The 72,089-nt window shown below is 40.1% G+C and overlaps 1 protein-coding gene and 2 long non-coding RNA genes across 7 annotated transcripts in view; all 3 read right to left on the minus strand.

Moving 5' to 3' along the window:
• Positions 1–17,718: 17,718 nt before the first annotated feature.
• On the minus strand, positions 17,719–42,089 carry Gm30636. Of its 2 annotated transcripts, none has more exons than XR_384874.1 (3): positions 42,049–42,089; positions 23,022–23,177; positions 17,719–18,130 (listed from the first exon to the last, which is right to left on the minus strand). It is a non-coding gene; the product is annotated as a predicted gene, 30636 (long non-coding RNA). The 2 variants fall into 2 exon arrangements; XR_384873.1 differs by having other exon boundaries at positions 17,719–18,217.
• Positions 42,090–42,106: 17 nt separating this feature from the next.
• On the minus strand, positions 42,107–45,626 carry Gm30760. Of its 2 annotated transcripts, none has more exons than XR_384877.3 (3): positions 45,455–45,626; positions 45,031–45,098; positions 42,107–42,146 (listed from the first exon to the last, which is right to left on the minus strand). It is a non-coding gene; the product is annotated as a predicted gene, 30760 (long non-coding RNA). The 2 variants fall into 2 exon arrangements; XR_384876.4 differs by having other exon boundaries at positions 45,031–45,131; positions 45,455–45,617.
• Positions 45,627–61,792: 16,166 nt separating this feature from the next.
• Cd200 (CD200 antigen) overlaps positions 61,793–72,089 on the minus strand; it is a 26,950-nt gene continuing 16,653 nt past the window's right edge. For 2 of the 3 annotated variants that reach the window (NM_001358443.1, NM_010818.3), the window contains 2 exons: positions 71,927–72,070; positions 61,817–63,139 (listed from right to left, as the gene is read on the minus strand). In NM_001358443.1, coding sequence (NP_001345372.1) covers positions 71,928–72,070 — 143 coding nt within the window. In that variant the 3' untranslated portion in view covers positions 61,817–63,139; position 71,927. Of the gene's footprint in view, positions 63,140–71,926; positions 72,071–72,089 lie in introns of all 3 variants that reach the window. The other variant, XM_017316890.2, reaches the window with a different exon arrangement.

Raw genomic sequence — 72,089 nt, forward strand, 5'->3', positions numbered from 1 at the left:
CTTCTGGCTATTATAAACAAGGCTGCTATGAACATAGTGGAGCATGTGTCCTTCTTACCGGTTGGGATATCCTCTGGATATATGCTCAGGAGAGGTATTGCGGAATCCTCCAGTAGTACTATGTCCAATGTTCTGAGGAACGGCCAGACTGATTTCCAGAGTGGTTGCACAAGCCTGCAATCCCACCAACAATGGAGGAGTGTTCCTCTTTCTCCACATCCTCGCCAGCATCTGCTGTCACCTGAATTTTTGATCTTAGCCATTCTGACTGGTGTGAGGTGGAATCTCAGGGTTGTTTTGATTTGCATTTCCCTGATGATTAAGGATGTTGAACATTTTTTCAGGTGTTTCTCTGCCATTCGGTATTCCTCAGGTGAGAATTCTTTGTTCAGTTTTGAGCCCCATCTTTTCATGGGGTTATTTGATCTTCTGGAGTCCACCTTCTTGAGTTCTTTATATATATTGCATATTAGTCCCCTATCTGATTTAGGATAGGTAAAGATCCTTTCCCAATCTGTTGGTGGTCTTTTTGTCTTATTGACGGTGTCTTTTGCCTTGCAGAAGCTTTGCAACTTTATGAGGTCCCATTTATCGATTCTTGATCTTACAGCACAAGCCATTACTGTTCTATTTAGGAATTTTCCCCCTGTACCCATATCTTCGAGGCTTTTCCCTACAAGAGACATGAATTTCTTGATGTACAGGTCTTTCACTTGTTTAGTTTGAGTTACACCAAGATATTTTATATTGTTTATGGCTATTGTAAAGGGTGTTGTTTCTATAATTTCTTTCTTAGACTGTTTATCATTATATAAAGGAGAGCTACTGACTTTGTGAGGTAATTTTATACACTTTGCTGAAGGTGTTTATCAGCTGTAGGTGTTCTCTGATAGAATTTTTAGGGTCACTTACGTATACTGTCATATCATCTCCAAATAACAATACTTTGACTTCTTCCTTTCCAATTTGTATCACCTTGATCTCCTTTAGTTGTCTTATTGCTCTAGATAGGATTTCAAGTCTATGTTGAATAAACAATGAAAGAGTGGGCAGCCTTGCCTTGTCCCTGATTTTAGTGGAATTGCTCTAAGTTTCTCTCCATTTAGTTTGATATTGGCTATTGGCTTGCTGTACACTGCTTTAATTATGTTTAGGTATGTGCCCTATATCCCTGGTTTCTCTACTATCTTTAACATGAAAGGGTATTGGATTTTATTGAAAGACTTTTCAGTATCTAATGAGATGATCATGTGTGTTTTTCTTTCAGTTTGTTTATATGACAAATTGTATTGATGTATTTTCATATTTTGAACCATCCCTGGGATGAAGACTACTTGATCATGGTGGATGACGTTTTTGTTGTGCTCTTGGATTTGGTATGCAAGTATTTTATTGAGTATTTTTGTATCAATGTTCATAAGACAAATTGGTCTGAAATTCACTTTCTGTGTTGAGTCTTTGGTTTAGGTATCAGGGTGAGTATGGCCTCATAGAATATGTTTGTCAATGTTACTCCTGTTTCTATGTTATGGAAGAGTTTGAGGAGCATTGATATTAGCACTTCTTAGAAAATGTGGGAGGGCCTGGGTGGTGGTGGCTCATGCTTTTAATCCCAGGACTTAGGAGGTTGAGGCAGATGGATTTTTGAGTTTGAGGCCAGCCTGGTCTACAAAGTGAGTTCCAGGGCAGCCAGGGCTATACAGAAAAAATCCTGTTGAGAGAGAGAGAGAAAGAGAGAGAGAGTGGGGGAGAGGGAGAGGGAGAGAGAGAGAGGGAGAGGGGGAGGGGGAGGGAGAGAGAGAGAGGGAGAGGGGAGAGAGAGAGAGAGAGAGAGAGAGAGAGAGAGAGAGAGAGAGAGAGAGAGAGAGAGAGAGAGAGAGAGAGAGAATAATTTGAAAGACTGTGGGGCATATAACAGGAACATAGGAGCTGGGACCTAGGTGGACAGAACAGGTCTTTGCAAGCGTGCCCATAACATTATATCTTACTTTCATGTGACATAGCCAACAACTGTTCATTGCACATATCCTGATTGACACAGTTCTAGTACACAGTAAACTCATTCTTGAGCTTTGCAGAAAGAAGCAAACATCCTTGTTTTCCAGCCTTTTACTCTGAGATAGCGTCTGTCTTTGACACTGAGATGGGTTTCCTGTATGCAGCAAAATGCTGGGTTCTGTTTACATACCCTGTCTGTTAGTCTATGTCTTTTTATTTGGTCCATTGATGTTAAGAGATATTAAGGAATAGTGATTGTTAGTTCCTGTCATTTTTGTTGTTAGAGGTCAAATTATGTTTGTGTGGCTATCTTCTTTTGGTTTTACTATCTTGTTTTTTCTAGGGCGTAGTTTCGTTCCTTATGTTAGAGTTTTCTGTCTATTATCTTTTGTAGGTCTGGATTTGTGGAAAGATACTGTGTAAATTTAGTTTTGTCATGGAATATCTTGGTTTCTCCATCTATGGTAATTGAGAGTTTTGCTGGGTATAGTAGCCTGAGCTGGCATTTGTGTTCTCTTAAGGTCTGTATGACATCTGCCCAGGATCTTCTAGCTTTCATAGTCTCTGGTGAGAAATCTGTCATAATTCTGATAGGTCTGCCTTTATACTGCTTTTAATATTCTTTCTTTGTTTTGTGCATTTGGTGTTTTGACTCTAATGTGACAGGAGGGATTTCTTTCTGATCCAGTCTATTTGGAGTTCTGTAGGCTTCTTGTATGTTTATGGGCATCTCTCTAGGTTAGAGAAGTTTCTTCTATAGTTCATTGAAGATATTTACTGGTCCTTTAAATTGGGAATCTTTATGCTCTTCTATACCTATTTCCCTTAGGTTTGGTTTTCTCATTTTGTCCTGGATTTCCTGGATGTTTTGGGTTAGGAGCTTTTTGCATTTTGCTTTTTTTTTTTAACTGTTGTGTCAATGTTTTCTATGGTATCTTCTGCACCTGAGATTCTCTCTTCTATCTCTTGTATTCTGTTGCTGATGCTTGCATCTATGACTCCTGATCTCTTTCTTAGGTTTTCTATCTCCAGGGTTGTCTTCCTTTGTGATTTCTTTATTGATTCTATTTCCATTTTTAGATCCTGGATAGTTTTATTCAATTTCTTCACCTGTTTAGTTGTGTTTTCCTGCAATTCTTTAAGGGATTTTTGTGTTTCCTCTTTAAGGGGTTCTACCTGTTTATTTATGTTCCCCTGTATTTCTTTAAATATATGTTCTTCTTAATGTCCTCTATCATCATCATGAAATGTGACTTTAAATCAGAGTCTTGCTTTTCTGGTGTGTTAGGATATCCAGGGCTCACTGATGTGGGAGAACTGGATTCTGATGATACCAAGTAGCCTTGGTTTTTGTTGCTTATGTTCTTGTCCTTGCCGCTCATCATCTGGATATCTCTGGTGTTAGCTGGTCTTGCTGTCTCTGACTGTGGCTTATCATCCCTGAAAGCCTGTGTATCAGTACTCCTGGAAGACCAGTTCTCTCTGGGAGGAATTTGGGTATGGAGAGTTGTGGCACAGGGTCAGCTCCGGGGTGCAGACAGAAACCTGAACAATCCTGTCCCAGTCTGTGCCTTGGTTTCCGTGTCCTGATGACTCTGGGCAAGTCCCTCTTAGGCCAGGAATTTGAGCAGAAGTGGTGGTATTATCTGTTGTCACAGGTGTGCCAGCACTCCTGGGAGACTCCCTCTCTCCCAGGGGTATTTGTGTATAGAGCACTGTGGCATAGGATCAGCTCCAGGCACTGTGGCCCACATAATTTTTTAAAGACAAGGTTTATCACTAAACTGGCTTCTCATTGATTTGTGTAGACTTGCTGGGTAGTAAGGTCTAATAAATATTTTCTTTTTTAAAAAAAATTAGGTATTTTCTTCATTTACATTTCCAATGCTACCCCCCCTCTCCCCCCCCCACTCCCACTTCTTGGCCCTGTCATTCCCCTGTACTGAGGCATATAAAGTTTGCAAGACCAATGGGCCTCTCTTTCCACTGATGGCCGACTAGGTCATCTTCTGACACATATGCAGCTAGAGACACGAGCTCCGGGGAGTACTGGCTAGTTCATATTGTTGTTCCACCTATAGGGTTGCAGACCCCTTTAGCTCCTTGGGTACTTTCTCTAGCTCCTCCATTGGGGGCCCTGTGATCTATCCAATAGCTGACCGTGAGTCCACTTCTGTGTTTGCTAAGCCCCAGCATAGCCTCGCAAGAGAGCTATATCAGGCTCCTTTCAGCAAAATCTTGCTAATGTGTGCAATGGTGTCAGCATTTGGGGGCTGATTATGGGATGGATCTCCGAGTATGGTAGTCTCTAGATGGTCCATCCTTTTGTCTCAGCTCCAATCTTTGTCTCTGTAATTCCTTCCATGGGTGTTTTGTTCCCAATTCTAAGAAGGAGCAAAGTGTCCACACTTTGGTCTTCGTTCTTCTTGAGTTTCATGTGTTTTGCAAATTGTATCTTATATCTTGGGTATCCTAAGTTTCTGGGCTAATATCCAACTTATCAGTGAGTACATATCATGTGAGTTGTTTTGTGGTTGGGTTACCTCACTCAGGATGATCCTTCCAAGTCCATCCATTTGCCTAGAAATTTCATAAATTCATTCTTTTTAATAGTTGAGTAGTACTCCATTGTGTAAATGTACCACATTTTCTGTATCCATTCCTCTGTTGAGGGGCATCTGGGTTCTTTCCAGCTTCTGGCTATTATAAATAAGGCTGCTATGAACATAGTTGAACATGTGTCCTTCTTACAGGTTGGAACATCTTCTGGATATATGCCCAGGAGAGGTATTGTGGGATCCTCCTGTAGTACTATGTCCAATTTTCTGTTTTCTTAAGTGTTGAAAATATATGATAGGCAAATCCTAGCAAACACGGTGTGGTTTTTGCCTCTGGCTCCAGTGAAAACTGTGCTGGCAAGCAACAGATAAGACAAAAATTGTTCTCTTAAAAAGTCTGGCAAATGGGATCCAAAGGAAGACCCTTTTCTTATCAATGTTTCTCAGTCAAATGACCTCAATACACAAGAATTAGCATCACACTAGTTACCAAAATAAAGCATTTAAAGGATCTACATCCATTTATACAGATTAGGCAACCAACTGTGAATTTGAAGCCTAGAGAAGACAAGTGAACAACTGGCACAGGGGTGAGGAATGTCTTAAGCACAAGAAACAGTGCATAGAAAGCCTTTTGATAAGAAAGAAGCCTGGCATAACCTGGCAAGCCTCATCCAAGCTTTCGGAAGATGAAAGGAAAGAAGTTGAAAGAATGTGAAAAAACAACTCAGACAAGTCAGGATGGAATTTGTTGCTTTTCATAGTTGAATGGGCTAGTAACAACTTAAGATTCAAATAACATATTTTTAACCAAAGGGAACAAACTTACCATCTTCCATCACTCTACTTTCTACTGTTTAGTTTTAGGCTACCTTCAAGATACTCTGGTGTTGTGTGTAGTTTTATGCTACAACCTTTTGCTCCAGGAGGTGACCACGCCACCAGCTCCCTCCCAGCTTCCCGTGAATCCATGGATAAAAGACAAACACACACTGATAAGTGGATATTAGCCCAGAAACTTAGAATACCCAAGATATAAGATACAATTTGCAAAACACATGAAACTCAAGAAGAACGAAGACCAAAGTGTGGACACTTTGCCCCTTCTTAGAATTGGGAACAAAACACCCATGGAAGGAATTACAGAGACAAAGTTTGGAGCTGAGACAAAAAGATGGACCATGTAGAGACTGCCATACCCGGGGATCCATCCCATAATCAGCCCCCAAATGCTGACACCATTGCATACACTAGCAAGATTTTGCTGAAAGGACCTTGATATAGCAGACACAGAAGTGGATGCTCACAGTCAGCTATTGGATGGATCACAGGGCCCCCAATGGAGGAGCTAGAGAAAATACCCAAGGAGCTAAAGGGATCTGCAACCCTATAGGTGGAACAACATTATGAACTAACCAGTACCCTGGAGCTCTTGACTCTAGCTGCATATGTATCAAAAGATGGCCTAGTTGGCCATCACTGGAAAGAGAGGCCCATTGGACTTGCAAACTTTATATGCCCCAGTACAGAGGAATGCCAGGGCCAAATAGTGGGAGTGGGTAGGTAGGGGAGTGGGGGGGGAGGGTATGGGGGACTTTTGGGATAGCATTGGAAATGTAAATGAGGAAAATACCTAATTAAAAAAAAAGAAAGAAAAAAGACAAACACAGTTTGTTCCTTTTTCACTTGCCTTATTGGCACAATTGCTGGGTGCTGCCTAGAAAAGCATGCCCTTGCCAATTTTTTATCTCTACTTCTCCACCTGCCCTAAACTTCAGTGGATAATCCCACCTAGCCCCTGTCAAACACCGCTGGGCACCTGCCTGTGGTAGTGGCCACATGCCCCAACTCCCCTGCAGACCTCATATGGTTGCTGTGTACTTCTCCCTCCAAAGCATGGCAGAAACTCCTCTCTTCTTCCTTGTGTCTGTCTTTACCTCCTGGAACCTGGAAGTTCTGCCTGTACCTTCCACCCAACGATTGGTCCCAGCTTTCATTACTGACAAATCTAGAACGAATTGGGAAACAGGACCTTCACTGTGGTTTCAATTTTCCAAATTGTGGGTGCTAGGGACTCCCAGCAGTTTGGTGTTCCTCACTCACATCCAAGAAAAGATCAGACAGAAAAACTAAGAGCAGAATTCTACTTCTCCCTAAGATAATATTATTTTCCCTGCTACTGTAACTTTCTCAAGTGGGTCTCATTCGTGGAACCAGAGAAATGGTGTGTGATGGCAGTTGTCTCAAGCCTGTCACCAGTGGCTACTGCTTTAGAGTAGGAAGAAGTTGAAGTCAACCATCCTACTCAAAAATTAATAAATGAAGGCAGTGTTATGTGTTGGGAAGGGAAACATCAGCATCTGATTGGCCAGTGAGCTGTTAGGAAACATCTATTACTGTGTGTGAGGATTCCCACAGTGCAGTGAATGTATACGTCTTCATACAAGTGTGTGTGTAGTAATCAAAAGGAAAAAAACAGGACGGAGGCAACTAAGAAGCTGTTAAAATTACTTAAGTAAGGGAGAAAGTTAACCACAGAAAGGAAGATGTGTGGGTGATTCAAGTTTTGAAACTTAGCAGCAAGTTAGGTATGGGGTCTTAGTTTTCACTGCCCAGAGCCAGAGGGAAAGGCTCCAGAGGGTTGATTTCTGTTGAAGAGTACACAGGTATGAAGGACAATCATCACTTGAGGATGTTTTCAGATATGTGGGATGGACATGTTATTTCTTTAAAATCATATCAACATTTATGAATTGTTTCAGCATCTCTAAACACTGATTAGAATCCATAAACTTAAAAAAGTAGCACATATTATAAAAGCCTGAATCAAATGTATACCTGTATTTATTATGCCTTATTCTAATATAATTGCCCATCTGTTGCTTCTTTCAGTATCAATCTTTTTGAGTTCTAGAGCATCTTGTATGTTTTGGGTCTTATGGAGCTGGTCTGTTTAGGCATTAATATCATCATCTATGCATAGCACCCAGAGTTCTCCCCTAACCTGGTCCTTAGCACAAGCATGTTGAAATATCTTCCTTCTAGTTTTGTCCTGTCTGTAGTGGGGAGAATCTTCCACTTCGGGTGGATTTATTGCTCAGTCTCTTTTCTTTAACGGGGAGAGGATTAGGAGGGAAACAGGAAGAAGGGGGTTAGAAGTCACTAATAGTGAAGCAATTGAGCCAACCAGGTGAGGCTTGCAGTAAGGGGCAAGGACAAGAGGAAGAGAACAGGGAATTTGCCTTCTATGTTTGTCCAGTACCCCTATCAACGTTCACTTCTTAAACCCTCCTGTATAGAGAGTCTTGTCTACTTTTGGATCACAAAATTATAATTTTGCATCTTTGGATCACAGTTTCTAATCCCCCCCCCCCAATTTTCATGGTACTTGAATCTGATGTCAATGGACTTCTTTCAGTACTTGAACAAAAATGTGCTTTGAGAAAATTTTTTAAAAAGAATTGAGGGTCAATATAAGAGTTAATTTTAACAAGAAGTTATCTTGCATTTCTATGAATAGTCTTATTATATAATGTGTTTTCCCATAAGCCTTTGTAACACTTCCCTCTACAAAAACAACTCAGTGAATTAATTGAAGGAAATTCATGGTCATAATGACAGCATGCAAATTACATAATACCTCTTTGATACAAAAAGCAGGCTTTTTGTGCAGATCAAAAGGGTAAATGAAAAAAATGGCTAAAAATGGAGACAGTAGACATTATAGAAATCAGGAAACAGGATGAGGCAGGCTGAGAGAGAAGATGAGGCCTTCCATTAACCCTGTGTTTTCTAGATGTTTTTGAATTCTGCATCTGGCCCCTGGCATAAGAATACAATGTACCCAATGTCTGCTTGTGTTTTTTGTCTAGTTCTTAGAACAACATTAGTCAGGGTAGTGATGTCCTGGAGCATTTAAACAATGAATTCAACATGCCAGAAGTTGCGGTAACGGTAAATCAGCCAGGGTCATCATGACACTGAAGAGAAATGAAAGCAAAGCCAGGGTGTCAGGTTCTAGGGGTACAGCTCTTGATTCACAACCAGTGGCTATTCATGGAGGTAATCATGTTGATGCTTAAAGGGCTGGGACCCAGAGGCCACACTGGCATCATTATAACTTGGTATGGCATATGTGCTTATGAAATTTCCAGAGGGCCAAGAACAGCAGCACAGTTTGTCCAAAGGCCCAGTGGGGAATTTGACTATGTTACATGCTGTCTACTTCCCAGGATTTTCTCTAGAATCTTGATGCAGCATTTATGCCCTTATAACTCTTACCTTCTTGCAAAACCAGTTCCACATGGGTGACCCCTAAGATCTACTGTCAGATCAAAAAGTAGCCATCCCTCCCTTTATAACTATAGTTATAGTGACCTCTAAGTTTCTGCACAGTCCACCCTGAGATGCATTTCTGCACAGCCTTGGATGGTAACAACAACAATAGCAAAACCGTTGGTGGGAACGGTAGAAATCTGATTAGGAACTTTCCTACTCTTTTAAAAATAGAATGGTTTATTCCCAAGGAAATCAAACAATAAAGTTTGCTGAATTCAATTTCCTCATAAACTTGAGTGTTATTAATAAAAGGATTCATAGAGACAACTCTATTATGCATCACAAAGATAGAAAGCTGCTGCTTAGAACACGGTGTTCTTAAGTTTATTTTTATTTAGGGCTTTTCAAATTTGACTGTGCCTACCAGACATCTAGAGTACTTGGTGAACTATAGACCACGTAGACAGAGGTGTATTTGAATCCCTGGTAAAACCTGAGATTCTGAACTTCTAACTCCTGGAAAGTGCCAGCCTTGTTGGTGCAGTGGGACAGATAGTGTCCAGTTTCATGCAGTTGGGTGGGGAGTCTCACAGTTTCCTTTATTTTCAAGCAAAGCTGGACTACTTCAACACTATTAACTCGCTTTCAAATGTAGAGGTCTGCAGTGACCCCTGGCTTAATGCCCTATGTCCTAAGGGCTGGTTGGTCACAGCATATAATTATCATGTGGGCAAGAAGCCAGAAAGGGACTTGTGCTCTGACTTGTGCAGCCCCTGCAGAGAGCTCTGCACAAGGTCATTTTGCAGACAAGGCCAGCCACCTGTGTTCAGGGACACTCTCCAGACAGTCAGGCAGAGAAAAGGAAGCCCTGTTGAGAAAGTGAGCCCTTCATTTTGCACCAAACTCAGAAAGCCATCCAGACACAGGAGATTGTGACCTGAATAGCAGAGTTCTCCCACAGTCCTACTCTGATCTCTGTTATTATAAGAAAATACCTGAAGCTGGGTCATTTTTAAGAATAAGCTTGTTGTATCCTACAATGTTCAAAGTTGGGATCATCAAGAGCATAGACTTAATTCATGCTAGGAAACCCAAGTGAAGATGCCCAAGCTTCGTCAGAATCCAGCTTAGCAATCACTAATTCAGTCTCATGAGCATCAGCCCAACTGCATTCGAAAGGAATTGATCTATTTTTTTTTAACATTTCTACTTTTAAAACAATTATGTGTTTTGATGTTTTACCTGCATTCATGAAGTACCCTCAGAATCCAGAAGAGGGCATAGGATTCCCTGGAACAAGAGTTATAAACAATGCTGACCCACCACAGGGTTGCTTGGCCTCAAACCCAGGTTCTCTGGAAGAACAAGATCTCAAAACCTTAATATTTGAAACCAGTGAATAATGAATGAGCGAAGAGTGAGCACTTGTGGGAAAGCCCACAATGAAGGATTGCTTCATTCTGGTCCCAAGATCAGTCATGGTTTTTCCTTTTATTAGGTCAAAAAGTCAGGATGTTTTTCTACATGGGAAAAGGAAGGCATAAGTTAAGATACTTCAAAACATTCGTCTACATACACTTTAGGTGCTGTACTGAAGGGTGGGCCAACAGGATTAGTATCTCAGGTTGCTATGGGCTACACGGAAAGTCAATCTAACATCTCTCTGAACCTCAGTTTCCTAATATTAAACAAGAATAGATGTAATAGTCCATGTTCATCCTTAATATGAGATGTCTTAATTATATAATAGAGATTTATTGCTTTTCTAGGTCTGGCATAATTTCAGAAGTAACATTTCTGAGGGCTCTTATTATGAAATGAGGAAGTGAGCCTGAGAAGAGACTTCTAAAATAGTTGCTGGTTTTTCAGTTCGGCAAGTTTTATTTATTTATTTTGTTTACTTATTTTAGATGGGGTCTCATGTTGTAGCCTAGGCTCGTGAATTAATTTCTACCCTTGAGCCTTGGTTTGCAGACCCAGAATTCCGTGAGAGAAAGGGTGGCCAGATTCCCCCAAGGAAGGATATTGATAAAATACTTAAAAGTTTGACCATTAGCCTTTCTCCAGTCCTTCCCCAGAGGGAAATACAGCCTTTTACAAAAGTAACTGTACACCAGGGGAATGAAAACAATCAGACTTTTCAGGGTCTGTTGGATGCTAGTCCTGAATTAACGCTTTTCCCAGGAGATCCCGAGAAACACAGTGGCCTTCCAGTTAAATAGGAGCTTTTGGAGGTCAGGTGATTAATGGAAGTTTGGCCCATGTCCTATACATAGTAGGGCCAGCATGTCCTCAAATTCATCCTGTGGTGGTGGGTTTTTTTTTCCCCCAATCCCAGAATGTATAATTGGGATAGATATATTTAGATGTTGGCAGACTTCTCCCATTGGTTTTCTGACTGGGGAATGAGAGCTATTATGGTTGGAAAGGCTAAATGGAAGCCTTTAGAGTTCCCCGTGCCAAGGAAAATAGTGAATCAAAAACAGTGTTGCATCCTTTTAGGAGTTACAGAAATGAGCACCACTACCAAGGACTTGAAAGATGCACGAGTCGTGGTTCCCACCATGTCCCCTTAACTTTTCTATCTAGACAGCACAGAAGACATATGGATTGTGGAGAATAGCAGTTGACTATCAATAACTCAGTCAGGTATTGCCTCTGATTGTAGCATCTGTAGTAGCTGAGGTGTCCTTACTTGAGCAGAGTAACACCTCCTTGCTCATGGACATGCTGGATAGTTTTCTGTCCACTTGAGACAAGCTAAAATCATCAGAGAGGAGGAGCCTTGAGGAAGAAATCTGTACAATTAAGCTGCAGCAGGAAGTGTACACGGGCTTAGCTTCAGGCACTGCAAAAGACCCAAGGGCAGAAAAAAGTAGGCTGGACAAGCACACAGCCTTGGAAGGGCCTCTCTTAATGTCCTTTAGTCTCAACAGCCACAGGACAGTGGGTGGGGGAGCACCCTCATAGAGGTAGGAGGAGGAGGGATGGGATAGGGAGTTTCTGAAAGGGAGACCTAGAAAGGAGAAAACATTTGAAATGTAAATAAAGAAAAAAAATATATAAAAAGATTGAGCTGCAGGCAAGCCTGTAGGCCATTTTATTAATTAGTGATTAACAGGGGAGGTCTTGGGTCCTATAAGAAAAACAGACTGAGCAAACCATGAGGAGCAAGCCAGTAGGCAACACTCTGCCATGGCCTCTGCATCAGCTCCTGCCTCCCAGGTTTGGGCCCTGACTGTGCTCCTGACTTTCTTCAGTGATAGACCATGTGGAGCTGTAAGCCACATACTGACACCACATCTTGCTTTTGGTCATGGTGTTTCACCCTAGCAATAGTAACCTTAACTAGAACAACAGATAAATGGTAAACGGCAGGAATTGAGGTTAAACAGTCTGATTTCCTATTATAAAACTCAGATTTTTGATTATTCGGCTGCTTAGGTTTCTCCTTGCGTGTGCCCTCACCTTTATGCTGATATTTGACAGTTTGGCCTTTTAGAAGATTGTTCTGAGAATTTCTTCCACGTCTTGGCCATATTTTCTTCTGTTCTCCATCACAGACCATTACCATGTGTGAGGCAGAGTTGATAAAACTTCTGTCTTCTGTGAACGCTCGTGGTGTGTGGGCTACATAAATGTCTGAGCGGTTGCTTAGTCACTAAGCCAGCACTGCCTCCCACATTCTCACCATGCCCTGTTCAAAGGTCATTCGAGTTTATTGGAACTCCTAGGCAGAATTAGATCAAATTAAATCTAGGTGGTCATCATTAATAAGCCCGCAAATAACAAAGTCGAGACAATAATAGTGAGTTGAAAGAATAGCATGTTTTTAAAAGCTTTTTATTGTTTCGTTGTGAGTTTCACATCATGCACCCCAGTAGTAACCATCTGCCCATGCCCTCAGATCCCTTCCCTTTTGCACCCTCCCCCACCACACACACACACACACACACAAACACACACACACACACAAACACACACACACACAAACACACACACACACACAAACACACACAGACACACACACACACAGAGACACACACACACAGACACACTCAGACACACACACACACACACAGACACACACACACAGACACACACACAGACACACTCAGACACACACACACACAGACACACACAGACACACACAAACACACAAACACACACACACACACACCAAAGCATGAGCCAGGCGTGGTGGCGCACGCCTTTAATCCCAGCACTCGGGAGGCAGAGGCAGGCGGATTTCTGAGTTCGAGGCCAGCCTGGTCTACAGAGTGAGTTCCAGGACAGCCAGGGCTACACAGAGAAACCCTGTCTCAAAAAACCAAAAATAAATAAATAAATAAATAAATAAATAAATAAATAAATAAATAAATAAAGCAAGCAAGCATAAGACAATATCTCATGAAAGTTGTAGTATGGTAAGTGTCCCAAAGTATATCTATATCCCTCTGTCCACACAACTTCACTTGCAAATATTTATTGCAATGAGTCATTGGTCTGGTTTGAAGTCTCTGGCTTCTGTGACCCCATCAATACTGGATCCTTCTCAGGACTCCTTCTGGTCATCTTGTTGTTGCCCTATGTCATGAAGGCCCTTTCATGTGTCCCAACTGTTTGCAGATGATTAAGATTTTGGGGCGGGCCAACTCAGAGCCCTGGGTGGTAGCTGAGTCTGAGCACTGGCTGTCCCTTATCCACACCACCAGGCCGAGTTCTCTAGCACTGCTCCAGCTAGGCCATCTAATACCACCAGCAGTAGGAGGAGGCAGTGTCAGCTCTCCTGCTCTCATGCCCCACAGGCTGGCTCATCTGCACCCAATGCCTCCAGAGCCTCCTGAGCTAGCTCCACTGTGCTGTCCAGTCAAGGCAAGAGGCCCAATTTCCAAAGTATTGCAGCCTGTGAAGAACTGGGTCAGCTCTCCCACTCGCAAGCACACACCCCTCAGTGCTAGCTCACCTGTGCCTTCCCCACTGGGGCCAGGTCCACTGTGTTACCCAGGCGGAGTGCAGGGGGTTCCCTCTCCTGAGCGCAGCCATTGGTAAGGGTCAGGGCCAGCTCTCCCTTGATCACACTCTTGGGGCCATCTCCCCCATGTCTCTGTCACCAGAGCCAGCTTTACTGTGCTCTTCAGGCGAGGTGCAGGGCCAGCTCTCCATAATGCTGCAGCTGATGAGAGGAAAGGCCCACAGTTCATCCACTCTCGCGACCCCAGGGCCAGCTCTCCCAACTGCTGCTGTAGTGGCAAGAGTTGAGGGGAGAGGCATCACTCCCATACTGAGGCCACCTCCTGGCAAAGGAGTGGCAGAGTCCCCCATTGTGGCTGGCTCACCTTTACCCCTTCCACCAGGGGCAGCTCTGCTGTGCTGCCTGGGTCTGCTCTCCAGAGTGCTGCTGCAGGTGAGAGGTGGAGCCAACTCTCCAGCGCACTGCAGACAGTGAGGGGCAGGAGCAGTTTTGCACAGCCCCTGGACACTTATGTGGTCCCCAGTAGGCGCCCTGACCAGGGATAGCCCATGCTTTCTAGTGGTAATATAAGCCATGGACTTCAATCACTGTGACTGCATAGCCACAGACCCAGACATAGCTCTCAGCATCAGCTCAGGCTGGGACCTCACCGTGGCCCGAGGTTTGTCACCCACATTAGCCAACTCCTTTCCATCCTTGAGTCTGCAGCTCCATCTCTCTTCATGATGCTCAAATTCTTCCACTTCTCTTTCTCTCCCATCTGTGCATACTTGCACATTGTAGTGGCTCCCATTGCAGGCTGGCCTCGCTGGCAGGCCCCCGAGTAACAGGCTGGCCCTCAGTCTGCTGTGGATGGTATGGTGGCAAGTGGGTGTCTTCAGCCTCCCTGTGCTAGGCCCTGGAGGCCAAGTCTTTGTCTTCTTCCTCCCTCACTGTGCTCCGTGGTGGTAGGCGGGGCTCTGTGTGTCTACGGCCCACCTGCTCTGTGGGGTAAAGGGCAGGTCTGTGGGCATCTTCCCCAACATGGCATTGCAGAAGGAAGGTCTCTATATTTGTCTCCTTCCTCCCATGTTCTTCTGCCTGGATCTGTTTTGATTTGATTTTTATGTGTCCTAGGCATAAACCAGTTTTGGTCACCAAGCCAGGCATCAAGCTAGGATCAACAAATGACTGTCAACTGCTCTACCCCTGACTGATAGAAGAACACAACCACCAACGTTTCTCTCTTACTATTAGCAAGTTTTTATGACGTCACCAGATAAAACTACACACAATGTATCTCATTTCTTCAAAACTCCAAAATAATACATTTAGTATGAGGTAGTTAATGTCAAGAGGCAGGAAGCTTAATTTAAACTGTGGAACTAGATAATTTAAGAGACTATAATCGTGGTTTGGAATTTATACAAGATATTTGATGAAGAATGTAAGAGTGGCTGCTGAGATAGGGCAGTGGGAACGTGAGAGGACACGCGATACATGAAAGAGAAAAGGAGCCTGGTGGGGAGGTTACGAGGGGCGATCAGGGATCCAGAGACTGGAGTGTAGACATAAGCCCAGAGGAGAATCTACTAAAACAGACATTGCTTGAACAATGCCTAATAGCTTGTGAGCTAATTTTAGATAAAAATAATAAAACAAAACTATAACAACAACAATAATAACCAAATCCCAACACCTGTGTCACTGTGGATTGTTTGAGGAAAAGGGTGCCATGGTACAGTGAAGCTGTGGTGGAGACACAACAGAACATGGAGACTCAGTATGGGTCCACAAAGAATGAAAAAAAAAACATACAGTTATCTACCATCTCATCTCCCTGTCAAGATCAACAGTGAACCAAGAGTTACTAAGTACAGTGGGCAATGGGCAAACAGGAAGTCTCAGCACTAATTGATGAGCCCATGAAATATTTGCTGAAGCCCTCACAGGTACAGACAAGCTGAACACTTTTACAAAGGAAGCAATAGTGCCTGAAGTACCTGAAGACTGAGACTAACCACACTATCCTGTCTCTAAGCCAGGTTCCTGCTTCATAGCACCCTTTAGAAACCCAGTGCCTATGGTCCCTCAAAGTATGTGGACAACCATGATTCTTCTGCCTTCACTGCCTTCCTGTGACCTATGAACCCACTAAGTCCCTTGATAACTAGGCCAGAAACCTTATCCATATTCCTCAAGCTCCAGAGAAGCAGTTAGTTTATCCTTGAAGCTTCTAGGAAGGCTACCCTGAGAAACAGGACCAACTGAGGCTCATGAAAGCACTAGTGAACCTTATTGATCATCTCACCTTGAACTAATAGTATAAAGCTATCCATGCATGGTCCTAAGACACTGATAACTGAACCATTCCCAATGTTAGTGTATTTCCTACATGCTTGTGGGTTACCTAAACAGGCCCAGAGCAACCTGATGCTGAGGCCATCCTGTCTCCATTACCAGGCCAGCTGCAGCTTGCTTACGTTGACCCATCAGAGTTTCCACCCCCAAGAAACCCACAGGAATAGATACCAATCTTGCAGCTGTATCCACACATGTGGATCCTGCAGCTGGCAGCAAATTCCTCAAGTCTCAGGTTGCTACATTTCAGCAGACAAATCCCACAATGGTCTGCAGACTAGGCCACTAAGACAGCTGCAGGCATTACCAGTGCTGATGAAGAACCTACACAGACTGTATTACCATACCCAGCTGAAACCAGTGCTAGTGGACCCTACTCAGCAATGCCCCAGGGCATATTTTCAGGAGAAAGTATTTCAGTATGAAAGCAACCCTATGAAATTGGTTAAACCAACAAGTCTTATCTATAAGATGTGAAAATATATGCATTGGAAAATGAGAAGCATGGAGCAGCAAAATAGTATTTTAAAGGAACACACTAATTCTCTATGACACATCTAAGAAATTAAGCAAAATTGATAAGATGGCTAAGAAATAAAAATAAGGATTTTAAAGGAAACTTCATGAAATAAAAGATAAAAGATAAAACAGTGTTCTAACAAAATTATTACAATTATTAATAATCAAAAAAGACAGTAGTATTAAGTCATTTAAAAGATGCAAATGGATACAGGAGATGAAAACGTCAACGGAGCAGTTTGTTGCTGTGGCACATTGCTTTAATCCTGTCATTTAGGAGGTAGAAGCAAAAGCATTCGGAATTCAATATTCTCTTCGGATACGTAGCAAGTAAAAGACCAGACTGGACTGTATGAGGCCCTGTTACACAATCGAAGATTGAAAGAGCAAAAAGAAAATGGAGGACAGAAAGGAATATTATAAAAGCAACAACTTAAGGGCACACTTGAGAGCCTCAATAATAGACCTAGATCAAGCAGAAGAAAGATCTTCTAAAATATGAAAGAAGATACAATCCAGAAAGAAAATGAAAGTCATTTGAGACATGTAAGACACTGTTAAGCCAAAGACTGTTCACACTGTAGTTGTTCCTGAAGGATTTAGATAGGGGATAAAGACATAGGAAACATGTTTAAGGAGAAAGTCCTATCCTGTGGCTGACTAGCTGGCTGTGATGCAAATCCTGGTTTGCTCTCCATCTCTTCCTCAGCAGGGTAGAAACAGTGTTTTCCCATTTCCTGCTAAGCAAAAAGAAAACACTTGATTATGGCCAAAGAGTACAGTGGAGACTGAAGAAAGACTAGAGAATCCTCCCTCCTGAGCCTACCCCAAGTTTGTGGTCACAGATAAAATAGGGGAAGGGGGCTCAAGCAGCATAATAAGAGATAGAGACACGATGCGGGAGGGGGAAGGAGAGAGAGACCATTTAGACCCTTAGATGGGATAGCTACTTGAGGCCTATGAAATACAGGCTTTGAAGGAGCAATCTTGTTCTCTAGGAAACCAAGGTTCCCTTGTGGAGTTCTTTGTCTGATTAATACAAGACATTAGAAACAGACTCAGGACAATTTTATTAGCGTTTAGAGGATAAACATGATACAGGTTCATTGCAAACCTCAAAAGTCATCAGTAGGAAGAAAAAGTCTTCCTTCTAAATGAGGCTTGAAGTAGAAAGAGAGATACCTTTTTAAAGCAAAGCAGAGGCACTCCTGAGAATGAACACAGGGTAGTGACATAAGGAAAGACACCAAAATTAACTGCTAGTGAGATGAACAATCTTCTGTGTTCCCTGCATTGGTATTTCATGAAGCATGCTCTGTTAGAAGATGCCAGGGAAGGGTTTCTGGTCTCCTCTGTGAGCTGACTTCTTCCGTGTTAACCTTGATGTACCTTTCTCTAATTGCTACCCCAACGTCACCAATTCCATCTCTGCTTCTTTTCCTCTTCTTTCCAAGAGAGGAGACTGTAGGAAGAGGAGGATAAGATCATCATGGGCAACTCATGCTGAGAACCTAGAAACTCCTCTGGCTAGCCGACTCTTCTGCAGGACCTAAACAAACAGGAGAGGCGTTTTGGTGTGACTTGTTCTGAATTATATAAAGTCTATTAGCCATCTGCTACTTTTTTGTAGAGTCAGCTACCAAGAACTTCCAAGGAGAAAGCACACTCACCCCAACCGAAAGGAAACGTTGGCTAATGATATAGTTTATTCTAATTCATTTCATTTCATAGTTTAAATTTTCTTAATTTTAACTTCTGTATTTTAATTGGCTTTTTAAAAAGTTTTTTCTCTATTACTTGTCAAGCCTCCAGTTCATACATTTTCCTCTAATTCCTAATTTACTCTTCCATTTCCATTTTCCAATTACTTCTTTTATTACTTCTTAATTATTAATAAGCATGGCTTTAAAAATCTTTACATTTATGTTAACTGTATTCATTCTGGTTTCCAAATTTATTGAACTGAGAAACTTCATTCCAATAACAAGCTTGTTGTGCAGTTGTTATTTTTGCCATTGGTCCCTGCTTTTCCTCTCTTTAAGGGAAAGGGAAGCCAAAGCCCAAGGAATTACCCCATACCAAGAAGGCTAGCATAAAATGAACAAAACAAGGAAAATGAGTAAGAAACAAATAGAGGACACATCCGTCCTGTCAGATACAACCAAACCAATGAATGCGCTAAAGAAATAAACAGAATTTCCAAAAGAGGAAATAACAATGGCAATTAAACACGTGAAAATTGTTCAACCCCACCAGCCATCAGCGAAGTTAGAGCCACAGTGAGATTCCATCTCGTCCCAGTTATTAAGAAAATACATAAAGACAAATGCTTTTGAACGTATGAACAGAAAAGAGCCCTTTTACAGTGCTGGTAGTCTGGGCACTATAGATATCAGTATGAAGTTTCTTCAAAAAACTAAACCTAGAACTATCACATGGCATACATGTATCACTCCTGGGTATTTACTCAAGTGTCGTCAAGCCAACCAATTACAGAGATACTTGCACTTCAACATTTACTCTAGTTTTAGTCACAGGAGCTAAGGTATAGAACCAACTTAATATTCAAAATGAGAGGAATAAATACAGAAAACATGAAAATGTGATATGTGTACACAAATGATATTTTCTCTAATATTAAGTATGAACTTATGTCATTTGTAGAAAGATAGATTTTTGTTTGTTTGTTTGTTTTTTGTTGTTGTTGTTGTTTTTCAAGACAAGGTTTCTCTGTGTAGCGCTGTCTGTCCTGGAACTCACTTTGTAGACCAGGCTGGCCTTGAACTCAGAAATCCACCTGCCTCCGCCTCCCAAGTGCTGGGATTAAAGGCATGTGCTACCACTGCCCATCAGAAAGATGGATATTACATTAAAATGTTTCAGAAAGACTGACTCTATCTCTATCTATCTATCTTTCTATCTATGTACATATATATATATATATATATATAGTAATGCATGTTTTTATGATATAAAACCAGAAATGAAACTTTTTCATTGAACAAAGAGAATAAGAGGAGGTGGGATGATAAATTGGGGAGTACAAGGGTGTGGAGAGTGGAGAATATGCTTGATGCTAACTAGTTGGCTACATTAAAGTGTAAGGATAATATATAATACATACTTGTTTAAAATGATCTTATTTAAGCGGGGTGTGGTGGCACATGCCTTTAATCCTAGCACTTGTGAGGCCGAGGCAGGCGTATTTCTGAGTTCGAGGCCAGCCTGGTCTACAAAGTGAGTTCCAGGACAGCCAGGGCTACACAGAGAAACCCTGTCTCAAAAACAAAACAAAACAAAACAAAACAAAACAAAACAAAACGCTCTTATTTAACACAATACCATGTACAGTGACCTACATACTAAGTGTCTCATATAAACCAACCACCCCCCCCAAAAAAAAAAAAACTAAAAGAGATGAATTGGATGGTACCCAAACAAAGAAATGATAAATGTTTAAGGAGATGACAGTGCTCACTACCTGGTTGGTTTGTTACCATATTGTAGCTCATAAATAAATATATTACTCTGTATTCCTTGTAAGTACTTAAAGATTTCCAGATAATTCTAATTTTGCGCTTCTTCCTTGATGTAGAAACCGTATTTAATTTGCAAATTTTCTTATTGGACTTGTTTAGGCTACAAGGAGTGTGAGTTCCCCACGGATATATATCCTATCATTCTTCCACAACATGGCAGGACTCATTTTCAGGACATACTTGCAAGTACAGTAAATGCTAAGGAGGTGACATTAGCTTCTTTCTTTTGATACCCACTCTTATTTTTGTTGTTATTATCCCATCCAAACATTTATTTTTCTTCATTTTTGCTAATTTCCCTACTAAGTTAAGCTGGAATTCTAAAACTATAATTATTTATAATTATTCATATATGTTAGTTGTGAAATGAATAGGATTCACTGCTACATTCTCGTACCTGCATATGCCCTACATTGATGTTGTCTACCCATGCTTATTCTACTGCTTCTCAGGCTCCTCTATCACCCCCATTATCCCAGCCCACTACCTAGTCCTTATACTCATCCTTATACTTTCAGTTCTTTAAAATGTCAGTTTACCCATGAGAAAAAAAAATCTTATAATACTTGATTTTCTGTGTCTTGTGATGTCCTCCAGTTCCAGCCAGCATACTGCAAATAACATGGTTTTATTCCTGTTTATGAATGAGTGATACTTCAACATATATTCATGGTTTATTTTGTTTATACATTCATCCATGGGTGGACACCTAGATTAATTTCATATCTTGGTCTTGGGAATAGTGCTGCAATAAATATGAGCATTGGGTAGATACATAAACATATAGATGATGAGAGACAGATAAATAGATATATAATAGAAGTAGATAAATAATAGAAAGATAAATAAGATAGACAGATGACTAGGTAATAGAAATAGGTTAGACAGACAGACAGATACATAGATACATAAATACAGAGATACATAGATACATAAAGAGATACACAGATATATAGAAAGATACAATTAAATAATAGATCAGATAGTCACCTTATAGGGACAGATGACAGATACATAAATATAGATAGACAAATATATCCCCAGGAAATTGGCAGCTGGATCTCATGGTATTTCAATTTTTGGGTTGTAAAGAATTTTTCTCCATAGTGACAATACTAATTACTTTCGCTCCAACAGTATTCGAGAGTTCCCTTTTGCTTCACAGCTTTGCCAACGTTATTTTTTTATTCTTTTGTTAACACACATTCTGACTGGGATGAGATGGAGACTCATTACAGTAGTGATCTGCATTTTCCAGATGGAATAAAACAGTGAACGTTTTCCACATATTTATTAGTCATTTGTTTTTCTTATCCTAGGAAGCATCAATTCAGATCATCTGCCCATCTTTAATTTAATTACATGGCTTTTTTTACCACATATTTTGACTCCCTCATATATTCTAGTTATTAATCTGTCAGATGAATAGTTGGAAAAGATATTTTCCCGTTCTGGAAGCTGTCTTCTAATTTTTAATTAGATGAAAATCTTATTTGTCAAATCTTGTGTTTGTTTCTGGTGAGCATCGAGTCCTATTGGGGAAATAATTGCTCAGACTATTTATTATCTTTTAATTATTTTCTTTCCACTTTCCACTAGCTGTTTCAAAGTTTCAAGGCTTGTGATCCATTTTGTATTGACTTTGGGGTGGGGGGCATCCAGGCTTCTAGTTTTATTCTTTTACATATGCTGTCTGAGTGGTTAGGATCAGAACCTGAGCTCTGGACAGCTCTAACAAACCAGCTTTGGACATCTGTTCTCAATAGGCCAATTAAACAAACAACAGTGAAGAGAAAAGAAAGGAAATTCACTCATCAGAAGGCGAAACAAGGAAATTCAGCTCCAGCGAGTCCCTAATCCCATTTTCCAGATTGTGACTAAATAGAAGGATATATATATATTTACATATATATATATATATATATCCTTAGTGATATATATATATATATATGTATGTATATATATCCTTAGTGTGTGTATGTGTGTATATATATATATGTATATGTGTATATATATATATATATATATATCACTAAGCAGTTCTGGTTACAACCATTAGCTATCTTTCATTATCTGGCTTCAGTCTCTTTTTCAAATCAGTCTAATTAGTTGTCAGAAATAGGTGAAAATTTCCCCCTATCTCGGGCTTCATCCCAGCCTTTGCCTCCTCCTGGCAGAATACTCGGTATTGTTTAGTGATTTCCTATGAATAGAAGCATTCCCTGCTGGAAAGAGTGGGAGAGGCTCACGAAACTCTAGAAGTAGATTATGATATTTAGAAAGCTGAAACTTTGAAGATTCTTAAGGTCCCTCCCCTAGGTTTTAAAAACAATTGCTGTGAAGGAGATTCTCCCAAGAAAAATATTGCAAAGCGCTCCAAGGATACAGCTTTGATGTGTCAACATCCATGCTGAACTTTTGGTAAGTCATGCATGTTCCTGTAAGTAACTCCAGTAAACTCCCTGACTCACAATGGTAGACTGAAGTGAAATCATTTCATTGGTCTGTAATTGATGGATGCCCTTTCTAGGATAACAGGATATTTCTTTACCTATCCCCAAAGATAAGTCACAAAACAACAGGACTCCTACTTAAATATTTTGAGAGCCAAAGGGAGGGACACAAGTCTCTCTTTAGAATATCTTCAATGCTGCTAAAACTGGATATCTAGTTTTCCAAGTAACATTTTTTAAGGAGGCTATCCACTCTCCAGTGCACACTTTTGGTGCATATTTAATAAAAATCAACTAAAATTTTAGTTTCTAAAATAATAGCATTAATAAGAAAATTATACAAAAATATTTAGTTGCCTACCTTGTATGTGATGCTCAACGCTTTAATCAAAGGACTAGGGAGCTGGCTCCATGGTTAACTGCTCCTATGGCTCTTCTGTAGCTGAAGTGTGGAGTCTTGAGGGCTGAGACAGGAATGTACACCCTCTGCCAAAGTTAGAGGTTGTCTTGAGGCTATCTATAAGACAAAAAGCCTCAAGCATGAGGAATATCCTTCTCCAATCAGTCTGATTCCAGTGGGTCTTGAGGGTAATCTTTTTCTCTTCCTTTGAGATTTATGGAATCCTACATTCTGAAATTTGAATTTGTAAAGGTGTTATTAAAGTTCAACTGGACCAAGCTGGGAATTAATTGGCTGAAAGTAGACATGAAAATAAATGAAAAATAAATGAAAAATAGCAAAACTGGGCATGAATGGATCAAACCCGGTGGGAAAGGGGAAGAACCTCGAGCCTACTAAAAGTCACAGCCAGGTCTGCAGAAATCTGCCTCCACAGTTACTAAACTAGTTAAAGATTTCTATCAGTTCCTGTGGCCTCCTGCTGTTTCATTCATCCAGGTTTTTCTTGGATATATTTTTGAGACAGTTGCTCACTCTCAGAAGACTATCAGGGAGCTCTGTATAGTAAGAAGGGTACCTACTCCTAAGAATTCTAACCTACCAGGCAGTGAAGCGTAATTGTGTAATTGTGGCATGACTGTTACAAGGTTAATCAACTGCTTTCTAATTGAATTTTAGACTTGCTTCATAGAAATAAGTTCTTGACTGTAAACCTGGGCAAAAGGCCATGGCTCAAGTCATAGGCTCTAGTGGAAGAACCAATTACCGTGGTTTTGCTAAATGTTCATGCCTGTGAAAATTGCCTTCTAGATATTTATGTTTATTTCTATAGAGTAGTATAGTTTTTAATGTTGGTCAGAGAAGGTTTTTTTGCAGTGGGAAGCAGTGAATGCAGATATTCCAACTTATAAAAATGCTGAGGATAAATGACTTTTGGATGTTTAGCCGTAACTGGACATTTTATATCCCTTCTTTACCCAACCCAAGGCTCAGTGCACATTGTGAACGATGAGAGTGAAGAATCCAGGAGCTGGAGAATGGTGATGAGAACTGTGAAATACTGTCGTCTGGACAGGACATGGCTATTACAGTAACAAATTCATAGCAACTGTGGTTTCCTATGCAAGACCAGCCCAAGACCAAGCTGATTAGCATTCAAACATGGATAGGACAGAAGCTTACAAAGCTCTACTGCTAAGGAAGTATTGGCTGTTGGTCACAGCTGGGATAAGCAGAATCATTTCTCATTAGGAATGTAGCTATGGTAGATTGTCCATCCTCCATTAGATGTCTTTACACTTGAGTCCAGTTTACACCAACTGGACTCAAGTGAGAAGAAAGAGAGTAGGCTTAAGGTATTAGGGAACATGTTGGGGGTAGTCTTGGGGAGAATAGAAAGGAATAGAGAGTAGATATTATTAAAGTGCATTGCTTGAATGTATGAAACTGGCAAAGAATACAAAACAAATATTAATTAAAAAGAATAATTGAAAGAGCAATAGAGTCCCTACCCATTAATGTTGAAGCACAATATGTCACAGTTTATTAAAAGCCCACTATTGAGGTTTCAGGGCTAAGAGGGAAGTGGTCATAAGCCTGCATCCCTAACCCAAAAGCTTTCTCCAACTGATAACAGCTCACAAAGGAACACACAAATGTTTTCCAATAGAGTCTCTCTGGGTATACAAATGACACTCAAGGGAGGCCCCACGCCCAGCAGCAGATGGCTAACACAAGAAGAACTCAGGGGAGTTGTTAGCAATGTTTTGTTCCATAATGCTTGGGGCATTTCCACCTCCCTTGTCTTTTGGCTGTCTATCAAGGTTTTCCATTTTGTGTTTTTATGGGTGCGTGCATGTGTCTGCCCTTGTATAAGTGTTTCTTGTGCCTCCTCCCTTTCCCCCTTCCCTGTTTGTCAGTTTGCCTTGTTTTGTTCTGGTTTGTTTGTCATTTTTTAAGTTGAACTTGCTGTTTTCAAGAGAAAGGAGACATGGAGTTAGATGGGTGGAGAGGTAAGGAAGATCTTAGATGTAAAGAAGGTGGGAAACTGATCAGAATAAACTGAATTTTAAAAAATTACTTTCATGGTTTTTGTTTTCTGTTTTTTTTTTAAATCTTTAATCTTAATCTGTTTTTACTGCCCAGTCATTATCCCCCTCCCATTCTGCCCTCTGACAGTTCTTTATCCCATGCTGAAAAAGCCTTTGACAAAATAAAACACCCCTTCATGTTAAAAGTATTGGAGAGATAAGAAATTCAAGGCCCATACCTAAACATAATAAAAGCAATATACAGCAAACCAACAACCAGTATCAAACTAAATGGAGAGGTACTTGAAGCAATCCCACTTTCCTCTTTTTAAAAGTCCATTACGGGCTGGCGAGATGGCTCATTGGTTAAGAGCGCCGACTGCTCTCCCGAAACCACATGGTGGCTCACAAACCATCCGTAATGAAATCTGATGTCCTCTTCTGGAGTATCTGAGGACAGCTACAGTGTACTTACATATAATAAATAAACAAGTCTTTAAAAAAAAATAATTTGAAAGCTGGGCGTGGTGGCTCATGCCTTTAGCCCCAGCACTCCGGAGGCAGAGGCAGGCGGATTTCTGAGTTCAAGGCCAGCCTGGTCTACAAAGTGAGTTCCAGGACAGCCAGGGCTATACAGAGAAACCCTGTCTCAAAAAACCAAAATAAATAAATGAGTAAATAAATAAATAAAATAAATAAATAATAAAAAAATAAAAGTCCATTAATTAAAGAAAATTCATTTAAAAATGACTTTGATCATGTCTTAATGTCATTATGGACTTGAAAACAAATGTAGTATTGGAAATATCAGGTAGGTGGGTTACAGCATAACAGGCAGGTGTTTGCCAGGGTTATCAGGTGTTCTTAGTCTTTGGACTGAAGGAAGTCAGCAGTGTGTATATATACACACACCTAAGAGTCAGATGATGTTCGGTCACACACTGAGATGAGTTACAAAAAGCTATTAAGACATAGCACAGGCTAATTTGTTCCTTCCTGCTCTCTATAGTCATTAAATTTTTAATCAGTCAGGTAACATGGTTAATGCGAGTACAACTTTTTCTTTTCTGGGAACTTCAGATTATAACTAAAACATACACCATCTAAGGGAAGATTTAAGATGCTGATGAGAGATGTTGCTTGTATGTTTTAGAAAGACTGCACTGTACAAAAGAGTCCCTAAGTCATCACTATGCAAATGAACCTCAGTGCTCATCTCATGTAACATAAAAATCTCAACACTACAAGGTGGGGCCATTTGAGATGCTCAACTCTTTGCTCTGGCCGGCTTTGTCCTTTGGACATGTATCTTTTCTTATAAACTGTTTCTTCTACTAATTTGTCTGCTCAGCTCTTTGCTTGGGAACACAGTTACCGGTAACCACTTTGGAAGTACTTCTGACCCCCAATATCGATCAATATCTATAGGATGGGTTGTAATTTTAAGCACAGTCTGAGGTTATACTCAAGTGGCATAGAAAACTGGGAGACAAATATTATGTGAAGTGTGCCCTGGGGAAAATCACCAAGCATTTTCTAGCTCAAATCTCCACCTTGAGGAGGGGGCCTCAGAGATGTGAAGAGGCTTTATGGAACAAAGAAGTGAACACGTGGGTGGGGAAATCCCAGCATTGCATGGGTCTTTTTTATTCAGAAGAGCATCTCCTTTTCTGACAGAGAAAAGAAGATAATAAAGGTGAGTGCAGAGATGAAAGCAAACCAGGCAAGCAGAGACTTTGAAAACAATCAGCTCTGGTTCCTATCTTGTCCAAGAATGCACAATTGTTTCCACCAGAGATTCTGATTCATGTCTTAGCTTGTGTGCTCTTCCGGCCAGAAGCGAGATACGTTAGAAATGTTCTGGCCAGAAATCTCAATTCAGCCACCAGCGACAAGAACTGAACCTGTGGATGGGCCAGCTGGACTGGCCAGCTGTTTTTGGGTGGTTTGAGCTTCCTTGTAGGCTTAAGCCTTTGACCACCTAGTTCCCAGTTGGTGACATTGTTTGGGAAAGTGGTATGGGTTTACTGGAGGAGGCATAACACTGTGGTGGGCTTGGAGAGTTCATAGCTTCATCCTACTGCTGGTTCTTTCTCTCTGCTTTATGTTGAAGATGTCATTAGTCGTCTCCCAGGTTCTTGCTCCACTGGCCACCATGTTTCCCACCATGATGAACTCTTATCTGTCTGGGACCATAAGCCTAAAAAAGCCTTACATAGGTTGCTTCTGGCCATGACAGTTTATGATAACAGCAGAAAAATAATGAATCTATATAATTTAGAGTGATAAAATAGGGATACTAAACAATAGTGTAGAAAATCTTTTAATGCTCAGGCTAGGAAACTTAGAAACTATTTCCTTCTATTTTCCTTTCTAACAGATGACAAATCAACAGAGAGGTAGCCTTGAAGTCTGTGATACAACTGAATGACAGATATCCAGGAGCAAGGTTTTTATTAACTTTACAAAACCAACTATGTTTGGCTTAGTAAACAAGAAAAAAATGGATTAAAACTTGTAATTTGAAAGTTTTCTGGAGTTTTCACTATATTTCCCTTTATACCCTTTCACTAGAAAATTTAAATAGTTTTTAAAGGTCTGAAGATTAAAATCTAATGGTGGTATTTTTAACAAACTCATAGAGCGGTGTACATATCATTTCTATGTTGTTCATATAACAATAGAAGTCCTTGAGCCTACATATTAATGATTGCAACTACATTTTACCAGATGCAATGCCTATTTTGGAAAGAGCGTAAATTGTGTGAGTGCTAACGTGGTGAATCTTGTTCTCAAAATGAGCTAATTCTGCCGTTGGTGAGTACAGTTCTGAGTATATGTAATGCATAAGAAGCTTAACATAAAAGCTCTCGTTCATAAGTGAAAAGTACTCCTTCTGGAAACTTGTTTAAACTTAGTTTAAAAATACCTTCTTTTAGTATATGCAAATCAAAGCATTTATAAATAAAATACAGGTCAGTGGCTCACAGTTTAGAAATACTTAATCTTGGGATCACCACCTCCTTCTTCAGCAGGCTATTTCTGCAAAGCATTCCATTCTCCCACATGGTACTGAAGGACTCACAACGTGAGGACTCCCCCACGTTCTGACTCAGGAGAGGCGACACCCCAAAATCACCCACAAGAAACGGTCTTGCTGCAAATTGCAAGAGGATTTTTATTCAAGAGCGCTCTCGGGCCCACGGTCATACACCACGCAGGGGTAGAGGACCATGGCGCCCCGAGTAGCTGAGTAAGGGGGTATTTAAAGGAAAAAACCACAACTCAAGGAGGTGGGAAGGGCATTGTTGGAAAATACCAAAAATACCAGATAAGAGTCACAAGGAAGTACAAAGTCACAGGTGTCACAAGGAATACCTGGTAATTGTTAACTCTCAAGACAGTTTCTAAGAGCCCCTAACAATAGCACATTTGCATTGCAACTTCCAGGAATGGTCAGGGTGACTTTCTTTGAATGAATACTCCTTGAACTCAGGAAGTGGGTGGGTGGAGGAATGTCACTATCTGTTTTATGATTAGCATACCTTGGAGTACTGAGTTTACTACTCTTTCAGTACCTGCTTTCTTTGAACACGCATGTTATTCAGTTATTGGCTGCTGTGTTGGAATTGTTTGCTCAAGTTTGTTTATCTCCGTGCTTCACATCAGACAGTAAGTGCTATATTTGTTTTGCAGAATTTGTCTCCATTAACAGATAATGCATTTGGGAACAAGTTTTTCTGTTTGTTTGTTTGTTGAACTAGAAACACAATTCCACAATGATATTTTAGTGTTTTCTTCTTCATAACTTTTTCCCATGTATTTTGCTCAAGAACAGTAGAAGATGAATATTTTTATATTATCTCTTTTCTTAAAAAATTGGGATGATGGGCCAGGCGCATGACTTTAATCCCAGCACTTGGAAGGCAGAGGCAGGTGGATCTCTGAGTTCGAGGCCAGCCTGGTCTACAGAGTGAGTTCCAGGACAGCCAGGGCTATACAGAGAAACCCTGTCTCGAAAAGCCAAAACAGAAGAAAAAGAAAAAAAGAAAGGAAGAAAGAAAGAAAAAGAAAAAGGAAAAAAGAAAAAAGAAAAAAGAAAAAAAAATTGGGAGCCAAGGTTCCAGGTAGACCAACCTAACTGGGATGAGTCCAGAGGATAGCTGCATTCAGGTGCAAATTGGTCCAAGCGCAGAAGGGCTGAAGCAATCTACTGCATTCAGCATATGCAAAGGAAACACCTGGGCCCTTTCTTCCTGGGGATCCAACAGCTAGAGGAAGGACAACAAAGAACCAGAACCACGCATTTGCTTTTTCCAGACTTGCCCCACCCACACTTCCTTCCTTCTCTTCTGTAAGAGTTTAGCCCTTAGTTTTGACTGTGATAGATACACTGAGCCCCTAGCCTTGCTTGTACATGGGCTCACTCAATGATTAAGGTAGCTCAGCCCCAGCCCTATATGGGAATCTACAGTGTCACTGCAGGAATCTGGAAGCTACATGGTGAAGCTACATACTCCCTTGTCTCTTTTTACTAAGTTTGGGAACTGTGGGCTTTGCCCTTGACTGAGTTATGAAGTCACTTGCCAAGTCTGATTGTGACAGGAAAGTCCACAAAAGAACCACTTATTACACAAAGTGGAAATTGAAGGCAGAATCTTAGAAGGAAGTGAGTCTAAGGGTTAAGAAGTTCAAATAAACAATCTCTTAAAAGTTCATGAGGTGAGTTAGAGGGCAGCTCTGGAGATCTAGATGAGGACAGCAAGGCAAACCTGGAAGAGCCCACAAGGATCAAGGGTGACTCCATGCATCACTGCAGGCAGACCAGAGATGGCTTCCCCCATTTTGTCTATACGTTCAACTCATTTTTAAATTTCCTTTTATACTTCACTGAAGAATCTCAATTCCAACTTTCTCCTCTAGGGATAACAGTCTCAAAAATTTTAAGCCAGGCTGGATACTCCATTGAGAAATTTGAGAAAAAATTACTCAGAATTCAGTTAAAAAAGACATTTTGGGATCATTGACTAGTTTCACCAAAACTTATATTTAACAATAGTAATTAATATTTACCGCATGCCAATATCGTAGTGCAATCCCTGAGTTTGCTGGCAATTCTATTCCCTACTATGCAGTGCTTGGGGCTTTTTGTGTGGATCCTAAAATTTCTTATTTTTGTTGGGCCATTTAATTTTATTTACTTCCTTATACTCTATAGGCACTTGAAATTGATATCAGGGATTGACCGGAACCACTGGAGGATTGCACATATTTTGTTAACTTGATACAAACCTAAATATAAGTGGGGCATTTTATTGATTGCTATTGAGGGTGGTTCCGTCCTGGGCTATAGAGAAAAGATAGCAGAGCATACCAGTAAACAGCATCTGTCCTTGGTTTCTGCTTCAAGCTCCTGCCTTTGCTTCTCTTGGTGATATAAAGTATAAAACGAGGTAAGCTCTTTCCTTCCTAAGATGCTTTTGATCAGGGCTTTATCACAACAACAAAAAAGGAAACTAGAGCAAGAGGCTTAACGTTCTCCTGTCTCCATGGGTGGAATTGAACAGATGTCTACTCCTAACAAGAGCGTGGACAGTTTATTTAGGAAATGACACCCTGCAAAGGGAAGAAATAGCCAAAAAACAGTAGCTCAAAGACCTCACTGCACAGAGAACAGAGAGTTTTGTGTTGTTTTACTGTGGACGTGTGGGCTTGTTTAGATAGTGAAGGCTTTGGGACTCATTTGCAATGGCACCCATTTTTTAAAGCATGCTCTCTCTGTTACATGTAGTTCCATATATAACTGTGCCTTGCATGTCTCAGTAGCATCTTGAATCTCTATCTAGAGATGTACATTTTAGTGGTATAATGAGCTATAGGTCAGACTCTGGGGTACTTCTGAGCCAGAGCCTGTGATTGGTTTTAGCTGGGTAGGAATTTCCAGTGTATTTTAGTTTTTCATATGCTAATTTTGTAAGACTTTGAGCCAGACCTCCCAGAACACACTAAGTTATTCTGCTTCCACAACTAGAGAGGGAGAAGAGAAACATCTCAAGGACTGCTAACAGTATTTACTTGCACCTCAGATACAGATTTCTGTGTAGTTATTGGGACATAGTTATTTTAGTAAGAAACAAAAAAAGAGACCGGAACCATCAAATTAAAGAAAAAAAAAACTTTAAAAGTTAAAGATATTAAATATATTCTTGGTAAAGATGGTTAGAGAGAGAGAGAGAGAGAGAGAGAAAGAGACACTGTTAGATGAAAAGGGATTTGGGATGGCATTTTTCTCCTCTGTGAGAGGGTTGTTCCAAAACAGAAATAGAAATCAGTCATCAGGAAAGAGAAAACGAGAACACCTGAGCCCGTCACAGAAGGTCTGGGTCACGTCACAAACAAGTTCATACAAGATAAAATGTTACAAGATGGCATATTTGGTTAAGTTTCCGATGAGAAGAGGTTAGCAAAATTTTATAAAGGTCACATTGAAATAAGAAAGCAGAGAAGATGTATTTGTTTGCTTATTTGTTTGTTTGTTTACTACCTACTTACTTATTTACTTATTTTTTTTCAGAGGAGATTTATTTAGTGCAATCACTTTGGGTAAAAGACCAAAGAAGACTCCCTGTACTCAGATTCATCTTTTTCTCTAGTCAGTTTTGGCCAGGTCCATATCTTATCCATCCGACTACTCCATCTTTTCATCAGATATTTGGAAGGAGCTGTAAAAGGAGGCAGTGGAACCCTCAGACACTCCAGTTTAATTTACAAATTTTGGAGTTTTGAGGTTTTTCAAGAACAGAAATAAAAAGACTGAAGCTGCCATGAGCTCACTGGTGATGTTGACTGACCATGCAGATAACCATGGAGGTATCTTGAAGAACTCTTGATGTAGCATGTGAAAATATTATTTCTAATACTAGGGCCTTGTTCTCTGCTGTATTGATATTTCAGCTTGCCTCACTGGGTGAACTTGTATAGTATAGTATAGTATAGTATAGTATAGTATAGTATAGTATAGTATAGTATAGTATAGTATAGTTACTTGTATAGTAACAGTATGGTAGACTTTTCCTAAGAGTCAAAGGAGTTGCCAGCCCCAGCTTTGGAAATGCCATCCATATACACAGCCATATACAATGCCATATACAAGGCCTAAAATTGTCACCTAGACAGTAGGTCACATTCTTGGAACCACAATTTGCTTGCTTATCATTCTTTAACATATGAATAGCTGGGACACTTATACGCTATAGTAGCTACGGCAGCTATAGCAATACGATAAATAAAGTTACAAAATTTCCTTTTCTGTATCTCTTTTCTATAATTAAAGACAAACCTACATATACATAAGCAGAGAAAGAATGAGCATTCAGTAAAGTTACACTAACCAAAATGACTGGTGGATTCCAGGGAAATATAATATTCTGTTGTTGGAAGCAAAGGGGAAAAAATATTGAGAGAATTTATGATTCATGGTACCTCAAAAGACAGACATTACATGTTCTAGTTAATTGTGTCTTTGGGGGAAAAATAGATCATGATCCTGAAGTTAGAGGGCCTGTCTGTCTGTCCTGTCTGCCCTGTCTGCCCTGTCTGCCCTGTCTGTCCTGTCTGTCCTGTCTGTCCTGTCTGCCCTGTCTGTCCTGTCTGCCCTGTCTGTCCTGTCTGTCCTGTCTGCCCTGTCTGTCCTGTCTGTCCTGTCTGTCTGTCCTGTCTGTCCTGTCTTTCTGTCCTGTCTGTCCTGTCTGTGTGATAGCCAGATGTAAAGTCAAGCTGCCTCCTTTCCTTCACCCAGTACAAAGGATGGACACATTCTAAGGAAAGAAATGGCAATTAAATTTTACTTAAATGCTATCTCTGTCAAGGGTATAAATATCTTCTGATGTGTGCTAATACTCTTCTCAGAATGGGAAGAAACCTACCTCTCAAGTTGGATAGAGGTCTACTCCATCCATATTGAAAGAGAACAGGAATTTCTCTAGAATAAAACTTCTGCCTTATGTACCCATGCCCTCAAGTGTATCCTAAGAATAAGGCCATGTAAATCTACAGACTATTAAAAGCCTTAGAAATTCTCTTCAAACAAAGGAATATATATATATATATATATATAAAATGTATACATATATTTTTTGTTTGTTTTGTTTTGTTTTTGTGTTTTGTTTTTTGTTTTGTTTTGCTTTAAAGTCATGGTTTCTCTGTGTAGTCTTGGCTGCCCTGGAACTTACTCTTTATACCACGCTAGCCTCAAACTCAGTGATCTTTCTGCCTCTGCTTCCTGAGTGCTGGGATTAAAGGTGTATACCATTGCTGCCCAGCTTTGTGTATACATTTTTTAGTGTAAAGATGTTCTATTTGGGAACGTATGCTTAGGTAATTGAGCGTGTATGGATATGAACATGTTCACATGTTCCCAGCCATGGCATGTCTCCAAAGCCTCAGACCTATGGAGATAAGACAACTCTTCCTCAGCACCTTCGTTCTGGATGAAGAATGATAGATTGTTTGTTATCTTGACATTTACCTATGTTCTCTTTCCCTATGCGTCTCCCTGCCAGGATGCTTACTTGCCTTCATAACCTCAAGCCAGTCTCCTACAATTTACTCTACCTTTGGGTGGCCCTCTTGGACCTGTTTGGTTTTGTTTTGCCACATTCTCAGGATGAAGCCACCATGGTGTTTGTCTGCATTTCTAGTCCACAGGCTTTTACTCCTGAAGTCAAGTTAAAATAATGAGGACATGGGATTGCAAGCTTGTACAACCACTCTGGAAATCAGTCTGGCGGTTCCTCAGAAAATTGGACATAGTACTACCAGAGGATCCCGCAATACCTCTCCTGGGCATATATCCAGAAGATGTCCCAACCGGTAAGAAGGACACATGCTCCACTATGTTCATAGCAGCCTTATTTATAATAGCCAGAAGCTAGAAAGAACCCAGATGCCCCTCAACAGAGGAATGGATACAGAAAATGTAATACATTTACACAATGGAGTACTACTCAGCTATTAAAAAGAATGAATTTATGAAATTCCTAGGCAAATGGTTGGACCTGGAGGGCATCATCCTGAGTGAGGTAACACAATCACAAAAGAACTCAAATGATATGTACTCACTGATAAGTGGATATTAGCCCAGAAACTTAGTATACCCGAGATATAAGAGACAATATGTAAAACACATGAAGCTGAAGAAGAACGAAGACCAAAGTGTGGACACTTTGCCCCTTCTTAGAATTGGAAACAATCACCCATGGAAGGAGTTACAGAGACAAAGTTTGGAGCTGAGACAAAAGGATGGACCATCTAGAGACTGCCATATCCAGGGATCCATCCCATAATTAGCCTCCAAATTATGACACCATTGCATACACTAGCAAGATTTTGCTGAAAGGACCCTGATATAGCTGTCTCTTGTGAGACTAGGCCGGGGCCTAGCAAACACATAAGTGGATGCTCACAGTCAGCTATTGGATGGATTACAGGGCCCCCAATGGAGGAGCTAGAGAAAGTATCCAAGGAGCTAAAGAGATCTGCAACCTTGTAGGTGCAACAACATTATGAATTAACCAGTAACCCGGAGCTCTTGTCTCCAGCTGCATATGTATCAAAAGATGGCCTAGTAGGCCATCACTGGAAAGAGAGGCCCATTGGACACGCAAACTTTATATGCCCCAGTACAGGGGAACGCCAGGGCCAAAAAGTGGGAATGGGTGGGTAGGGGAGTCAGGGGGAGGGTATGGGGGACTTTTGGGATAGCATTAGAAATGTAATTGAGGAAAATACTTAATTAAAAAAAATATAAAAAAATAAAAAAAAATAATGAGGACAGATAGACTACCAGACACAGTGGCCTTAGACACGCTTCCAGTAACACAAGGAGGAAACTGCTTAATCTTTAAAGAGAGATGTTGTTTTGTTGGTGGTTTGTTTGTTTGTTTATTTGTTTGTTCTGGCTCTTGTTTTTTCAAGACAAGGCTTTTCTGTGTAGCCCCACCTGTCCTGAAACTTGCTCCATAGACCAGGTTGGCCTTGAACTCATAGAGATCCTTCTTCCTCTGTCTCCAGAGTACTGGGATTAAAGGTGTGCAACACCACTGCCGTACTTTGTCTTTCTTTCTTCCTTCCTTCCTTCCTTCCTTCCTTCCTTCCTTCCTTCCTTCCTTCCTTCCTTTCTTTCTTTCTTTCTTTCTTTCTTTCTTTCTTTCTTTCTTTCTTTCTTTCTTTCTTTCTTTCTTTCTTTCTTTCTTCCTTCCTTCCTTCCTTCCTTCCTTCCTTCCTTCCTTCCTTCCTTCCTTTCTTTCTTTCTTTCTTTCTTTCTTTCTTTCTTTCTTTCTTCCTTTTTTTTTTAATCAGAGTTTTACTACCTAGAGTAGGTTAACTTACAGCTCACAGGTTATCTAGCTGCCTCTGTCTTGTTGGGGCTAGCATTAAAGGCATGTGCTGCCATGCCCAGGAAAATGTTGTTTTGCAGGTAAGTAGGTCAGAATAAGTTCAAACCAGTATATTAAACGAACTAAGGAAGCACCTCACCTCCAGGAGCAAGCTACATGAGGAGTGAACATCTGTGACAGCACTTGGTTAATGCCTTCTCTTGAGGACTGCACATCTGTGAGAGCACATGGTTAATGCCTTCCCTGGCCCTTGCTCTTTGGGGTGTCATTTGTTGACACAGTCAAGTTGTTCTTGTTCATTCCTGGTATTTTTAACTTCCCCATAAAATCTGTGTCTTCTAGAATACTATGCTCTGGTCTGGAGGCTTTGTAAAAGATTAATGGCAAAAACTATGGCGAACTATGGAGAGGGAGAAGAACTGGCTATTCCAGTTGGACCCATCAGGTGTCCAGCTGCCTCCTCTCAGTTTCCGTCCACTCATCACGCACAGCCCTTATTCAGAGATACTCATTTAGGAGATAAGGAAGAAGGGACAGACCTGTCTTCCCCACTTCCTGGCCTTGGGCAAGGCTCATCTCAGTACTGCTACTTTGGGAATGCTTCCTTATGGCCTGCTTCCTTCTGTCTTCTGTTCTCATTAGAAAGGAATCCAAAAAACCTGGAGCAAAGGATCCAAATGGTTTTCTTTTTATCCCTTTGGTCTGTATAGAGCCCAGTCAGGGCAAGCGCAAGGGATGTTTCTGGGGCAACTTCACAGAAGAGCTGACTTTGAGAAAAGGGACAGACAGCATACATGGAGTAGAGTTGTTGGTTTTGTTTGCTGGTGATAAAGACCATACCCAAAAGCAAGCAGTGGAGGAAAGGGTTTATTACACCATTCAGGATAGACTCTCTCAGCAAGGAAGTCAGGGCAAGAACTCAATGCAGGAACCTGCAGGCAGAAACTGAAGCAGGGACCATGAAGGAATTTACTAACGGCTTGTTTTTCATGGCTTTTCAGTGTGCTTTCTTATACATTCAGGAACATCTGCCCAGTGGTGGCACACCCACAGTGGGTTGGGCCCTTCAACAGTTAACTAATTCAGAAAATACCGGCATGTCCATAGGCCAATTTGATGGAGACAATTCCTCAATTGAGGGTGCTTCTTTCCAGGAGACCTCATGTTTGACGGCAGAACAAATGTGTTAACTTGTCAGGGTTTGTTGTTGTTACTTTTTTTTTTAATATGAATTTTATTATTTCTAAAAGGTTAGAAAGGAAAGGAAGTGAGCCACAGGGCTGGCTCAACCTTTGTCACAGCAAACGCCAACAAAAGCCTCATTTGTTTTATAAACTCTGAGCATCAGAGAGCCACTTCTGGTAAAAGATGTCTTGAAGGCCAGTTGGTTTCACTTTGTGTGTTTTTGAACTTATTGCTTGCAGAAAGTGGGAGGCATTGGGAAGTGCTTTTCAGCTGCCTCTTGCATACTTTGCCTGTTATGGAATTTTGGCTTCTGCCTAAGGAGTGTCATTTGTTCTTCATACTCCAAGACTGGTACTCTTAACATTCCCGATCCACTGCAACTCTGTCACCCCCTGCCCATCTCCCATTTGCTTCATTCTGACAGACTCTTAGATTTTGGAGCTGATATCTTTTTCATCAGAACAGTGTTTTGGACTAATCCTAAAATGATGTCAGCTGGACATTTTTGATTTTACATCTCTTAGAAGCTTTTGTTTACAGAAAACAATACTTGCAGTCGCTTGTGCTGTTCTTGACTTTCAGAGCATTTCCAGTTGCAAACTGGAAATGGCTTTAAAGAAAAACCTTTAACACAACTTTAGAAAAATATCTAGTAAAATTTCTAAATATTGGAAACATTAGACTAAAACCAAGTACTGTTTATACTTGTTTGATTAGCTTCTATATTTCACCGAGTGTTTGGGAATTTTCAGATACTACATGTAAACTTCAAGCAGTTTGTGCTTTACAGTATATGTATCCAACATGAGAATGCTAAAATGTAACAATTTGCTTGCTCCTGAATAACTCAACATGTTTCATACACCTGATTGATTCCTATAAACATCTCCAGCTGTAGGTGCCAGAGACCCTCTGGGTCCCTTGTCTGCGTGGAACAAGTCTCTGGAGCAGATGTGCAAGGAATCGGCAGGAATTGACAGACAGACTCGACACAAGGGACTGTGGATCTGAATGTAATTTGTCAAATCGAGCATTAAACTTTTTATACAGAAGAAAATAGGGAAGTTGGGTGACATGCCGGTAAGATACAAAGAGGTTAGTGGATTCTTACACAAAACAAAGGAATACAAATATGGAAGAACTGGCAGGAACCAACTGCGGTAAAACTCAATGTTAACAACTGGGATCAAAAACAGCTCCACCTCTAAGCTCCACTTAATCTTAGAAGTCAGGGGCAAGGGTTTTGTGCCCTTGCCATAGTTCCTACTCTAGTCTATTGTATAGTCCACCTTCCTCCTAGGCCATTGCAAATATTTGTTTGTGTATGGGTGTAACTCAGCTACCTATACTTCTAAGTATTTACTCTGGTTCCTCTTTAGGTCACAAATTTCCTTCTTCCTAGATAATGGTAAATTTCTGTGTAGGGCAGTGACTTAGCTATCCATGCCCAAGGTTGGATCAAGGACTGCCTAGAAACTAACTTAGCTATATGTCAAAATATTAATCCTTAGGAGCACTTGTAATAAAGCAATATTAAGGGAAAGCACACAGATCCATTTACCAACTAAAGCAAGGACATTGGAGCATTCTTTATACAGGATGCCACGATTCCAGGAGACTAGTTTCCGTGAACTTTTCGCCTTGGGACAGCGCCCAGGTTTTCGGAGCCTGTTGCACTTGTCACTTTTTTAGTGGATGTAGCATGTAGACACACTATCCTCATAAGAATGGCTTTCCTCAAGTGCCTCAGAGAGCTAACAAAAGCAGTAGGCAAACTCTAAAAGAAAAACCTTCTTAAAGCAGTCAATTTTAGTACAGTTGAGAATGTTAAACCCTGTAACCTCATGTGGCTCCCTTAAGCATTTCTGCAGCTTAAAACTCGAATTACAAACCCAGTAAATGGGATTACCATAATTACTTAGACTTTATAACAGACCCAAACAGAGAAAACTACCAGTGTTTTAGCCCAAGTCATCTATTTGTGATGTTAGCGCCTCTTAGATATCTTCAATACAAAGTCTTCACAAGAAATACCATGAATGCCGGGCGTGGTGGTGCACGCCTTTAATCCCAGCACTGGGGAGGTAGAGGCAGGCAGATTTCTGAGTTCGAGGCCAGCCTGATCTACAAAGTGAGGTCCAGGACAGCCAGGGCTATACAGAGAAACCCTGTCTCGAACCCCCCCCCCCAAAAAAAAAGAAATACCATGAATTTGAGACTCATACTTGATAAAAATGAAAGCTAGACAAAGCAACAATATTGTGTTAATTTTCTTCTTCTATTTGCTTCATATATATGTATATATATTTAATATATAAATATACATTTAAAGTTATGTGCTTGCAAGGATAATTGCTTATAATTGAGTAAAACAGAATCAGGTATGTGATATTAATAAGTACAAAACTCATATTGGATCTGGGTCCCATGCTGGGAAGTGTGGATCCAACTTAATTATATCTATAATGACTATATTCAAATAAGATATTCTGCATACCCGAGAGTTAAGACTTGAATACCTCTTATTTTAGAGTACCCAGTTCTGGCACAGAAGTAGAATTTGCATAGTGTTAGGCAGACATTTTCAAGCTTAGCCCTTTTGAGACTAACTAGACAATTCCTTGCTATGGAGGATGTGAGGGAATACTGCAGGATGCTTACTAACACCCCTGACTTTGTCAGCAAGATACCAGTAGCATCCTGTAAACTGTTCTAGCCATAATTGTCGATGGACTACTTTGAAAGCTACAAGCATCTTTTGGTATAATTGGAGTCAAAATAGCACTCAATTGAGAATGATGGCTATTAGATAAAGAAAGATGATTAAAAGGATTATTCATTTTCACTCTGATATAATCAATATTGATATTTTGTGCATGTAGAGTTTACCACCGATATCTTTAAGGAAAATGAAAGAATGATCTGGGGAACTTGAACTATATAACAAAGAGGGGAAGTTGGTTACTTGAGGCCCAAAGAAGGGCCTTTCCATGGAATAGGAAAACAAGTATTTCCTAGGGGAAATGAAGAGAAAACCACACCCCAACTCCATCAATATGCAGACTATGAGAAAAAAAAGGGGGTTGCAAAGATAACTATCCCCCAGTGGGTACCAGAACCTGGTAGTAGAACAAAGGAAAGCTCTAGAAAGCAATTTGAGGATGTATCGGGGCTTGATAAGTTGGACATAAATCCCAACAAGAGAATTAAAAGATTTCAAGCCTTGGGTCTAGAAAGATGGCACAGCAGTTAAGAGCACTGACTGCCTTTTCAGAAGCCCTGAGTTCAATTCCCTCTTCTGGAGTGTCTGAAGACAGCAACAGTATACTCACATATATAAAATAAATACATCTTAAAAACCAAAAAACAAAAAGGTTTCAAGCCTTAAAGAATGGTGGAAGCCAGATCACAAAAGGGTTAACAAAGCTCATAAAGATTAGTGTCTGACCAGTGAGATTTCCCAGGATGCAGTGCTGGGCTTCTTGCAGTGATTAACACAAGGTAATGGTGCAAAGGTAGTGTAGGTTTGCTGCTTGTTTGAGAAAGTTTTATCCTAAAAATCTTTATAGACATGGCTTTTTCACTTTTGCCAGACTATATAAGAAATGAAGGAAAGAGGTTTGTTTGACTCATGACGTTTGGTATTATACATCTAGAAAGCACAGCAGTGGGTGTATGCATTGCACACAGGAATGGAAGGGGGAATTTCCAAATATGTAAGGCCATAGTGTGTTTGGAAAGATGATCTACTTTTTAATGTCTGGATTGCTGAGGTAGCACTAGTCTGTTCGTGAAGGAGCACTCATAACCTCATTATCTTCTAGTAGGCTCAGACTCTGAAATGGCTAACTCAATCTCTCCATATTTGGGAACCAACAAACCAGCAGATGAAACTTTTGGTGATAGATTACATTCAAACCATGGCATTTGCATTAGGTAAGTTTCTTAGGACTTGTGTGTGTGTGTGTGTGTGTGTGTGTGTGTGTGAGAGAGAGAGAGAGAGAGAGAGAGAGAGGCTTTACTAGGATGGTTTATAATCCATAGACTCTGAGTAATCAAACAACAGTCATTTAATGCTGGAGGGGCAGAGAAGATGATGACTGCTCATTTCACAATGAAAGATACCAAACAATTTGGAGGTGGGTCCTCCATATAATCCTTCTTGGAAATGGCCTCACAGCTGCATGCAGAGGTGTGCCTCTCAGTGGATTCTCGATAAAGGTTAATCATCCTGAACTCTGGCCTGTAGACAAACTTCAAGAGCACCACTGGGGCACTCTCCTGTGACAGTTCCTCCTCTACCACAAGGCTCTGCCAGTCTTCTCATAGTTTCTTTGAAGTCTTGGTGGAACGTGCCAGGGCCCTAGCACTGTTGCATTTTGTATGTTTGTGCACAAGACTAGACCTTGTGTATAGGTTTCTGCTTGGCTTCCTCCACAGTCGTAGCCTGAGAAGCTCTCTTTGACAGCTGGAAGGGCTCAGAGCAATGTGCTGCAAAGCCTGCAGTAAAGTCCTGAGATGACCTTGTTCAAGGAACCTGTAGAAATCACACCAGGCCCATTTCTTGAACCCACACTATCTCAAAGGCATATGAGCTCATTATAAGGGGAGAGATGACTTTGTAAATTCTTTCCATGACCTTGACATATTGTTTTCTATTGACAGGATGTACAACACCTGGCTCCTTTTAGTTTGTGCTAATCTTTAGCAAGCAGCTGCTGGGACATATACACTTCTTTCATGTCTTTCTCTGGCCAGCCTGAAGCTTTCCAACCAAATTTCCTGTCCTGTTTTCTCTTTTAAATACCCCTTCCCTCTATTAAAAATGCTTTAAACTGCCCATATAGACTCTTTTGTATTTTGTGTAGGAACAACTCTTGTCAGACACCTCTTAGCCCACATTTTCAAATATAGACTTCCATAAATCCCAGGGCATAGGTACAGCATAGCCAGGTTCTTTCTAATACTGTGGTAGAGAGGGCAAGCTTGATCCTAATTTACAACAGGATCAGATGGATTCATTTCATTGGCTCCTTTCATCAATTAGCTGCTTCCCATTTCTATTAGTGCTCTGGTCAAGAGCATTCAGTGCATGTCTAAGAAATTCCAGCCCTTTTCTAGTTTCCTTGCTTTCTGAGCTCTCACTAGAATTTCTGTTATGTTCTGTCAATGGACATGCAGACCTTTCCTAACCTGTTCCCCAAACTCTTCTGACCTCTACTGACTCCTCAAATCTAAAACTTATTGCAAATTTCCACATATTACTTTAACAATAATCCATCTTCTTGGCACCAATTTTCTATCTTAGTCGATTTGGTGTTGTTAAAATGAAATATCCAAGGCTGGGTGCCTTTTTGTTTTCAAAAAGAGTTTTACCTGGGGCTGGTGAGATGGCTCAGCGGTTAAGAGCACTGACTGCTCTTCCGGAGGTCATGAGTTCAAATCCCAGCAACCACATGGTGGCTCACAGCCATCTGTAATGAGAAACAAATAAAAATCTGTGGGCTGGAGCAAGCAGGGGGCAGGCACTGAGCAAGTGGGGCCGGAGCAAGAGGGAGAAAGGGAAGGGGTGGGGGAGAAGAGTTTTACCTGGATTATATATAACATTGAAGACTAGTGGGCATGGTGGCTCACACCTTTAATCCCAGCAGAGGCAGGCGGATTTCTGAGTTTGAGGCCAGCCTGGTCTACAAAGTGAGTTCCAGAACAGTCAGGGCGATACAGAGAAACCCTGTCTCGAAAAAACCAAAAAACCAAAAACCAAAAAACAAACAAAAAAACATTGAAGACTAGATGGTCCAGAAATTATGGAAGCAGCGGCCTGGTAAAGGCCACCCTGGCTGTGTCATGGTATGGTACAGAAGTCAAACAGGAGACTCTACTTGAATAAGGGCCCAAGTGTGAGAGTAATTTTACTTTTAAACATACTTTTGCAAGACAGGTTCAATATATTATTTAATCTAATCATTAGAGTCGAGCCTCCTTGACCTCAATGTCTTCCAGTAGACTCACCTACTTAACCACTTGACCACCTCAATGTGCACCTGGCTTCCACCATACAAACCTATGGGAAACAAGCCATGGCAAATCACAGCAGCTAATGAGGAAGAAGCCTGGACTTTGGTCTTCAATTGTTCTCAGCCATCTGTGTTTTTCCATTACTAAGAGTTTCTTAAAAGATGATTATTCCTGATCGTCACACAGCCACGTGAAGGTCTCTACATGTTACCTGAACATTTTCAGCTACATTTTAATTCAACACCTTGTATTCTTTCACATAACCCAGAAGAAGTATGAATGAAGTCATGACCGAGAGCACATATTTTTGAGAGTTTTTCCACAAATCTGTACATGCCCTTACCATATTACATGACTCAGGCAGTCTATCTTCTCTAGTGTGTCTAATAGAAACAATCAAAGTTCATTTGTGGGTCTTAAATTTGGAGCAACTCCAGTCAAACGAACATTTATCAAACACTATGTGCCTAGTTCTGATAGCTACTGGTGATAAACAGAAAAAACAAAACAAAACATAGATTTTGTCTTGCAGGGCAACCGAAGGAAAAGATCACACAAATGTTCCCAAATTAAATACAAAAGTATGAAGCTGGAGAAGTGCTAGTACATATTAGCTTGGGGAATCTGAAAGTGGAAGAGAGAGGAGAGGATGTGCTTGAGTGGGGAGAAGAACATGTGTATACACATAACATCTGCTCCAGATGTTTACATCTTATAGGTAGCCACATAGAGAGAATTTGGTTTATGTAAATAATGCTTTGTCCCATTGCTCTGGAATTCAATTTATCTCATCCGTCATATTTCCTGGATTTGAGGAAAAAATGTTTTGTTTATATGGACTTGTTCCATTGTTGCGTGCCTAACTGTAAGTTCCAAAGTCAATCATCCTCTGAAGGGAATCTAAGGATGTGACTGATGCACGTTTCCTCAACTGTGAGAAACCAAACAAGTCTCTGGAAGTGTTTTCTGAGGGATATATCAGAAGTTCACACTGAGCTGGGGAAGACCTGATCTGCCTGCCAGTCAGGTATCTTCATCATGTTGAACACGCAAGGTTCAGAAGAACTAAAGCTGTACTCAGCATGCTTGGTGGTGCCAGGAGTCAGGATAGACAAGCTCCAAGGGAGGAAAGCAAGAGATCTAAAGGGTGGAGTGGATCTCCCAGGGAGCTTCCTGGAGGAGGCAGTGCCTGCAATCCAGATATGTTTTAATTCCTGTGGATCAGAAGGTACAAATCCAGTCTCTAGAGTATCCAGGCAGTTAACCAAAAGGAATGACTTTCCTCTCATAGATAAAACAACAAGATGTGGTGGGCTCTAGCAAAGTCTAACTGCTGCTTGTGTATGTGTGTGTGTGTGTGTGTGGGGGGGGGTTATGTTGGAGTCAGACAACTGGCCAAGCAGGGGCACACTGGAGTAACTTTTTATTTCCAAAATCAAGGAATTTATACTTTTATAGGAAATTTCCAAATGTTATCCAACACTTCATATACCAAGCAAAACACATCTGCTAGTGACTGAATTCACTAGTGACCAATTTCTGACGTCAGTTCAGTTAATAAACCATTTACGGATCCTGTAGTTCAAAGTGACAATGTCCTCATTGGAAGTATCTGATCTGAGTTAATAATGTATTAGAATGTACTTAATTGCAGTAAAGGGAACTTGTGCTTTTAAAGTCTCTCTTGTGGGTCAAATCCAGAAAAATAATTCTAAATGTCCTAGACAAAGTGGCCTGGCTGTAGAATAGAAAGCAATCATGGCTTTGAAGTGTGGTCTTCTCTTGTCTTGCTGCCCCATAGCACAGTTGGGAGAAATAAGACTACAGTGAGAGAGAGAACTCTGGCTACTATTCTGAGTCATAAATATTTTCATTTTCATTTGTTCCAGCCTAACAGCTGCCTGTAAGAAGCCAAGGGTCTGTGTGGCCAAGCGTAGGCCAGTTGGAATTGCTGTGTTATTTTTGTTTTTGTTTTTTTGTTTGTTTGTTTTCTTACAAAATCAAGGAATTCATATTTTTATAGGAACTTTCCAAATTTTATCGAACACTTTATACGCCAAAGAAAACATTTCTGCCAGTGGTTCAGGTGAGCAAATTCTATATAACAAATAACGATTGTTATTGTTCGTAATAAACCCAACACAGGTTAGGGTCATGAATCTCTAGGATTTTTGACTTCCTCCGGGTCCTTCCATTTGGTAGACTATAGAGAAAAGGATGTGAAGGCAGATGAGGCAGGTAAGGGGGAAGGGATGAAAAACTAACTGTAAGGTAGGTATACACGGTGCACATAAGAAAGCTTTCCCCACACAGGAGCAGAAGAAGTCCGGTAAAACTTACGAGAGATGAACTGCACACTTTCTTCCTGTCTTCTCATCGTCCTTCCTGCTCTTTACACTGCTCCATTCCTTAAAGAAGACACTCAACTGAGTACACTGAGTCTGAAAGGATCGGAGGTAGCAAATCATTAGACCACAGTTTGCAAAGCTGCACATTATTTCACCAGAGCGGAGCCCCAAGGAAAGCCTTGACAAACATTCAGAGAGACAAAGATCAGGCCATGCAAACACAATACACAACAAAATTCTGTAAAACGCCGAAGAGCACGCATAACCTCTGCGAACCTCGATGGACCTTACCGCAAGTTTCTGTTTATAGTTACCACAATTTTCAGTCAAACTAATATTTATTTTAGCTGTAATCAAAGACCTAGAACATTTCCCTGGAAGAGCAATGAAATAAAAACGTCACACGAAGGATTTACCCTGTGAATAACTCCTGAGTAAATGCTGTTGCCATTCCAGGGGCTGGAGCTGTGTTCCTATAAAGAAATTAAATGAGTCAATCAGAGGGAAGCAAAAGGCCTGCAAGAGGGTAAGTTCCCCCATTGGTTATGCCTGATGATTAGATTTTATTTATTTGTTTTTTTACTGAATCTGGGTGTGGTGGTACATGTCTGTAACCTCAGTACTCAGGAAGCTGAGCTCAAAGTCAGCCTGGGCTTCATAAGAATTTGAGCCACTCTGAGTTGCACAGCGAGATTCTCTTGTCCAAACACAATTTTGAGCTCTGACACTTGCCAGGTTTTTGCTGCCCTGTCCAACACCTCTGAAAGATAACGAGAAATAACTTTGGCACATAGAGATTTCAAAGCAGAAAACAGGATTGTCATTAAGAGTGGAAAAACAATATTAACTAACTGGACCCCTCAGAACTCCCAGGGACTAAACCACCGCTGCATACGTAGCAGAGGATTGCCTTAGCTGGCATCAATGGGAGGGGAGGCGAATTGCTCTGTGGAGGCTCTGATGCCCCAGTGAAGGAGGATGCTAACGGGTGACGCAGGAGTGGGTGGATGGGCTTAGAGGCAAAGGGCTGGGGGTGGGGTGGGATGGGGGTTTGTGGAGGGGTGACTGGGAAGGGGGACAACATTCAATAAAAAACAAAGAAGAAGAAGAAAAAGAGTGGAATTTGGTACCGGAGGGAACAACCAAGCATTTCCTTTGGGCCGATTTCAAGCATTGGACCATGCACTGAAGATCTGCTTGCTCAAAGGGAGGGAGACTTGTTTCAAAATCTCTGTAGAGGTCCACCTGTGTTATCTTTTGCAATTTATTTTCCTGACGCACTTCCAAGTCTTCTGTGAAGTGTTCCTTCCAGGGAGTTTAGTATCTGGTGTTTATCCAATAAACCTTCCCAGTCTGCTTTCTCTCTTGTTTTTCTACCAGGCAGCTAGTCCCCTCATTAACTTAAGTATAACCAACGTGAAAGCTATCTTGTTGGAATAAGACTAGCTTTTCCCCCTTGGTTGAAACATTCAAGATTGAAATGCTTTCAAGCATACAAGAGGGATGACCAGCAAAGTTAAGTTTCTATCTCACATTCCCAGACTCCCAATCTCTGTGTGTGTTTTATCTTTTGACCAGTCGGGGAGAAAGTTACCAGCATTTCTGAAATTCTTAGGAAACTGCTTAAGAAGCTGGAGCTTCCTCCACAGTGTCTCAGAGGCCAGTGATACCAGGGACTGCCTTGGCATAAAACAAAACAATAACAAAGAACAAAAACAAAAACAAAAACAAAAACAAAAACAGAAAAGAAAAGGTGAAAAGTTGTGCCAGACACTAAGACACAGAGGGGTGAGCTGGGAATCTGGGACTGAAGCCAGGACCCTTTCCTTGGACTCACTCTGCTATGACTGTGGTCTCTTTAGTTATGCCCCATTTTACAGCCACAAAAGAAAACTGAAAATGTAAGATACTAAAATAAAACTGGAGAAGCCAAGAACTGTGATTATTTAGTCTACTGCCCTTTAGTTTCTTTGCCCGTACATTGTGGGTAATGGCAAAACATTGAACATGGCTTGCAAAAAATAAAATGAAGCAAGATAAGCCAGCTTTTAATGGTGCTTGGCTAGTAGTAAATCACAGACATATCCAATTTCATGCCACTTCTTTAAAAACTCATTTCATTTTGCAGTTATCTGTTAAAATTTGATTCCACAATCTCTTCATAGTCATGATTAATTCCAAAAGTGGTTCAAGAAGAACTCAATGGACACTTCTACAAAATTCGCCCGCACCTAAGGTTCAGCAAGGAAGAAGAGCGCACAAATAATAAGAGCCAGAGGATCAAGGAGTTGGCAGTGAGATTGTGCCTCCTCTGTAGCATCAGGAGCTATAACGGCACATGTCACCAACCTGAATGCCCAGTGTCAGGTTGCCTAACTGTGAGCTGAACAATAATGACACCAAGGAACACATCAAATCAGACAGAGAAAAGTCCATGAGTCTTCCACTTTATACAGAGAGCTACAGGCAATTGAGTAAAAAGAGAGCACAGCAATAGGTTGGCCAGTGCCAAATGGTCAGCTCTAAAAAAACACACATATAAGTAACCTTATATAGACTCCACAGGTTATATTTAAGTATATATATATATATATATATATATATATATATATACACACACACACATATATGTATGTATATATATGTATGTGTATATATGTATGTGTATGTATACACACATATACATAAATATGTATATGTATTATGTATACACACATATAGATAAATACATATAATAACAATTAATTTAAAAAAGAGACGATGAATTTGAAGAGAATGGGGAGGGGTTTGTAGGAGGGGTTGGAGAGAAGAAAGAGAGAGAAGAAATGTAAGTAATTTGCAATCTAAACAATAAACAACTGCAACAAAAATGCCAGGAGGAGAAGGCAGAAGCATGAAGCAAGGGAAGTTTGCTTTCTGTGACTGACTTGTGACCAAAGCCTCAAAAAAAACCCTGGAATCTCTCTGGCTTTTCTACAAGTCCATCCATCCTGACTCTCCTGGGTCATGTTATCCTCCCAAAATAGCTCTTAACTTTTCAGATGAAGTCTGCTAAGGTTCAAAAAAAAAAAAAAAAAAAGATGTATCTTCCTAAAAGACTCTTCTGTTGCAGGATTGGTTCCCAGTTGGTGATACTTGAGATAATTGAGAGCTGATTGGCTCATGAGGATACTAACCCTGTCAATGAGCTCCCAGCTGAGAGGTGGGGACTAGTTAGGGATGGGGCCCCAAGGCACATGCCTTTGTAGGTATATTGTATTCTCGTCATTAGCTTCTTACCCTCTTTCATTCCCTCTGCATTGAGACTCTGCTTCACCAGAGGCCCAGACATAATGGAACGAGCTAGCATGAGCCTCTGAAACAATGAGGCAAAACAAATCTCTTTTTTCCAATCACAGTCACAAGAAAGTGAGGACACATTGAAGACTCTAGTGAAATCTATGGGTTCCTACCTTGGCCATTGGTTTTTAATCTTATATGTAACAAATCTGAATTGAGTTCCTCTTCTCTCTGTGAGGTGTTACATTCAGTGCTGGAGGCATACTGCGACACAGTGTAGGAATACCCCCTCTGCCTTGTATCAGGTTATAAGAAGGTTAGGCATTTCAAAGCAGAGCTCACGATTAATTACCCATTTTGGATATTCAAGAGAATATGTGGGAAGAACCAATAGTTTATCCTCAGGCCTGTTCAGATTGAGTTGACTATAAAGTAGATGCTTCATAGCCACACACACACACACACACACACACACACACACACACACACACACACACACACACACGCTATGTGTTCTGAGTTTTGACACCAGCACTTCCAAAATATTAATTCTTTATGATCTCAAGAACAAAGAGTATTACTTATCTGTATTTAAAATCAATAAAATCACTTAAAACATTTTTTTCTCTAATACTCTAGTGGTCCAAAGAAACAAAAGATATTAATATAAGTATGGCGACTTCTTTATTGCTTATAGGCAAGTCTCTCCTACAAATAGAAGATGGCAAGTGAACCAGTTTTAGGGAGACAGCTGCCCAGATAAGAAACTATGTCTGCCACGTCTGTCTGTTTCCCAGGCCAGGCCAACAGGAACTTTGTGTTTGGATTTAGTTCTATTATTCTTACTCCAGCCAGGAACAATGTGCAATAATGAGAATAAAGTCTGGGCATTCCTGAGCACTCAGTCCAGAAAACTATGCTTGGAAATATGCAAATATAATAAATATTAAACGGAGAAAATCTCAATCAACTTCTAATGTGATACATGCTTAGTAACTCAGTAATTATACTGAAATATTTATCTATCTGCCTATTTGAGACAGAGTCATCTACTGTTCAGGTTGTTTCCTGGCCTTGGAATGTCACATATGTGGTGCCCTGAAACAATGGAAATGCACTACCCTACAGTTCTGGCGGCCTGAAACCACAAGCAGGGTTTTGGCAGGTCTGAGTTCTTTCAAAGCTCCAGGGGAAAGCTGTCCCTGGACTCCTCCAGATTTTGGTGATGCTATTGTTTTGTTTGTGGCTACATAGCTCCAGTGTCTGCTTCCACAGCCATCTTTTACTGGATGTAGAACATTTCCAGATCCCAGGAGAATCTTACCTCAAAACCCTTAACTTAAATTCTACCTTCATGACTCATTCTCCAAAATAAAGTCATAGCCATTGATTCTGGAGGCAAGAATGGGGAAACAATATTGTTACAATTGAACCCCACTACAACCTCCAAAAAAAAAAATCACATCTATTTCCTCTTCCCCAAATCTTCTTCCATTTGTCTGACGGTATCTTTCAGGTCTCCTCTTGATGAGATAAAGGAAACAATGATGATCATTACTGAACACCTAGTGTCTTTCAAGCATGTGTCAAAATATTATTATGTGTTAATTTTTTTCTTCCCTCTCCGTAGCTGTTAACGTTTATTCCTTTTTTTTCTTTTTCTTTTTTTTTTTTTTTTTTTTTTTGCATTATAACAGACGGCCTTGGTCTTAGGGTTTCTAATGCTGTGATGAGACACGATGACCACAGAAACTCTTATACAGGAAAACATTTAACTGGGGCTGGCTTACAGTTCAGAGATTGAGTCTATTTTTGTCAGGACAGGAAGCATAGTGGCACAAAGGCAGACATGGTGCAGGAGAGGTAGCTGAGAGGTCTACATCTGAATCTATAGGCAGACAGAAGAAAGAGAGACACTGGGTATGCCTTGAGCTTCTGAAACTTCACTCCTATACCCAGTGACACTCTTTCTCCAGTAACTATTAGGAGGTGTCTCCTCCTAATAGTGCCATTCCATATGGCTCTATGAGAGCCATTTTCATTCAAACCAACACAATTACTTTTCTCACAATCTCAGGAAGAAGTATGGGGAAATATCACTAACTTATTTATGTTATGCAGAGTGCTAACATCCCAAGCTCCTGGGGAGGAGGATAAACAGAATGGAGACATGGGGAGTTCTAGAAGCCCCATGAACAGAGACTACATGAGAAGCTGCAGTGGTGTTTGTAAGCAGTGGGCTAGAATGCTGTGTGAATATTATTTCAGCTCTCTCCACAACGTGAGCTGAATATAACATTCTGGTCTGATATACAAGACAATGAAGTAGGACACTATCCCAGATGACACAGTTACAAAGTGTCAACTTTTTTTTTTTTACATACTCAGTTCTTCATGAAGGCCCTTGAGAAAACTTCCCAGTCCAAGTTAACACCCTCATCATTACTTGTGTGTACAGACTGTTTTAGTGAATTCTGGTCATTTATGTTCAGCATATGGAGGTCAGATAGGACAAATCCTGATGTTGCTTTCACTCAGTGGTTTACGGTCAGCTGAAAGAGGAAACATTTCCCACATTCAGTGTGGGAAAAACAACAGAGTCTAGAAATAGCATTCAATTCCCCTTTTCCCTTCATATTGTGTAACATGAGCCAAGCCAAGAAATTTCTGTTTATGAATTGGGCATATACTGCCACTGGTCCAAGTAAAATAAAATTTGTCAAACCTCAATGAATCAGATATTTTCTTTGTGGGGCCTATTCATCAATTTCAAGTTAAGCCAATGTGTTTTAAGCTAGAATGAAGAGGCAACACAAACTTCCTGTGTTCCTTAGATGGGTTATCGAACACAGCCTCCCTTCCCTGCTCTTTTCTGCCTATCGACATCCACCTTATCCTTCTGCTTCTTGCTTTCCTCCCTTATCTACACTTGGCATTCCACAGGTGTGTTCCTGGAATATTTGTTAACCATATTACACTCCATCATTGTCCTGCATTATGCAATTTACAGAGTGCCTTTCTAGAGAAATGATCCTGTCTTACTTTAGATCATTGGTGCTAACTAGAATACCTTGTTTATGTCTGCTAAAGAAAAAGAAAGAGAGAAAAGAAAAGAAAAATAAAGAGAAAAGAAAAATAAAGAGGCCAGAGAGATGGCTCCGTAGTTAAGAGCACTGACTGTTCTTCCAAAGATCCTGAGTTCAGATCCCAGCAACCACATAGTGGCTCCCAACTATTTGTAATGAGATCTGACACTGTCTTCTGGGGGTGCCTGAAGACAGCTACAGTGTACTTGTATATAATAAATAAATAAACCTTTGGGGGGGGGAGAGGGGGGCTGGAGAGATGGCTCAGTGGTTAAGAGCACTGACTGCTCTTCCAAAGATCCTGAGTTCAATTCCCAGCAACCACACAGTGGCTCAGAACTATCTGTAATGGGATCGGTTGCACTCTTCTGGTATGTCAGATGACAGCTACAGTGCACTTACATAAAACAAATAAATCTCAAATGAGAGAGAGAGAGAGAGAGAGAGAGAGAAGAGAAGAGAAGAGAAGAGAAGAGAAGAGAAGAGAAAAGAAAAGAAAAGAAAAGAAAAGAAAAGAAAAGAAAAGAAAAGAAAAGAAGAGGAAAGAAAAGAAGCAAAAAATAAACCCTTATTTCCCCTATTTGTTGAAATGAATGTGTGGCCACATGGAGGCCACAGGTAGTTTTCATATGCTTCTTGATTGGACATCAGAGTGAAAGCAGTTCTCTCTTTCTACGTCATTCCGCATTTCTTCAGGTCACCCAGGTTTGTTTCCTCTTTTATTGTCTTGACTTCATTGAGCTCCAGTGTTATCATTTAAATTTCAAGCATCCCCAAGGGTAAGAAGGTAAGGTTGCAAGTGCTTGGTGCCCGGCTTGAGATGCTGTTTTGATGGCTAAGGAGCCAATAGGAGTAGGAACCTGGCCATGGAAATATCCCACCAGGAATGGGCTGACGATTATAGCCTTCCCTGGTCTCAGTGCAACTAACTCTCTTCTTTATGGTTCACTGCCTTGTGAGTAGGAGGCACCACACACTCATATCTTCCTGGATGGAGGAATGGAGTCACGCAGCTGTGTCACCACCATCGTGATGAGCTAAAATCATCCTGAGACCATGAGACAAAGCAAACTTTCTTTCCTTGCCTTGTTTCCTTCTCATTCTCCTCTTCTTCTTCCTTCCTCACTCATCTTCCTTTCCTTCCTTTTCTTTTTTCTTTTTCTTTTCCTCTTCTTTCTCTATCTCTTTCTTTTTCTTTCTTTCTTTCTTTCTTTCTTTCTTTCTTTCTTTCTTTCTCTTCTCTCTTTCTCTTTGTTCTCTCTTTTTCTCTCTTCTTTCTTTCTTTCTCTTTCTTCTTTCTCTCTCTTTCTTTCTTTCTCTCTCTTTCTTTCTTTCTCTCTCTTCTTTCTTTCTTTCTTTCTTTCTCTTTCTTTCTTTCTCTCTCTTCTCTCTCACTTTCTTTCTTTCTCTCTCTTCTCTTTCTCTCTCTTCTCTTTCTTTCTTTCTTTCTTTCTTTCTTTCTTTCTTTCTTTCTTTCTTTCTTTCTTTCTTTCTTTCTTTCTTTCTCTCTCTCTTCTTTCTTTCTCTCTCTTCTCTCTTTCTCTTCTCTCTTTCTCTTTCTTTCTTTCTCTCTCTCTTCCTTCCTTCCTTCCTTCCTTGCTCTCTCTCTCTCTTTCTTTCTCTCTTTCTTCTTTCTTTCTTCTTTCTTTCTTTCTTTCTTTCTTTCTTTCTTTCTTTCTTTCTTTCTTTCTTTCTTTCTTTCTTTCTTTCCTTCTGAGGCAGAGTATAGTGTAACTCAGGGTAGCTTTCAACTCTGAATAGCTAAGGCCAATCTTAAACCCTGATCTTCTGCCTCTGTCTTTCAAGTAATGGGATTACAAGGATGTATCATCACATCTGACTGAAGAATGGTATTTCTACATAGTTATACTAACCTCCAAATGGAGCCTTACTGTATGCTTCCCCCACTTTACAAGACAGTGGCATGAACTGTGGTATAAGAATGAGACTAGAATTCAGATATTATTTCCTGGAGAAAATCTTTAAAAGGTTTAAAACAACAGCAAAACCACAGCTTTCTGAATGTCCAAGACACCAAAAGTGTTTCCGTACAGTAATAACTAATTTGCCACTTTATAATTAGAAAACGTAGCTGTACTATGCCTCTTGAGTTTGCTGTTGTTGATTATAGGTCAAAATCATCATCCCTCTTGCAGACAGGCTGTGTGAACAGCAATCTGGACTCTGCCTGATTAAGACAACAAAGCCCTCAATGTAGGTTGACTGCTTTTATTACCATTATATCCCAGTTCTTTTCAATTTCCTTCTGTAGCCAATGAGTCTTAATCTCATAGCTGAGTGGGGATTATGTCAAGAAACCTAGGTTTGATGAAACTTGCCTCATATTGTCACCAGGTCAGTTGATTTAAGGGCAAACCTTAATTCTTAATTCCTATCAGCTATACTTAATGGCTCATAGTGTTACATTTGTAATTCTATAAAATCATTCTGAAAACTGAATCATGATATACTGACTGAACATGCTTAATATAAACTGTTGCAAAAATCGAAACATTTTGACTAACTACACAATGTCACATGGGGAGTGAGTCATGTGACCTCATATGATGGACCACAGTCTTGGTGGCAACACACTAAAACTGTCCTGTGACTGCTGATGAGATGGCTCAGCAGTCAAATGCTCTTGCTTCACAAGCCTTGAGATCTGATCCCTCAGAAGGCACAATGGGAGGGGAGAATCAAGTCTCAAATACTGTTCTCTGACCGGCACATGTGTTATGTGTGCTGTGGCATGAGTATGAACACTTGTTTGCATGTGTATGCATTCCTGCATACATACAAACATCACATATCCATTAGGCAATTCACAGGTAATAAAGATTTTGAAAATAAAAATAGTGTACAAAATTCCATTTAGCATATATACATATATATGTATATATATACATATATATGTATATATATACATATATATGTGTGTGTGTGTGTGTGTGTGTGTGTGTGTGTGTGTGTGGTGATTTATATGAAACATAAATCAATTGTCTTTAGACTTGGGACTAGCACAACTTCCAAGATAACCATGCTATACATAAATTTAGAATGATACAGCTAAAATACTTCTGCTCTCAAGTATGAACATTTTGTATAAGGGACACCCAATTTGCCTTTGGACATTTTGGTTCACTATATATAACATTACTTTATGATTTCCAGAGGTTGCCTCTGAATACACGCAAATAGCTTGATTTTATGTTTCTTAACTGCTGAAACTTTCCCCAGCAGCGTTTCATTAATTCCTTCTGCTGTTCCCATTTCTTATGCTCTGCATGTTATGTGTCTGCTGAATGACATTTTGCTCAAGGTTTGCCCATTGCTGGATATACATTGCTTATTTAATCACTTAAAATACTATTCTAATACAGAAACACATTGTATAACACACCACAGAGAAATGCATGTCGTTATCTCCTAGCCGTTGTATAAAAATTATTCTCATGCTTTTAGTATAAAATGTGATATTAGAAACCTTCTTCAACGTGGCATTAGTACCTGTATTCTATCCTTGAAAATTAAAAACCAACATGATCTCCAAGTTTGTCAATAGCTTGTTTTCTTTCTCTTCATCTTTTGTCCATGGTTGACATGTTCCCTATGGTATGTTTAGCTTTTGAAAACTGAGGACTTTCAGTAAAAACTCAGTCAAGTCTGGCTTTAGATATTTGCTTCATGATTTGGGTTTTCTTTTGGTTTTTAATATATATTTAAATTTTGTTGTTAATCTGCTATCTCCAGACACTGTCGTTCCCCAGCTAAGAGTGCACGGGAACACACCTCTTTGCTGCCAAGGGAAATAAACACCCTGGTTTAAACAATCAAAGCCCCTCTACCAGAGAGAAAATCTGTCCTGCTGTGTACTTTTCACTGCCAAAGATGCTGGAAGTCAGTCAAAAGCTAATACTGGAGACAGCTTTAACCTTGAATAGGAAAGCAGTTTAGGAAAGTTTTGGCTTCCAGTAAACTCTGGGGTCCTAACACACTATATAAACTAGAGCTGAGCTGCAAGTTTACTCTATCAGACCACATAAGAGTCATTAACAACACAGAAGTTTCAACTGCTCGATTTCTAATCTACACTAGAAAAGGTTTGTGGGAACTCCTTGAGTGAGATCTAAGGAAAGATCCTTGTGAGATTTTTCTAACATCTGGGAATGCCATTCAACCTTGCCCATGGAGACTCAGATGCCATTGTGCCTTATGGACTACTTACAGCATGAAGTTTCAGTTTGCCCAGTGGCTATGTGTTGCCCAACCTCTGAAACAACTTCTATTGCTAACTTCTGCTAATACAAGAGTCTATTACAATTAGTCTGTTGGCTAATCTGGCACTTGGATAGGCTCTGGCCAAGTCAAACACAGTGTGAATCTGATAGATTTGGTATTCTCTTAAGGATTATGTTCTCTTCTCACGAGTAAATTAACTCTAACATGGAAAGTGTCTCATTGCCCTAGATGGCTCCCAATCACATCTTAGCAGCCCCTGAACTGGCCAGTCTTTTTACAAACTCACTGGGAAAAGATGCCCTTCCCCACCTAAAATACAGATACCTTTCAGGTACATTTCACAAGTCCTGATAGGCCAATTCCATCCACTGGAAATGACCCACTGCCTCCACCAGACTCTTCCCTGCTTGTTTAGCTGCTCATGGGAAATTTAATGTTTCCTAGAATTGCACAGGGAGCCATCTGGCCTCGCAATATGCTACTTCTGATCATTTCATTAAAGCCACCATCTCGTTTATTTTTAGGTGAGGTAGAAATGTTAATGCCATTTACTTATAAAAAGGGAAACCAAGATATTTCCTAAAACATTTTTAGATACAGAGGCAACCACGCCCAGCATTGTGTGGTGTTTGAAGAGCCCACTGGAGCAGCTCAGCTTCAGCCTATCTTTGTAACTAGACTGGAGCATAAAGGCTACTCCCAGAAAACCTGAATCCGGTTTTGTTAAGTTCCTGATTTGTTTTGTTTTGTTTTGTTTTGTTTTGTTTTGTTTTGTTTTGTTTTCTGTCCTTTCCTTTCCTTTTCTTCTCTTTTCTTTTCTTTTAGTTAACAAAAACAAACGATGACTGCCACATCCAAATTGTATGTGGTATAAGTGAGATCTTTCTAATTTATTTACTAAGAAGAATCAGAAAGAAAAATCTCAAATCGACTATTGAGTTCCTAGGAAACTCTTGACCTTTGGCCATCTCCTGAGGGAGTTACCTCTGGTTTAGTGATATATGTGTGGAGAAAGAACCCTGGAGGTCAGTTGTGACATCCTACTTAAGTCTGGAACAGAGCTGTCATTATGGAAAAGGTCACATCATCCAGATTTTAAAGTCAAACGAGCTATTGCCTTCTTGACAGGATTTAGAGTCCCTTGGAAGATGGGGCCTGTGAAGGGATGTCTTTTTTTTTTTTTTTTTTTTTTTTTTTAGGGTAATTGACTAGTTAAGGCAAGCCTGTCTTAACTAGAGTCAAGACCATTCTCTAGGCAGGGACCCAGGACAGTGTTAGATTGAAAGCAGAGTGTGCTCTGCTTCATGACTGTAGATGCAATGTGACCAGCTTCCTCTAGCTCCATTGGCTGTGAACTCTCCACATCTCTGTTCCGCCCCCCACCCCCACCCCACACACATACATCAAGATGGGTTGTAACTTGAACTGTGAGCCAGAATCACCCCTTTGTCTCTCTTGGCTTTTGTCAGGGTATTCTATCCCAATGACAGGAAAGAAGCTCAGACCCATTACAACACTATGCCAGGGAAGTCAGTCAATGAACGTCATGTAAGCAGGATCTTGAACTTTGACGTGTCCTTTTATTTCTCAGCACAGAAACATGCCAGTTCTGCCTGTGACTCAGCACCTCCTGCAGCCAGGGGATTTTCTTTCTGCTTCCTAAGTCAGAGCACAGTTCCCAAAGTCAGGCCTCAAGTGTCCACCTGCCCCTGTGTTGGCCTAGAGGAGCTGGAAAACAAAACTGAGGACAAGAGGCACACGACCCAAGAGTATCAGTTGGGGGTTTTGATGTCACCATGAAGAATAAGCTCAGCACATGAACTCACACAGTTATAGATTCCACCACTGTTTTATATATATGTATGTATTAGAGTCCATCCACTGAAGCAGACTTATTATAGTTCAAATCTTATTGGACCTACTGAGCATTGGATTAGTGGCCAACCCATAAAAGCCAGGAAGAAAATATGATCTCCATTTTATGTCTCTAAGTCTGTCAATGCTATAATTGTGCATGTACTTGTTTTTGGTCCTCCCCCCCCCTCTGTGTGTATCTTCATCTATCTATCTATCTATCTATCTATCTATCTATCTATCTATCTATCTATCTATCTATCTATATCTATCTATCTATCTATCTATCTATCTATCTATCTATCTATCTATTTACACATCTACCTACATACTGATCTATTTATTGACTTGGAAATCAGGGTCTTTCACTGTTCCTAGAACTCCCCAGGATCTTCTTGACTGTCTCCTAGCACTGGGGTTACAGACAAGAGGATCTGAGTTGAATCCACAGTGCTCCAAACCTAGGTGTGGGAGTGCACGATTGTAATCCAGAGACTCCAGTGCTGCCTTCTCAGAGCTGGGATTACAGGCATGCACTATTGCACATGGGTTTTTATATGGGCCTGGGGGGAAACTTGACTAAGCCATCTCCATAGCTCCATAACTACAAAGTTTAAAAAGTTGTTTTGTACTGGAGAACAGTCACATGTTCCTCTACAGGGCAGAAAGGATGCACAAAGGCAAAGTTTTGTTAGTTTCTCTTCCCTCCCATAATTTGTGAATGAAAAACTTCACTCCGGGGGTATTAATTGGATGAATTTATTGATTTGTTCTCAAGCAATAAATAGCTCAAGCACAGTAAAGATTTATTAGCCAATAAAATAATCCTCCATGATGCTTATGAAATAGCGAGGGAGTTAGATAATAAAATAAACATGCACCAGGTACAGTATGCTAGTTAGTGAAGCAAGCAATGGAGGAAAGCCAGCAGAGGGAGGTGAGGTAATCTGTCAGCAGAAAGGTAAGGACTGTGAAGTGATCTGAGAGACTTTAGACAGGGAGACAAATACCAGGGCTCAGAGGTAGAAATGTGTTCAGAATATTGGCAAAATATCAGAGATACTAGCGCCCTTAAGCGTCAGCAGCATCCTGAAGGCCCATGTAGACTTTTGCTTCTACACAATGTGAACTAAAAAGCCACTCAAGAAATCTTGTGCAAGAGTTTGACTTGTTATATCTTAAAGCAGTCATATTTAAAATATGCTGAAGAGAGTAGGAAAGAGAAGCCGAGAGGTTAATTAGGAAGCTATAGCAATGATTCAGGAAAATGATGATGTAGTTCAGGGAGTAGAAATAGAGTAGGTGACAGAGACTGAACATACTGATAGAGCAAACAGGAAACCCTGGTACATCGGATGTGAGGAGGGTCACAGTACAGTTATGGGTGTGGACTGAAGTTTGAAGGGCAAATGCTGGACAGGAAACCTACATGTTGGAGCTGGAATTTTAACCCTATTTCGAATTCCTACTGCTGTCTACACTCTCATTTTGGATATCTATAAAAATGGGATTCAATATCTTTCCTACTCTGGAGGCTCAAATGATTATGATACCTATGCATGGGTTGAGTTGTATCATAACTCTCTAAGAATTAGTGGCCTCCTAAGAATTAATTTGCCTCAGCAACTCTAGGAAATGTGGAGGTCAAATTGGAATATTTTGAGGATACAAAGCAATTTAATCACTAAACATACTGGGGGGATTATTTTCAATTTATTTCAGAAAGTAAAATCCTTGTATATAAGAATAATTATTTTATTTGCTTAGTTTGCTTTGCCTATGTATTTGTTTGAGAAAAGGTATACTGTATTGTCCTGGCTTGGTCTGGAACTCACTATGTAAAGGGAAAGACTACAGTGTCTAGTAAAAATATGGATTTTGTTCTCTTTGTGCCCATGGTTGTGAATCATTCTCAGGGTTAGTGACTAAGCTGTGAGACAATCAGACCTCATCTCCAGTTTCAGCTCAGCACCAAAGAACTCTTTTGTTTCCCCTTTGGTTCTAAATGAGCTACCACTACCATGGAATTTTTCTAAAATTTTTAGCTAAGATGTATGTGATTGAACTATTGTGAACCAAAAACTTTACAACTTTCCCAGTTTTGCTTTAATGTGCAAAGTTCAAATTATTCTTTCTAATTCATAAACATACAAAAGAGCCTTCACAGTTGAAATTTCAGAATGAGTGTGGGAGAGCTGGTCTAGGTGAGACAGTGGAAGGAAGCACACACAGAGAAAGTGAGACTCCAAGTTTATTTTGTCTGCCTTCTCAAACAAGGGAACATGGTTTTTTTGTTTTTGTTTTTGTTTTGTTTTGTTTTGTTGTTCTGTTTTGTTTTGTTTTTTGCTTTTTCTGTATAGCCCTGGCTGTCCTGGAACTCACTCTGTAGACCAGGCTGGCCTCCAACTCAGAAATCTGCCTGCCTCTGCCTCCCAAGTGCTGGGATTAAAGGTGTGTGCCACCACTGCCTGGCTGGGAGCATGTTCTTAATTACCACTTTTTGTCTTTTTTATTTCTCTCCAACCCTGCTACTTGATGTCTCCATCAAACATGCCTGCCTGAAGTACAACTGCCTCAATATTCTGATAGGCAATTGATTAGCCATTCAACATGCAGATATAATCTGAACTACAGTGAACCAAACATAATTAATCCAGGTATTGTCCCTCATCCAGTAGTCTGGGGACGGGTGACCCTAGCCGAGGTTTCTACCAGATAGGGATCTGGAGACGGAAGCGGCCATCTTCTGTATCCAACAAGGTCTTTCAGAGAAGGCGAGGGAGCATTAATCTACCCACAAAAACCTTCAACCCAAATTTTGTCTTGTCTACAAGATGTGCAGGGATGAAGAGGGAGCAGAGACTGAATAAATAGCTAACTAATGACTCCCCCATGTTGAGACCCATCCCATGTGAGAGGGCCAACCCCTGACACTATTAATGGTACACTGCTATGCTTTCAGACAGGAATATAGAATAATTGTTTCCTGAGAGGCTTCATCCAGCAGCAGATGACACACACCCAAACATCAAGTGAAGTTCAGGGTGTCTTGTGGAAGAGTGGGGGATAGAATTGAGCAAGTCTGAGGGGTCAATGACACCACAAGAAGATCTACAGAGTCAACTAACCTGGGTTGATAGGAGCTGACAGAGATTGGGCCATGTACAAAGGAACATGCATTTGCTGGAACGTGGCCTCCTACACATTTGTATCAAATGTGCAGCTTGGTCTTCATGTGGATCCTCTAAAAAGTGGAGCAAGGACTGTCCATGTCTGTTCCCTGCTATTGGATATCTTCCTCTACCTGGACTACCTGATTGGGCTTCAGTGGGAGAGGATGTGCCTAGTCCTGTTGGGACTAGATGTCCCAGGGTGGGGTGGTACCCAAGGTTGGGGGGGCTCCATCTTCTCTGAGGACAATGGGAGAAGCAGTGGGGGGGGGATTTGTAAGAGTAGACTGAAAAGAGAAGAGAGAGGGAGCTATGATGGGGATGTAAAGTGAATAAAAAAGTAAATTATGGGAAAAATGAAAAAAATTAATTTAGAGCTTTCTGAAGTCTTTACTTGGAAGATGAACTCTAAGAAAGGCAATGGCCTCAATAAAGGGATAGTTGAATGATCAAACACTTATGGACATATCTATCTAGGTAGGAGTTGCTTTGAGAAAGGCACACAAAGCTTCATCCTATCCTTTAATTTACCCAACTTTAGTTTTGTTCCAAGACCATTTCAACGGGTCTGCTGAGTGAAGGTTACTTTTCCAACAGCACCAATGAACTATTTGCCCTTTTAACCCTCAATCTTTTGCTAGTGTGCTGTGGAGTTGACCATAAACTCTGGCAGGTGGTCTTCACAACACTGACAGCTCCACGTACTTATATATTTCCCTTTTAAAGTTTATGTTTTCCTCTCAGATATGGTAGCTATCAAGATACAGAGTTAATTTCACATAGAAATTCTTTGTGGGCCTCAGTAATGTCTTTGAATGATGAGAGGAGTGAGTCCTGAGAACACATGTTGGAGAAGTATTTCTTTCATTCCTCTTGCCTGACACAGCAGGGATTCAGCCGAGGTACCAGAGACACAGCAAGACAGAGTGCTAATTACTATGGTGCCAGAAACCATCTAAGCTACTCCTTTGTGAGGTCTGGTATTTAAAGGTAAAACCAAGAGAGCACACACAGGAACCATAACTCTAGAAACATATCAAAAGACACTTACTTGCAGTAGCTCTCATTGACCACAACAGATACCACCCCCAAGGAAGCAGAAAGGTTAACTGACGATTTCGCATAGAGAAAAAAAAAAATTCAAGTGTTATTCTTTATTTCTATATTTCTCAAGGGAATGCCACATCAAATATTTAGTTGACACTTTTAATTGCTCAATATTTTAATACAAATATAGGAAATTATACAGAATTAAATAACACGTGAAAAGCATACCAAGTATATAAATATCCAGTTCAACAATGGAAACAACTTACACTTGAATTCCTAGGTCACTCTATAAAGACAGATGAAGCAAAAGATACAGAAAACAACTTCACTAGTTTTGTCAAAGGGTTAAGAATTAATAGTTCACGATGTCTTCAGAACAAAGCGATTGTATTCAGGAGATGCCTTCTCTTTATGAAAAACAAAGTCACAGAAAAAGAAGCTGGGGTGGGGGAGGGAGAGAGAGAGAGAGAGAGAGAGAGAGAATAAACAACTGACTGCTGTACAGGAAATTCTTAAAGTATCTGTTTTCATAATATATTATCATTACACGAGACAGGATTCAGAATGGCCTCAAAGAGAGTGTTATTGTGGGCCCAATGGATAGGGAGAGCATGCTTTTGTAAAGATGTGAACTACTCACTAAGACTAACAATATTGCCTAAGTGCTATAAAAATAAGTTAAATGGACACATTACAGTTGCCAATGTTACTTCACACTATCTTCTGCTCTATTTTCATCATAGTAACCCTCATAGAAGCACATAGAGAACGGCAGGGGAGTCAGGGATTCTAGCAAGGCCAACCATCAGCAGAACAGTAGCAGGTAGTCAACTAGATACTCAAACAACAGGGAAACACACTGGCGGACCTAAGAACAAAACCAGAGCTGGGACACCAACAGAAAGGCAAAAGGTACTCTCAGAAGCTCTTTGGACCCTTCTGTGTTCTTTCTTCTTTTGCTTATTCTTCAGTTTTCTTCCTAAAAATTCCATCAGATTTCAGACATGGCCAATTTTCTGGTCCCACTCCTTTCTACTTTGTGTAAGGACCAGAGAGCTCTGTGAGGTAAGTTGACTACGATTTGTTCCTCCGATGGGAGCCCTAGTCGGTCTGAGAGCTGGCTTGGCACTGGTGGTTCTAAGTCTGGAGCCTTTCTAACAGCATGGCACTGCATTGCTCTACAAAAAAAAAAAAAATCAAGTCCTACAACAGACCCGAGGCACTCGACTTCCTCTTGGAATGCAAACACCGAGGACCTGGGACAACAGCAAAAAGTCAAATCCCTCACAGGCTCGTGTCTGGTCTTTTGCTCTCCTTAGGTCCTATGGAGAATGGCCTTTTCCCTCCTGCTTTTCTTTCACATCAGATTCAAGTAGACCAGGGAAACACGTTCAGGGTTCTGTATAATTTCTTTAGAGCTCTGAATAAAAGAAAGAGAAGTGTGTCAACATTGGACATTTCTAATTTCTCAACATACTTTAAGCAGTTAGCAACAGAATTAAGAAACATGGAAATACAGAGATATCTTAGTGTATAGTTCTCTCTCTCTCTCTCTCTCTCTCTCTCTCTCTCTCTCTCTCTCTCTCTCTGTGTGTGTGTGTGTGTGTGTGTGTGTGTTTTCTTTTCTCTTCTTTTCTTCTTCTTCCTTTTTGGATATAAAGTTTCACTCTGTAACCGAGGAGTCTGTCCTGGAACTCACTGACTCACTGAGAAGCCCAGAATGGCTTTGAAGTAGCAATGATCTAGTTCAAGGACCCTACCTCCTTGGTCTCTCAAGTGGTGGGATCACAGACTTCTGACCTAGTAATGAACTAGAGAATCACCTAAGACTCCAAAAAAAGGCGCCTGGTTCAGAATACCAAATGATCAAAGAGGTTCTAACTAAGAAGAACCCTCAGCTCTGTTCCCTCTGGGTCTTAACTTGTGGGCATCAGACAAGGAATCATCACTGAGTAGACAGAAAGTTTTTCAAGAGTTACTGACTGCCTAGCACATAAAATGGGAGGATGTCAGCTTCCCCACAAGGAATGTAGACAGTGAGTTAACAGCCCTAGAACTTAACCTCAGTCCCTCCCTCTCATCTGTGTCCTCTTAGGTCATTTTACTGGATCTTCCAGAGTTTTGCACATTGTAGATGCCAACATTTTCAGCATCAGCTATCAGTCATGAAATCACTACCTTCTCCCTTAACATGGCCCAAGTGAGTTGTTACAATAAAAAAAAAAAATAAAAGAGAAGACATTTATGCAGTAATTGATTTTTAAAAATTATTGTCCTTAACAGACATGAACTTTCCCTGTCGAGTTGTTATTACACCATCCATTTTGTCTGAACCTATACTCTACTGCAGACTAGTAAGAAGTGGGTTTTTGGTGGGCAAACCTTCTCAGACCATCCTCCATGTAAGAGTGTTCTAAAACCTTAATGGTTTCTTTCTTTGAGATTTTAAATTTGTAATTCTTTTGCTAGAGGTCAACTATCTCTGCTCTCCTCCATGGCTGGCTTGTTTTCTGTTTCCTCATCCTTAGTCTAATCAACTCTGGGAAGCTGACCTCAGACTACTTATATTAAATAAGTGGCCCCGCTCCCCAATCTTCCCTTTCATTGTATGCTTATATTTGGTTTGCTCACAATGCCATGTTCAGGTTTTCATAGTATCCTTAGTTAGTTCATCTATGGTTTCTCTGTCTAATATAAATGTCTCTATAACAAGTCATATAATACATACATGTGTTAAATAACCAGCTTTCCCATCATCCTAGCCCTCTTACTTCCCACCCCCCGCAAACAGCTCAGTTTAACCAAAATAATCCCACATCTTCAAAATGAAACAATTTACATTACCTATATCAATAAATTAATGTTAGGCATCATAAGGTTATACACACACACACACACACACACACACACACACACACACACACACACACACACACACACACATGTTTTTGCTACATATAACTTCTGTCCTTTCTCCCCTCTCAGCTTATGTTGCTTCCAAACTTCTATCCTTGCTTGTGAAATGAATACTGTGTGTTCTGCCTTCCAAGTACTCCTATCTGAGTTCTGTTTCCTCAAATCCTGCTTGCTGTAATCCCCATGTCTTTTTCTCTGTTCACTTCCTCGAGCTCTCCTCCTTTTTTCATGTGTGCAAATGCTTAATTACACATTGACAAAACCAAAAGGGACCATAGCCTTAGTAACAACAGAATCCAGCACTTACTGGAAGCTTACTATGATTCAATGATGTGAATGTAGCCTAAATGGCATAGGCCAATGGTCAAATTGCTGGTAGCTTGAAATTATAAACGATGAAAACTTTTGTACTAAATAACTTGACAAGAGCAACCCTGCTGGCAATCCCTTAAGCTAGTTGGTGCTGGCTTTTTAAAAACATTTTTCTAATTGCATGTACTTCTTTTAAAATCTTCACAGCATTTGTATAATTACAGTAATTGCTCCTAATTTCCAAATGCAGAGAAAGGAGCTTAGGTCCAAAGGTACCCAGCTATTTGTTTTAAAGAAATAGGACTTTATCAGAATCGGTAAAGAAGTGATTATAGTAGCTAATAAAACAAATGAATGATCAGAAAATAGTCAATTCTGTAGGTCATTTATAATCTCCTTTGCTAGAAGCAAAAGTTAAAATATTGGCTTATTGAGGACAGGAATACAATTGTAGAATTATCTCAAGCAGCACTGAGAAGATGAGGGGAATTTCAGACAAAGGAATGAGTTCCAGAGACTATTCTAACACATGGTGTCTAGAGTAACAATGTGATCAAGCAGATGAAAATTACTGAAACTTTAGCTTGTAAGTGTTCTCATAAAGAAGTTTAACATATAACGAAGAAGTGACATTCCTTAGCTTGATTTAGCCATTCTAGAATTTGTACATACATTCAAAGCATGGTACTATATGTTATTGATATAATTTTGTCAGTCTAAAAAGTAATACAAATAATCAGGTTGAAATTATCAATACATACATTTTGAAGATGAAAAGCCCCAATGATATTTAGTAAAAACAATCTTCAAAGGACTTACAAAATACAAGGCTAATCTTTTCTCTTTGTTGTATAAATGTCATAAAGTTTGTAAACCATTGACCCCAGAGACTTTTAGAGTTGGGAGCACTGACTGATCATGGCGAGTTCTGTCTAGTTTGTTTACTAAAAAGAAAAATAAACTGTATTGTGGTGCTCTCTGGTCTAAAGAAGCTCCCAATAATACTCTATTGTGAAATAGGAGATTGTATTGAAGGTTGTGAAAGAAAAAGTCACCAAGAGGACATATGTCTATATGCTATAGTGTGTGTATGTGTGTGTGTAAATGTGTGTGCACGCTCATGTGCACGCCAGAATACAGTACTTATTAACCCTGTGGGTTTTTTTTTTTAAAGAACTATATTGCATATGGACTGGTGACATCAATTGAGGCTTATTAGTACAGATTTTAAAGAACGATGAGGAAAATACCCAGGGACTTGACATCTACAATGGCCTCATAATATTGTTCTTTCAGTATTAGAGACTCAGAAATCTCCATTTCCCCCCTCTTTAGTCAGTCTTTGACTACATAGCACAGGTTAATCTTAAACTTGAAATTCCTTTGTTTCAACATCTCAGTTGTTGATATTACAGGCTTGTACCATCATGCCCAGTTAGAAACTTGTGTCTTATTAAGTTATAATCGATTGGAAAGACCACTATGGTCCTGTCTCATATCATGATGTACAGTGCTAAGTGTAATATTTTACCTTGCTCTTACAGAGAATCCAAATGAACTATGACTAAGCTATCAGGACAGGTCAGTAACCGCTGCTGCTGTGATGGGCCTCTGAGTAGAAAGATGCAGGAAGGATATAAGAATTGGGATTTCAATGAAAAGAACCCATGTTGGTAATGTTACAGTCAGTGATTAGTAATGAAGAAAGCAGAAGTTACATTTTTGTGTTAGACTTGAGACACAGAATATAATCTTGAAAAATATTGTAAAGTCTTGCTTCACTGTAAGGAGGCAAGGCTTGAATAAGAAAGCTAAAGTGATGTGTTCAGAGAATCTGACCAGGGTTTGATGTTCTTTGATATAGAATTTCCCTGAACTGCATGAGGCTAAGGAATATAGGTATTGGATGGATGCTTGTACTTGGAGATCAGATAACAGCAATCCCTCCACTTACTCCAGCCCACCTTAACCTGTGTGGTAGCAGAACAAGGTTGTCTTTTATCATCTCCATCCTAATTTCAAGAGAGTGGAAAGGAATACCTTACATAGAAGGATGGATTTATCTGTATGATTTAATTAAGAGCCCAGAGATATAGATGGGCCTGCTGCAAGCACACATGTCTTTATGAGGGTAAGAGAAGTTAGTGAGAAACTTAATTTGAGAATGACCTAAGTGGTCGTCACTACTTCTGTATATGGGAACAAGTAAAAAAAAAAAAGCAAGCAAACAAACAAACAATAACAAACAAAACAAACAAACAAACAAACAAACAAAAAACAAGGAATGAAGTCGATCTGAAACACCTGGATAAACACAGGCGATTGATTTTCTTCAAGAATTTGTAGGAAGGAAGATAGCTTTAAAAGCACCTTGATTTTAGCCTAATGACTCCTATGTTGGATTTCTGACCTGAAGGATTGTAGGAAAATGAATTTTTGTGTTGTAGGCCACCAAGATTCTGATTATTTGGCAAAGAAACAATAGAAAACAGTATTTCTCTTCCATGGCTAAGCCATTTATTTACTTTGTAAAGTAACTCAACCTCTTCCAATTTAGAGAACATAAAGTTGGCTTCTCTAATAATGAAGACTAAAAGTGTGGATCTGTTCAGCCAACGTTCAAAGTGTAGACTACAACGGTGAGGGGCATAGCAATTCCAAAGAACACAACTGGTACTAGACAGGACAGAAAGGACAGAAGCTAAAATTCAAGGTAACAATGACATGAGAGGATTACTTAGTTTAAAAATGTTCTAATTCTTGTTATTTCATTAATTTGTGTAATAAATGATGCTAATATGAACAGGCAATCTCTTTTCAAAAAAATCCCCATGGTCAAACAGCTAAGGAGAGAGATGTCCACTTGAGAGCTAAACTGCCATTCAGTTGCTATAGAGAAGATTATGATGTCTTCACTCCTGGAGATGTTCTTGATATGGAGTGAAACTCAGGATTTGGTTCATTTATGCTGAGATTATTTTTTAGGGTTTTAGAGAATAAAAAAAGAATAGTTCCATGCAAGAAAACCAAGGCTTTGAGAGCCTGGTGGTCAAGAAATTGGTGATCAAAGTTTGTCATGCCATTTCGGAATGATGAGTTGATGAGTAGCATTTTTACATATGAAAACAACATGCATATATATATATATGTAGGCTTGGAGTACATTTTTCCCAGCAATGCTAGACTGAATAGTTTATTAAAGGTTCCCCATTGCTTTGTTCATATAGAGCATCATCTTCCTTCCTAAGATTATGAAGATTCTGGATAGGGTAGGGATTCTCATTTACCCAGTCCTTTAATCTGGAGATCATTAGCATTGTTATTTAACAATGAAGATTTTAATTGCTTAAGTAATAAATCTTCTTTGGACTCTCTTCCTAACTAATGATGAATTTTATCAACACAAAATTCATGGGAAATCTTTGTTCCTTGACATAATAGTGTGCTTAAAATAGGAATCAGTATATGCTCCTATCCAGGAAATAGTAAATTATTAATATAATCATTATGTATTGTCAAAAGCCCATTCATATCTCAGGCTACTAGGAAGTAAGGGAAGTCAAGCTAAATATAAATATTATGTGGTCAAAAATATTTTTTATATGAAATAGCCAGCACTTTGAAAAGAAGTGAAGTCCAGAATATATGTCTCACTTGAGTGTCTGTGTTCTTTTGTTTCCAACCCAGTCTTGAATCAAGCAAACCAAAGAAAAGAAAATAACTTAGCTACTCAAAACAAAGAGTTCTACCATGCACTGATATTTTCAGTGATCTGCCCCATAGCAGACCCAAAATTGCATTCATCATTTCTGAGAACTATATAATAAATGGTAGGTAATTGTTGTGAAATGCAAGATTATTCTCAGCCTCCTATCTGGAGAAGGTATGAACTTATGACATCATCAACTGTTACTAGAAAAAATGGTTGGGTATGGTAGAAAATTTCCCCAGGAAACTTTGAATTCTTTCTCACTTTCTATTTCAATAATAAAATACTGATTCATGGAAACAAAACAAAGTAAGCATATTCCTGAAAGCCGTCTTAGTTTTATAAGGGTAGACTCCAGGGAAATAACTGTGGTGATCCTGCTAGGAGTTGGATATAAGTGGCCTAATAGTTATCATAAGTTCCTCCAGAGCACATGATACAACAGAAAAGAGAGTAGAGGACAACGTCCTACGCTGTACTGAATCACAAGAGGAGTTAGGGGAGGCTGACCTCAATGCTAAGACAACAGCCGTTATTACAGATCTGGGGCAAAATAAATCTGTTCTCACTTTTGTGGACCATGGATTGAGATTAGAATCTAAAAAGAGTTTTGTTTTGATGGATTAGCAAACAAAGGTTGACATAACTGACCACATCCCTATTGGCTACTGAGTCCTCCATGGAGATGAGTCTGTTTAGATTTAGTTAGTATAAACATCATTTATCTTTCTTTTTATCTACCTGCAAAACACACACACACACACACACACACACACACACTCACACATTCCCACATACATTCATACATACACAGCATGTGTGCATACACACACACACACACACTGGCACATACATACACATTCACACACATTCATACACACATATACACACATACACACTCATACACATTTACACCCACATTCATACTCATATACCCAGCATATGTGCACCCCCACCCCCCCACACACACCCTGACACACACACATACATACACACCACTTTCTGTTCCACTTTCTCATTTCCTCTTTCATGTTCATAGCATGAGCCTTTAGATCACCGGTTTTGGAACCTCTATGTTGGCTTTGCCTGACTGCATTTCCTTTCATATCTAAAAGTTCTACTACCTCAAAAAATGAGGGGAAGAAAAAGTGAAAGAGGACGGAAGTAAAGGAGGGAACTATGGAAGGCAGGTGCTGACCTGTGTGTTCACCTGTTGTGTGAAAAAAAAGAGAGAGAAGTGTTATCATATGCTTTGACTGTTTTTGGCTTCTCACAATGTTCTGCATAGCTTAAAATATGTTTCTTTGGGAACCAGTATTTCCTTAGCTCTGAGCAATTAGGCTTTCAATATAACTGACACTTGGTTTCAGTAGCTTTAACTACAGGAGTCAAACCGATGGCTGCTAAAGTTCTAAAATCTTAAAAAAAAAAAAAAAGGAATCAAGTTACTCAAAATATGAGCATTCAGAGAAATTGACTGATGTGGCCATATGTCATGTCAACACTTGCCAACAAAATGGCAACTAAGTGTTCACAAGGTTCATCTGAAGCAGGAATACTTATTTCTTAAGTGAAGCGAGAGTTTAGTACAGACATTGACTGCCTCTTTCTGGCATGTAGCGATTCTATCCCTCAGAAAATCTAAGACTGCTAAATGAACAAAGAACTATTACTTTGCAAATACTCCTGTTTAGTGGAATTTATCTCGGGCTGAAATATAACTCTAGTTAAGAAATGAATTCAAATACTTTGGACATTTTTGTTTGCAACAGAGAATAATTTACAGTGAATGCAACTGATAACCACAGCTTTTTTTTTTTTTTTCCTTTTCTTTTCTTTTTTCATTTGTGAGTCGGGAGAGATCCAGGAAAGCCATTTTGAAGTTCTAACATGCTTATAAGAACTGACTGTGACTTTCAAGAAGGAAACTGGCTTCCCTTGCTGGGATCACAGTACTTAATTAAAAAACAGAATTGTTTGGATAAGATAGGATCAAAGTGATTTCTGCCTTTGATACTGTGGGGAGGGTTTGGCGTTCTATGGCTTATGTTTATATACCATGAAATGTTCTGATCTCTAACCTTGAAGACAGAACAAATCCCTTCATCTACTTTCTAAAAGTGGGCACCGACACTGCAGGCTCATTGCTCATTTTGTAAATTCATATGAATTAATCTGGTGTTTATTTAAAGTTTAGGCAAGATAAGGTGATCAAAAACATTGTAAGGACACGAAAAACTGCCCCCAAACTATAAAGAAACCATAAAGTGAAAAGGAAAATAAGATTTTGAGGGTGATTTTTAAATCCAAATCTAAAATATTATTTAAAACCAACTTTTTGTTTCTTTTCCTGATCCCGAAGTTCATCATCTGGGATGGAAGAAACTCCCACATTACCCCTTCACCCTAGGAAATTCCCATTTCAAAGAAAAAAGAAAGCCCAGCTTTGTGCTTAATAGGTTGAGCACAGGCTTCAGAAAGCAAAGAAATGCATTTTTTTCCCTGAAATACAGCTCACTTCTGTTTCAGTGGCAATCTTATTCTTTGATGCTTTACATTGTCTAAGACTTGGCTGATGTTCATAAGGTACTGAGTTACAACAAGAGGAAGAGAATTTGGAAAATATCTTATACATGGTAGTTCCATCCATTCCCTCACGTAGTAAATGAACACTTATAGAGCAATATATCACTATTGTAATATATATCGTATATAGAAATATGTATATGATCCTGTGGCAAATGTTGGTGGTGGGGGATGAGGCGAAATTCTCAGCCTGGAAAGGCATGAAGAATGCTATGAAATAACAACTACATGTGTGAATCACTTGGATGAGGAGAGTGTTTAAGGAATCATGAAAGTGTAGCCTAGGAAGTGCTATTTAATGAGGCAGAATTGGACAATGTCACAGTCTCTTAATTGGTCAAATGGCTGTGGCTTGATGTAAAAGGAGACAAGATTGGCCTCATTAGCAGGTGGAGAGGTCCTTGTGTGAGTTGTCAGATTTTTCTATTTGGTTTCACAACAATCCACTATTATCCAGTCAATATATTCCTGTTTTCTTTCTAGAGTTTTTACTCTTGACTTACGAAATAGCCTTTAAAATATCCTAGGAAACAAACAGCTGAAACGTCCATTTGCAAGAAAGCAAGCTTGTTGCTTTTCTTAAACAGCATCAATATTTATAAACAATAGATGTAACAATGCTGTCCCCCCCTTATTTATATATTCAAACAAACCCCAAGGTATTATAAAGAAAGGAATTTTTACCTTATTTCATTCTTTGCATCCCCTGTGATGATTCACCCCGCTCCTGATTTCGGTGACGTTTCCAGTATAGTAAGATGGAGATCAAGATCAGAAGAATTACCAGAGAAACAATGCTTAGCAACAGTGGAACTGAAAACCAAAATCCTGTATGTAGAGATGGGAG

This window comes from Mus musculus, chromosome 16, assembly GCF_000001635.26.
Source record: "Mus musculus strain C57BL/6J chromosome 16, GRCm38.p6 C57BL/6J".
In the NCBI taxonomy this organism is placed as follows: domain Eukaryota; kingdom Metazoa; phylum Chordata; class Mammalia; order Rodentia; family Muridae; genus Mus; species Mus musculus.